Source organism: Odontesthes bonariensis, chromosome 21 (assembly GCF_027942865.1).
Source record: "Odontesthes bonariensis isolate fOdoBon6 chromosome 21, fOdoBon6.hap1, whole genome shotgun sequence".
NCBI lineage: Eukaryota > Metazoa > Chordata > Actinopteri > Atheriniformes > Atherinopsidae > Odontesthes > Odontesthes bonariensis.
In genome coordinates this window covers 25,898,182-25,970,013 of record NC_134526.1, presented here as the reverse complement: position 1 = coordinate 25,970,013, position 71,832 = coordinate 25,898,182, and the positions used below count along the sequence as shown (strand labels likewise).

General features: G+C 41.4%; 3 protein-coding genes across 4 annotated transcripts; 1 reads left to right on the top strand and 2 right to left on the bottom strand.

Annotated features, from left to right (window-relative positions):
* Positions 1-47,706: 47,706 nt before the first annotated feature.
* tspan34b (tetraspanin 34b) lies at positions 47,707-56,032 on the bottom strand. Of its 2 annotated transcripts, XM_075454506.1 has the most exons (9): positions 55,825-56,032; positions 55,674-55,746; positions 53,716-53,793; positions 50,256-50,471; positions 48,972-49,046; positions 48,770-48,877; positions 48,553-48,684; positions 48,354-48,446; positions 47,707-48,248 (listed from the first exon to the last, which is right to left on the bottom strand). In XM_075454506.1, exons 3-9 carry the CDS (start codon positions 53,770-53,772, stop codon positions 48,189-48,191), a joined length of 741 nt encoding a protein of 246 aa, XP_075310621.1. In that variant the 5' UTR covers positions 53,773-53,793; positions 55,674-55,746; positions 55,825-56,032; the 3' UTR covers positions 47,707-48,188. The 2 variants fall into 2 exon arrangements, with proteins under 2 accessions (XP_075310621.1, XP_075310620.1); XM_075454505.1 differs by having other exon boundaries at positions 55,674-56,032.
* A 3,999-nt stretch (positions 56,033-60,031) lies between these two features.
* znf653 (zinc finger protein 653) lies at positions 60,032-67,688 on the bottom strand. Its single transcript, XM_075454345.1, has 10 exons — positions 67,187-67,688; positions 66,990-67,030; positions 65,610-65,927; positions 64,926-65,491; positions 64,666-64,843; positions 63,076-63,166; positions 62,806-62,923; positions 62,583-62,697; positions 62,223-62,322; positions 60,032-61,334 (listed from the first exon to the last, which is right to left on the bottom strand). The coding sequence occupies exons 1-10, from the start codon at positions 67,468-67,470 to the stop codon at positions 61,157-61,159; spliced, it is 1,989 nt and encodes a 662-aa protein (XP_075310460.1). The 5' UTR covers positions 67,471-67,688; the 3' UTR covers positions 60,032-61,156.
* Positions 67,260-69,540, top strand: swsap1 (SWIM-type zinc finger 7 associated protein 1). Its single transcript, XM_075454346.1, has 2 exons — positions 67,260-68,085; positions 68,670-69,540. The coding sequence occupies exons 1-2, from the start codon at positions 67,813-67,815 to the stop codon at positions 69,219-69,221; spliced, it is 825 nt and encodes a 274-aa protein (XP_075310461.1). The 5' UTR covers positions 67,260-67,812; the 3' UTR covers positions 69,222-69,540.
* The last annotated feature ends 2,292 nt before the right edge of the window (positions 69,541-71,832 follow it).

Below are 71,832 nucleotides of genomic sequence, written 5' to 3'. Positions count from 1 at the left end.
TTTGTTTCCATATCAAACAAGTATATACTTCTATCCATCCATCCATCTATCCATCCATCCATCCATCCATCCATCCATCCATCCATCCATCCATCCATCCATCCATCCATCCATCCATCCATCCATCCATCCATCATCTTCCACTTCTCCGGGGATCGGGTCGCGGGGGCAGCAACTTGAGCAGAGAAACCCAGACGTCCCTGTCCCTAGCCACTTCCTCCAGCTCTTCTGGGGGGACCATAGGTGAGGGTAGGAACATAGATTGACCGGTAAATCGAGAGCTTCGCCTTCTGGCTCAGCTCCTTCTTCACCACGACGGGCCGGTGCAGAGCCCGCATCACTGCAGACGCCCACATCACTGCAGACGCCTGCATCACTGCAGACGCCGCACCAAACCGCCTGTCAATCTCCTGCTCCCTTCGTCCCTCACTCATGAACAAGACCCTGAGATACTTGAACTCCTTCACTTGGGGAAGGATCTCATTCCCGACCCGGAGAGAGCATTCCACCCTTTTCCGGCCGAGGCCGAGATTTGTATGTGCTGATTCTCATCCCAGCCGCTTCACACTCGGCTGCAAACCGCTCCAGTGAGAGCTGAAGGTCACGGCCCGACGACACTAACAGAACCACATCATCCGCAAAAAGCAGGGATCCGATTCTGAGGTTGCCAAAACGGACCCCCTCAACGCCCTGGCTGCGCCTAGAAATTCTGTCCATAAAAATTATGAACAGAATCGGTGACAAAGGGCAGCCCTGAAGGAGTTCAACCCTCACAGGAAACATGTCCGACTTACTGCCGGCAATGCGGACCAAACTCTGACACCGGTCATACAGAGACCGAACAGCCCATATCAACAGTCGAACACCTTCTCCAAGTCCACAAAAGACTGGTTGGGCGAACTACCATGCACCCTCCAGGATCCTGCGGAGGGTATAGAGCTGGTCCACTGTTCCACGGCCGGGACGAAAACCACACTGCACCTCCTGAATCCGAGATCCAATTATCCGGCGGATCCTCCTCTCCAGTACCCCCGAATAGACCTTACCAGGGAGGCTGAGGAGTGTGATCCCCCTATAGTTGGAACACACCCTCCGGCCCCCTTTTTTAAAGAGGGTGACCACCAACCCGATCTGCCAGTCCAGAGGCACTGCCCCCAATGTCCAGGCGATGCTGCAGAGGCGTGTCAACCAAGACAGCCCTACAGCATCCAGAGCCTTGAGGAACTCAGGATGGACCTCATCCACCCCCGGGTCCTTGCCACGAGGAGCTTTTTGACCACCTCGGCAACCTCAGCCCGAGAAATGGGAGGCCCCACGTCCGAGCTCCCTGACTCCCTGTCTCATCGGAAGGCGTGTTAGTTGAGGTCAGCAGAGCCCCGCCCTCACCATACATGGTGTTGACGGTGCACCGCTTCCACCCCTGAGCCGCTGGATGGTAGACCAGAATCTCTTCGAGGCCGTCTGGAAGTCGTTCTCCATGGCCCCACCGAACTTCTCCCAAGCCCGAGTTTTTGCCTCAGCAACCGCAGAGGCTGCGTTCCGCTTGGCCTGTCGGTACCCATCAGCTGCTTCCAGAGTTCCACTGGCCAAAAGCACTCTGAGGTCATTAAATTGATGTAAAGTGCGTTATAAATAAAATATGTTATTATTATTATTATTATTACAGTTTTTCTCTATTGGTTTGGCTCATTTCTTGAAACAGAAATTACATTCTCAAAACTCTAAGATCATTTGGCATAACACTCTTATAGTTCAGCACAACACCATAGCTAACCTGCAAAAGCACATATCTCTCCCAAAACTGTTCACCCATGCTTCAGACCTGATTTCTTTCCCATGTAAAGAGTCAGTGCCACCCAAATTGCAAAGATCTTTCTCAATTGCCTAGGCTCATTTCTTGAAACAGACTGGACGTTTTCAACACTCTTTAGTACTTTTTGCTAAACTAAACTGAATGGTTCAGCAAAACACCATGGTTCACCAGCAAAAGCTCATATCTCCCCCTAAACAGTTCACCCATGTGTCAAAATTAAGTTTCTTTCTCATTCAAATAGTCAGTGCCCCCAAAATGCATTGTCCTTTTGGTATTGTGTGAGCACTACAAGTCAAAATGTTTAGATGTTTTGTCACTATGGCATAGGACTACCTAACAGAATACAATAGTGTATAAAACTGAAGGAAAAAAGTTTCACAGTAAGAGTGGCCTCATTCACACAAATACTGTGAAGTACGTAACTTCCATACAGTATAGTATTGTAGAAGGAAAAGAAAAATATACATAGCACACATATACTGTAATATAAACACAAACAAAAAAAAGCTAAATTATGTGGCCTACAGTGCTGTAAATAAATCTGCAGCTTACAGAAAACACTATAGCAACACTTTACTGGACCTTCCTGCTTCTGAAGAGTGCAGACGTGTCTCTGCTTCCTCCTGCTGCTTATTGCTTCATTTGCTTTTAAAGACATGGTTGGTAATCCTGTTCAGAAACACATTTTGTAATACTGGGTGAAATGGTCCATCTATCCTGAGAGAAATCTATACAAGATGTATTTAGAAAAAGGGACGAAAATAATCAGACCTCTGTGGCAGCTGCAGGACTGAGAAAAAGCTGACCGCTGATCTCGGATTGGTCGCCTACAAAAAACCAATCAGATGCCTCTGCTTTCTGCCTACGCCCCCCTCTGCCGGCTCCCTGCTCCATGTGCGCATGCGGTTCTACCGGCTTTGGATGAAGCACTGACGGAATGGGGAGGGGGGGGTGGAGCTTAGAGGAGGGGACACTTTCGAATCTTGCTAGCTCTCTTGCTAGCTCTCTAGGATTACCTACCATAGCTTTAAATCATTTTACTTCTTTCCACAAGTCTTGGATATGATTTTATTCTTTTTCTTTTAAGTGAACCAAGACTTTTTTTTAATCATTTTTATCAGAAAGTCATCTGGAAACTGTCGTGTGGAAATTCCGTTGCAGCTTCCTGCTTTTGGAGGAGCTCAGCTAACTGAAGCTAATTAGCAGCAAGATGCCTCCCTTTTCCACTGACGATTACCACAAGCTACTCCAGAAGATAGCAATACTGGAAACAAAAATTAATCGGCTTGAAGTGAACGTGGAGATAAATGGACAATATGGGAATGAAACTACTCTGCCAGTATCCCAAAACACTGAAAGGGAGCAGGCCAACAGGAAGCTAACTGGCACCACCAAGACACGGCAGGAGCCTGGCGTAAATGGAAAATATTTAACCAGTCCTCCCTGGAACTCCCTTGGTGCTAAGCCAAAACACTATAAATCGCCTCCCTCAGATGTGGGAAGACGGTTATCAGGCAGAACCCAACACCTGGAGACCCACAATGACTCCGAGTGGCCTGCACTATCACACAGGAATGTCTCTGCCCCGATACCAAAGCAAAAAGCAACGATGGACCGAGACCACCACCAAAACCAGGAGCAAATTGCCACAAGACACAGGAATTCTGCTAGAGAACAGATTTGCTCCACTTTCTCAAAATCCTGACTCTCCAAAAGAACGCTCATCTCCCAAGACCGGAGAAAGGTATGAGGCTAAATTATATGCTACAAGGCCACAGAAAGAGCTAACCACTGGGCCTCAAATTCTGATAGTGGGTGACGGAGCTGTGAATGAGATAAAACGTTTTTGCAGCAAGAAAAAGACCAAAATACTCTGTTTTAGTAACGACATGGTGTCTGATATCTCAAAGAAGATCCTGGACATTGTTGCTGAGCATCCGACACTGAAATCTCTCATCATACACACAGGAGCCCTTGATGTTGTGAAGCAACAATCGGAGGTATTAAAACAAGACTTTATGGACCTGGTAAACAAAGTTCGATGCACAAGTACAGAGGTGTTTTTCAGTGGACCTCTACCAACAGTTTGGAAAGGAGATGAGAGATTCAGCAGACTGATGATGCTAAACAGATGGCTCAAAGACTTTTGTGCTGCTCATTCAATGAACTTTATTGACAATTTCAACATCTTTTGGGGACGCAGGCACCTCTTTAAGGCAGATGGATTTCATCTTAACAAGTCAGGAGTTCAGTTGCTAAGCTCCAACATTTTTTACTCTCTGCGTCACACACCAGCAGCCCCTATCAAGGATGAGACAGGACAAAACGATCCAAAACGACAGATAGGACAATGCTCTGGTGAGGGCGCTGAGACAAGGACTGACCATGAAGGACAGCGGATCCAGAAAGAACCTGCAACGTCATCATCCTCACCCCAAGATAAGGAGTCTGCAACGTCATCATCCTCACCCCAAGATAAGGAGTCTTCACCAGCCCCAACAGCCCAACAAGTGGAGTCTTCACCAGCCCCGGCAGTCCAACAGGCGGAGTCTCCCCCAGCCCCAGTGGGAAACCCCCAGCCTTCGCCCCCCCGGACCCCACCCAGCCCCCAGCAGTCTCCACTCAGTCTGGACTCCTCACTTCTGGATTTCCCGGACAGGATGAAGAGCTTTCTCAATATTGGAATACAATTGACACCACGCCAAAATCCCATATTCTTCCCCCCTAACATCCCACCTCATCCAGCCCCTCCCATTCCACCACGTCCATCACGTTGGAAACAACCCTCAAACCAAAGTCACCAACCCCCCCCCCACCTCCTCTGAATCATAATATCTGTGAGTCTGACTGATATGTGCCGGGTCCAGGCTGTAATACTGATATCAAGAATGCTCTTCCCCAGATAAAGTCAGGGCCCTATGGAGTTCAGACAGCCTTTTCAATCCCTGTGATGACAGGTAACAGAAAAGTGGTCAAACTGGTGAGAAATAAAAAAGGTTCAGTTAGTAAGTAAGTAAGTAAGTAAATGTTTATTTTTATAGCACATTTACAAGTGGCAGAGCCGCACCAAAGTGCTTTACAGTCAAAAAAAGAGCTAAAAAATGCATGGAGGAAAAGAAAAAGAAACAAAAGAAAATATCAAATAATAGATAAAAAGAGCTAGAGAACAGTGACTGGTGGAGATTTAAAATATGAAAAAGTAAAAGAAAAAACATTTAATAAGGCAACCAGGGGACACTTTATACAAGTGTTTAAAAACAAGGGAGGACCCTAACTAAAGGCCAGTTTAAAAAGGTGGGTTTTTATCAGGGATTTAAAACTATCTACCGAATCGGCTGCGCGGATGTGGAGGGGGAGACGGTTCCAGAGAGTGGGGGCCACTATGGCAAAGGCTCTGTCTCCTTTTGATTTTAGCCTGGACCTAGGCACTTCCAGAAGCAGTTGGTCGGCTGAACGAAGTGCTCTAGTGGGGATGTGACGGTGGAGGAGGTCGGACAGATATGAGGGGGCCAAGCCATGGAGGGATTTGTGGACTATGAGTAGCAGTTTGAAATTGATACGGAAGTTAATAGGGAGCCAGTGGAGTGATGCAAGGACCGGGGTAATGTGTTCACGTTTTTTAGTGCGGGTGAGGAGACGGGCAGCAGAGTTTTGAACCAGCTGCAGACGGTGGATTTGGGATTTGTCGATGCCAGTGTAAAGGGCATTGCAGTAGTCCAGTTGGGAAGAGATGAAGGCATGGATAGTTCTCTCAAGAGCACTCTGGGGCAGGTATGCTTTGATCTTTGCTATGGTTCTTTGATGGAAAAAGCTTTTCCTAACCACTGCACTAACCTGTTTATTGAATTTGAAGGCACTGTCGAAAATAATGCCCAGATTTCTGACAGAAGGCCTGATGTTCGAGGCGAGAGGGCCCAGGGCATCGGTGGAGAAAGCCGGGGGAGGATTGCCAAAGACAATAATCTCAGTCTTCTGCTCGTTTAGGTTGAGGAAGTTGGCACTCATCCATGACTTAAAGGCGGGGTAGGGGATCTTTTTCTGGAACATTTTTTTACATATTGCTTGAAATACTCTTCACACCCCCATTGCAACCAATTAATTAAAAGTTTTGACACAAATATGAAAAGTTTTAGTGGCTTCTAGAACGTACAATCTAGGAAAAACAGTATCCAATCATTGTGAACGGACCGTTCACAATGATTGGATTCTGATGCCGTCTATCAAACTGCAATCTGCTCCTCCCTCCCCCTCCTCCCCCCCCTGTGCGCGTACCCTGCTCCATGAACGAATTACGCGTCCAGAAGCTTGGCAGGAAGCTAAACTAGAGCCAGCTTGGCTAGCACCTAGCATTATTAAACGTATAGTTAGCATAAACTAAATACTAAATACTAAATACGGCAACGATCGATGCTTGCTGTCAGAACAGCGCTCGTGCACCTTCGTGCTCGTGCGCGTTCATGTACTCTAGAGGCGTGCCTTCGGGGGGAAAGTGAAGAAAAGGGTTGGGACTTTTTACCGGTGTATTTTCAAAATGCAGCTTCGCTGGACTCAAAATCCAGGATCTCCTACCCTACCTCTAATGTCTGCCAGACAGTCAACTAAAGAATGGATCACGGCCTGCCCATCAGCCTTTAGGGGGAGATATAGCTGAACGTCATCAGCAAAGCAGTGGAAGGAGATGTTATGTCTGATCAGGATTTCCCCTAAGGGTAGGATGTATAGCAGAAACAGGATAGCAGTCTCTGTGCTGTGGGCTGTTCTGAAACCAGACTGGAATTTCTCGAAGATGGAGTTTGTGGTTAGGAAGGCTTGCAACTAGACATAAACTACACGCTCGAGGACTTTAGACAGGAAAGGCAGTTTTGAGATAGGCCTGAAATTTGGCAGAATAGAGGGGTCGAGATTTGGCTTCTTTAGTAATGGCTGCACCACGGCATGCTTGAAGGCAGCTGGGACGCAACCAGAGGACAGGATGACGTTGAGGAAGAGTAGAAGGAAGGGGGCAACTGTGACAAAAACGGAGGCATCCTTGAAAAGGCGGGGCGGTAGACAGATGTCTGACTTCAGCGGAGAGGGAGGACAGTGAAGAGGGCTCGAACTGCTCGAGGACGGCTGGCGGAGGGTGGGGTGGGGTGGGGGTTGATGGGGAGGTAGAGGTGTCAGAAGGCCTCAGTGCTGCAATCTTGTCAATGAAGAATTTTTGAAAGCTATCACAGAGGGCGGGTGAGGGCACAACAGGGGAAGCATTACGGGGATTAATGAGAGAATTTAAAGTATTGAAAAGAACCTGGGGTTTGTGACTGCTGTTGGAAACCAGGGTGGAGAAGTACTGGGATTTGGCGCCAAGCAGCTACGGAGGATTTGGAGGGACACGTGGAGGCGGTCCTTTTTCCATTTGCGCTCAGCCTGTCTACACGCGCGTCTAAGGTCACGTGTTTCATCGTTGAGCCAAGGTGTAGGCTGTGCTTTTGTGCGTTTGGGCTTGAGAGGGGCGATGGAATCCAGAATGCCAGTGCAGGCTGATGAGAACATGGAGAGGAGCTCATCAGCATCAGCATCGTCCGTAGTGCGGGGGGAATTGAAGAAGTTGCAGTCCGGTGGACAGAGTTCAGAGAACGGCAAGTTTTCGCCGGTAGAGACCCAGGTCTCACACAGAAACAGAAAGTCCAGTTCCCGAGAGATAAAAAAGTCGTTGAGCATGAAAGTTTTGTTCGCCAGGGACCGTACGTTTAACAGGGCCATCTGGAGGGTTAGCTCGCCGCTAGCCGACGGTCCAGTGCGCTTCAGCGGGCGAAGTTAAATCTACCAATCTATTGAATATAGTGTGTCAACCCCCGAAACACACCAGTATCACCTGTTGTCTCCACGAGATTAGCCCTACTCAATATCAGATCACTAGCCAACAAATCCCTCTTAGTAAATGACATGATCACGACCTATAATCTATACTTTTTATTTCTTAGTGAAACATGGCTGACTGAATGTAGCTGTGATACCATTCTCAATGAGGCAGCACCAACAAATTTCAGTTTTATCAATAAGTGTCGAAGTGGTAAGAAGGGCGGGGGAGTTACCGCCATTTTTAAATTAGTCTTTCAGTGCAAAGAAATTTTACTTGGTGATTTTAGCTCTTTTGAATATCTCTGTTTTTTAGTAAAGGGGGATCCAAAAGTTATCTTCCTAATCATTTATAGACCACCAAGATACCCAGGAACTTTCTTTGATGAGTTTGCTGAACTGCTGTCAGTTATCTGCACTGACTATAACTTTTTTATCATAACAGGGGATTTTAACATTCACATGGACAATAACATGGACACTAATGCCAAAGAACTCTGCTCTCTACTTGACACTTTTGGCCTCCTTCAACATGTGAATGGACCCACACATACTCGAGGCCACACACTGGATCTGGTTATCTCTAAAGGTGTTGACATTTCTTCTGTTGATATCAAGGACTTGGCGCTCTCTGATCATTTCTGTGTGTTCTCTGACTTACAGTTAACTCCAAACATTCAGTTAACCCGTGTGTCTGTTAGAAAAAGGTACATAAATGATAATACCAGTGCTAAGTTTATGGAAGTTATAGCTATGTCATCAACTGCGAGTGCAGAGACAGTTGATGAACTCTTAGATAACTTTAACTTGAAACTCTCAAATGTCATGGATACTGTTGCACCTGTTAAAAATAAGATGATCTTAAGCAGAAAGCGAACACCATGGAGGAACACTATTATGGTAAAGGCCTTGAAAACAGAATGCAGGAAAGAAGAAAAACTAAACTTCAAATTCACCATGACCTCTACAAACAAAGTCTTTGTAATTTTAACCACGGGTTGCTCCGGGCTAGACAGCAACACTTATCTGAAATGATTAATAAGAACATCAACAACACTCGTGCTCTGTTTGCTATGGTTAATAAGCTGACAACCCCCCCAAAACAGATAGTTTCAGAACTCTGTTCCACAGAAAAATGCAATGAATTTGCTTGTTTTTTCAATGAAAAAATCAAATCTATAAGGCTAAATATCAACATAAATGAGCAAAATAATAAAATGACGCAATCCTTAAAACCACCTAGGAATCAATCAACTATGATGTCAGAATTCAATACAGTTGACCAAAAAACCATAGAAGAAATTGTCCAGCATCTTAAACCATCAACATCCTGTCTTGACACAATGCCATCTGACTTCTTTAAAACTATTGTAAGCTCTGTCCAAACAGATTTGCAGCAAATAATAAACTGCTCACTTCAATCAGGCACGTTTCCTAAACCCTTAAAAGTAGCTGCCATCAAGCCACTCCTAAAAAAGAGAACATTGGATGCTTCCATTTTAACCAACTACATTTATTTAAAACTGCTGGCTAAGGATAAACGTAAATATGGTAAAATAGTTATTCACGTCGGCGTTAATGACACCCGGTTACGCCAATCGGAGGTCACTAAAATTAATGTTGCATCGGTGTGTAATTTTGCCAAAACAATGTCGGACTCCGTAGTTTTCTCTGGACCCCTGCCAAATCTGACCAGTAATGACATGTTTGGCCTCATGTCGTCCTACAATCGCCGGCTGTGTAGATGGTGTCCAGCAAACAACGTGGGCTACATAGATAATTGGCAATCTTTCTGGAGAAAACCTGGTCTGATGAGGAGAGACGGCATCCATCCCACTTTGGAAGGAGCAGCTCTCATTTCTAGAAATATGGATGAATTTATTTGCCACCCTAAAACATGACAACCCAGGGCTCAGACCAGGATGCAGAGTTGTAGTCTTACACACTTCTCTGCAGCTTCCCACCTGCTGCTACCCACCCAATCGATTAACACAAAAGGAGCAAATCCTCTTGTGCAAAAAGAAATTATTAAAACAAAAACTTTAACTGAACAAAAACATCAAACTATTAAATGTGGTTTGCTGAATATCAGATCTCTCCTTTCGAAGTCTCTGTTAGTGAATGAGTTGATTTGTGATCATCATATTGATATATTTTGTCTTACGGAAACCTGGCTGCAGCAGGAAGATCATGTTAGCATTAATGAAGCAACTCCCTGTGACTGTTTAAATGTTCACGTTCCTCGAACCACAGGCAGAGGAGGAGGAGTGGCAGCTATCTTCAGATCAGGGTTACTAATCAGTCCCAGACCCAAGATTAGCTTGAGCTCTTTTGAATCTCTGATTCTCAGTTTTTCCCACGCAAAGTGGAAATCACAGAAACCTCTTGTGTTTGTTGTTGTGTATCGTCCACCTGGCCCTTATTCTGAGTTTCTGTTTGAATTCTCAGTGTTTTTATCCCAGTTAGTGCTGAGTACAGATAAAGTCATTGTAGTGGGTGACTTTAATATTCATATAGATGTTGAAAATGACAGCCTGAATATGAACTTTAATTCTATATTGGACTCTATTGGATTTTCTCAGAGTGTTCACAGACCGACTCACTGCCTTAATCACACCCTTGATCTTGTGCTGATTTATGGCATTGAGAGTGAACAGTTAACAGTGTTCCCTCATAACCCTGTCTTATCTGACCATTTTCTGATAACCTTTGAGTTTACATTACTTGACTATACAGTTTCTGAGAAGAAATTTACATATAGAAGGTGTCTATCAGAGGATGCTGTAACCAGATTTAAAGAATTAATTCCATCATCCTTTTCTTCACTGCCATGTGCAGATATGACAGAGGACGACTACCTAAACTTTACTCCAGCAACACTTGACTCTCTTGTTGACAGCACTATAGTTTCAATGCATACAGCACTGGACAATGTTGCCCCTCTGAAAAGGAAGGTAATCAGTCAGAAGAGGTTGGCTCCTTGGTATAATTCACAGCTGCGTGCTTTAAAGCAGACTGCAAGAAAGCTGGAGAGACAGTGGCGTTCCTCTAATTTAGAAGAGTCTCAGTTAGTCTGGAAAGATAGTTTAACAATGTATAAGAAAGCCCTTCGTAAAGCTAGAACTGCTTATTATTCATCATTGATAGAAGAGAATAAGAATAATCCCAGGTTTCTTTTCAGCACTGTAGCCAGTCTGACTAAGAGTCCGAGCTCTGCTGAGCCAGTTATTCCTTTAACTCTCAGCAGTGATGATTTCATGAGCTTCTTTATTAATAAAATTGTTTCTATCAGAGAGAAGATTGATGGAGTCCTTCCCACTATTATCAGTGATGTATCATCAAGTACAGCAGCTTTAGAAGTATCTTTAGAACCTGATTTGTATTTAGACGGCTTCTGCCCAGTTGATCTCTCTGAACTAACAACAGCAATAGTCTCTTCTAAACCATCAACTTGTGTTTTAGACCCAATCCCAACCAGACTGTTTAAGGAGGTTTTCCCATTAATTGACACTTCCATATTGGATTTGATCAATCTGTCTTTGTTGACAGGATATGTACCTCAGACTTTTAAGGTTGCTGTAATTAAACCTTTACTTAAAAAACCTACTCTTGATTCAGAAGTGTTAGCTCATTATAGACCTATATCCAATCTCCCTTTTATGTCTAAAGTTCTTGAAAAAATAGTTGCAGCTCAGCTTTGTGATCACTTACACAGAAATAATCTGTTTGAAGAGTTTCAGTCAGGATTCAAAGTGCATCATAGCACAGAAACTGCACTGCTGAAAGTTACCAATGATCTCCTCTTAGCCTCTGATAGCGGACTTGTGTCTGTGCTTGTCCCGTTGGATCTCAGTGCTGCATTTGATACGGTTGATCACAGTATCTTATTACAGAGACTTGAACATGTTATTGGGATTAAAGGAACTGCATTAGGCTGGTTTAAGTCATATTTATCTGATAGATTTCAGTTTGTTCTTGTAAATGAAGAATCTTCCTCACACACCAGAGTAAGTCATGGAGTTCCTCAGGGATCTGTGCTTGGACCGATTCTTTTCACTTTATACATGCTTCCATTAGGTAACATTATTAGACAGCATGGCATCAATTTCCATTGCTATGCTGATGATACTCAGCTGTACTTATCTATAAAACCAGATGAACCCAATAGGTTGGTCAGACTACAAGCATGTCTTAAAGACATAAAGACCTGAATGACTCAGAACTGTCTGCTTCTAAATTCAGACAAAACTGAAGTCGTTATCTTTGGACCTGAGCGTTTCAGGGAGAAATTGTCTAGCTATATAGTTACTCTAGATGGTATTTCCTTGGCTTCTAGTTCTACAGTGAGGAACCTTGGAGTTATTTTTGACCAGAATTTATCATTTGACTCGCATATAAAACAGGTTTTATGGCTCCCTGTTAAATTCAGAGTAGAATTTAAGATTCTTCTCCTTACATATAAAGCTCTTAATGACCGAGCTCCATCATATCTTAAAGATCTCATTGTAAGATATTTTCCTAACAGAGCACTTCGTTCCCAAACTGCAGGTTTACTTGAGGTTCCCAGAGTTTCTAAAAGTAGAATGGGAGGCAGAGCCTTCAGTTATCAGGGCCCTCTCTTGTGGAATAAGCTGCCAGTAAATGTCCGGGAAGCAGACACCCTTTCCACTTTTAAGACCAGGCTTAAAACTTTCCTTTTTGATAAAGCTTATAGTTAGGGATGGCTCAGGTGATCCTGAAACATCCCATAGTTAAGCTGCTATAGGCCTAGACTGCTGGGGGGCCTCATCTGTCACACCTTTCCTCACTTTACTCTCTTTATGTATGTGTGATATTATTGTGGTCATTAACTCGTGTTTCCCTGTTCCAACAGATATCCTTTGAATGGTGTTACAGTGCCGCCCCTCGTTTCTCTCCACAGTCGCCTCAGGCACGCTCAGGACGGGAGATTGGACCGAAAAAGAAAAAGTTTTCAGTGCAATCTGTTGGTTTGCTTAGCTAGGAAATTGTTTTTGAATTGGCTCTATATGAACGAATTGGATTATTTTATGAATAATTATGATTACAATGAATTGAATTCCAATTGCCTTGAATTGGACTTTATTATCTAAGTGCCTTGAGATGACATTTGTTGTATTTGGTGCTATATAAATAAAAATGAATTGAATCTACTGGCGTTCATATGCGTCCAGTGCGTAAAGGTGATGCCCGTCAGGAAGGTGTCCGTAAAGCGGGGGTTACTCAGGAGCTTTTTGAGAAATCAAAGTTCATACAGTCTATCATACCAGCGGTGTTTAATAAGAGATTTTCAGTTTTGGGTTCATTCCCCCCAATTAGCCATGAATATCTCCGGATAAATGTAGACCACTTATACCCCCCAAAAACACATGCCAGTTCTGTGCTCTCTCAGCTGGAAGAGAAGCAGGTGGACTGACTGCGTTTGTTTTGTGAAAAACAGACAAAAATGACTTGTTCATTTAAAACCCTGAAAATATCAGAGAGGACGCACTGAGGTGAAAATGTAGTTTGTGAACTGTTAAATAATAGTCAGACCACCTCATTGATATGACACTTAAAAGTAGTTCAGATCAGTCCTGATTTATGTTGAAGAACTTTTACCTGTCTCTGTTTTCGTCCTATAGCAAGAACCATCAGCTGTAATGATGAGATGTCAACAATCTCTCCAAAACATTTACATCTTTAACAGTTTCACCCTGTGTTCACCAACATATGGCTGCCATGTGAACTATGTGCACAAACAAAGTTGAAGGACACGTGCAGCCTTGAGACAAACACTCAAGTCAATAAGCTACTGTACTAACATGGTGTTAGATGAGAAAGTGCGACAATGGGTCAAGCTCCAAAAATGACGGCTCCTTCAAGTTATCTTACATTGGATCTGCAATCGCTGCACATGTAAACCTGTGAATGTAAACCAGACTGAAGCTTGATTTGTGCTTCAAAAATCTTTATTGGTCAATATTCTTCTACCAAAGAGAATCGTGCTTTTCATAATCCACACTTTCACTCGTCAGCAGCACTACAGCAGAATGCTTCAGGTGATCATTCCTGTCGGCCTCCATCACTGTCCAGACATGTTCTTCAGTGTCAGGGAAAGCTCTTCCTCTTCCTCTAACACCATAGCTTTTCTGTGACACTACAGTATTCACAACATTGGTTATATACTGTAGATCATATTATTATTATGGCTTTTCACTATTTAGCTGTGCACCTAGGTCTGCAATAAGCTAATGTTCAAAGCCAGCAGCAGGATGCGGTATGCAAAGAAAACTCATAGCAACAACGACGGAAGTCAGATTAAAACCCTGAAAGTGACAATAAAACTATAAACCGCTGGAGTCATTTTTCATCTGCTTGGATATAATGATCACACAAATGTATCACAGCACAAGATTTATGAGAAACAGCCAGACTCTTTTGTGATTTCCGTGCTGAAAACCACACTGCAAGCACCTACACAGCCATGCTCAGAGCTCTCTGATGTGCACATTATTCTATTTGAAGTGTTTTCTTTTTTCTTTTATTCAAAACCTTTTTCTGGAACATGTTCTGTTAGAGTTTTCATTGGTATATAATTCAATAAAAGCAGGTACAGATCGTTCACAACTTTCTTTAGTGATCACACCATCTTACATGACAGAAAGCAGCATTTCTTTAAACGGCCTTCTGATGAGCATCTGAGCCTTTACAATCAGGATCCTCAGCTATAGAAGATGGAAGCGGGTGGTGGAAACTCATGAGGTCCACACAGAGTAGATCGCTGACTTATTTTTTGTTTGTTTGCAGTCCTTCATCTAATGGTTGAACTTTGTTTACTTTAAAGTGCTTCCTCCCATCCTTCAAAAGCACAAATGACCATAGGACCAAGTTTGAGCGTGCGTGGTTGTCTAGTTTGCCTCTTTGTGGCCCTGTGATGGACCGGTGACCCGTCCAGGGTGTACCCAGATGGGATTGGCTTCAGCCCCCCAGCAAAGCTAAACTGGGTTAAGTGGGTATAAAAAATGGATAGATGAAGTTATTCACATGTAACTCAACATTCCAAGTTTTTTCTTTTTCGAATTAGGATTGTAAATAGCACAAACATCTTTCGTGTTCCCTGTCAAAAAAACCCAATCTGATTAATTCAATGAATAGGTGACTCGAGCCCAAAATTTACACCCGAAAACCATTTTACAAAGTTTTTAACGTACCTTTCTTTTATAAGAAGCGAATCACAAATATGAAATGTTTGGAGTAACATTGTAGCAGAATTGCTCCCGGATATATGCACACCACACTACATCCCAGTCCGGTCCACCTCTCTCCAGACGTCTTTATAAACCCGTCTCATGACCAAGTTGGTCGTGTTCATCATAACTGTTTCGTTTGACTCTGTCAGGAACACTTGGAAGCGATAGGGGGCAACTTATAGACCCGTGTAGTCCCTGGGATCATCCTGATCAAATTTTGTGGCTGACAGTTGGCCGCTGCTCTCAAATGGGAATGAAGACCAGGACAAATTTCCATTCTGTGACAAAAATGTAGGCAAATTACAACCTTCTTCAGTTACAAATTGATTTACTCTTTGTCTGCATGGGTTTTGTTAATCTCACGTCCTTTCTAAAGCCTCTTCAGAGACGTTTGTTTTGCTTCTCGCCTATCAGTGTCATAAAGAGCCTCGATCACGTTCTGTACCCTATTTTGCAACTGAGCTCCAAAATGAACAGTGAGCAACATCTGAAAAGTATCCACATACCAGAGCCTCAGGAAGAAAGCCCAAATAAAAGACAAGTGTGACTGCACGAATGAACGACCTAAATGTTATACTGCCATGCATGGGCCTTTTTGTGCATGAAATGTACAGTGCAGTGAAGGCTTTCATGAGAACGTTGCAGCTTCTCTCAAGCCAAGTGGAGGAAAACATTCTCACCATCTTGTCAACACTAAAGGAAGACACAAGATCAGCTGATCACCTCCACAAGTACTCATCCATGTTAGAAGCTCTGCATGGAGAGTTTTCAAGGCGATTTCAAGATTTTAAAACAGTTGAGAGTGAAATGCACATGGTTTCTCCTCCCTTCAACTGCAGTGTGGATAATGCGCCCAATGATGTTCATTGACCTGCAGACTGACACACTTCTGGCAGAGCGCTTCATGTCAGTCTCACTGCTGGATTTTTACTCTTGCCTCAAAGAAGAGAACTCTATCGGATCCTCTATCACTGATGAGCACCTCTCAGCATAGCCACCTCAGACATTCAGCCAGATTTCAACGCCCTTGTTCAAGCCCAAGATAGACTGGATTATTCTCACTGAAGTGAATGAATAAAATGAAAAACATTAAAAGTTATTGTTTTTTGTATAAAGTTGTTATTAGGTTTTTCAGTGTTTGTGAAGATTACCAAGTTAAATATAAATTGCACTGATCTTTGTTTTATTTTTATTACATCTATAGTAGTATTTTCCTATTTGACCTATACACCACAATTTAACATAACCTATTTCTACTAATATTTACAGACTATTTTTATTCCTCTGAATACCAGTAGGGGCCTACCAGCTATTCAAAATATATATTTTGTGAATTTTACAGTGGGAGAAAGTTGATTAGAATCAAGTTCAAGTTATCGTTAGTGCGGCCCTCTGACACAATTCAGGTTTCTCATGTGGCCCCTTGTAAAAATTAATGGCCCACCCCTGGTCTACAGCAAACTGAAAGCAAGACTTGTCAAAGCACACGATCAATGAAATTCTTGCCAATAACCATTTTTCTTTTAGAAGTGTTCAGCATAGTTAGCTTTCAACAATTATAGTGCAAAGACTTGAGAGACTGCCTTAATAACTGAGGAATAAATTTCACTTGAGGCCAATCAGAAGCTTGACTATAGGTCTATCAACTCTACACAGTCATTCCATGAGTTGATCTTTGTTTTTTTTTTTGTTTTTTTCATAGAATGGGACATGGGACAGATGTTAGTACTCTAGTGAGAAATTTGGAAAGACCGTGCTGTGTGAGTGCTGTCTTTTGATCACATTTGGTAGATCTGATGTGGGAATAACACAGGATTTTGCAGATAAAGATGCACTGGCATGGTGACACTGATATGGTGCATTCACCTGCAACCAAATGGCAGATGTTTTCAGAAGGGGTGGCTAAAGGTAACGTGTTTCTACATCAAGGTCACTTGGAGGCACTGTTGTCATATTTATGCCAAACGTGTATTGGAGGAAGTGTTCGTGCTGCACATCCAGTCTTTTGTGTTTATCAATATTTTCTCTTTTTTTTTCTCTATAAAAACATTTGTTCATGTAACTTTGAACAGTACATAGTATAACTATAAATTATAGTTCAGGAAACAGACACCCTCTCTACCTTTAAGATAAGGATTAAACTCTTCCTTTTTGATAAAGCTTATAGTTAGTGATGGCTCAGGTGACCCTGAAACATCCCAATGTTAAGCTGCTATAGGCCTAAACTGCAGGATCTCCCATAATGCAGCTTTCTTCACTAATCTCTTTACTCTCCATTTCCACAAGTTATAATTGTCTCCAATTTGTGTTTATCTTATCCACGCCAGATATTGAGGTACTTATTGTCCCCTCTTTTGTGTTCTTTCCTGAGTTTTTTCTCATTGTATCGAAGACATGTTTCGATTAAATCTGTTGGCTTCCTTAGCTGGGCAACTATTTTTAACTGGCAGTGTATAAATTGCTCTAATCTGTGTACTAATGAATTTGATTCTATTTGAATATCATTCTATTACAGTGAACTGGATTAAAATAGGCTTGAATTGGACTATATTTTAGAGATAAAACGTGTTGAGATTAGGAGCTTGGTAAATAAAACTGAAAACTGACAGGACAAGCCTGCAGCTGCAGGTTCAGCAGATATCCAGTAGGTGCCAGTTAAGTACTGAAAAGTCATTGATTTGGTCATACTTTAACACGTTAAAGGGGCTTTTGAAACTTATTTCACACAAAGGATTTTTCTGATGTGAAAAGTTATAGTAGAAATACATCTGTTGAAAATAATTTGAGCTCATTCAAGGATGGTATGATGAGGGGCTGATATACAAACTTTTCCATTTAAAAAAAAAAAAAGTATATGTCATTGTTTCACTGATGTTAAGGGCTATCTGCTAAGTTGTAATTTTTAACATTGTATCGGCCCACAATTTCACAATCGGTGCCTCCCTTGTACATGAAATATGTGCTTTCCTATACACACGTAGAAAGTGCTGAGTATTCTTTGTAAACTCAGACGTCTGCAGAAGGGAATGCCTTGTGATACGTCTTCGTAACTGTCATAAAAGGAGCTCTGCAGTTTGTCTGTCGTCATGCTTTGAGTGAAAGATTCAGTCTGGGTCAAAACCACTGCACATTGGTCTATTTGCAGGATTGATTTTACCCTGTTTGTGCTGCGATGTGATCTGTTGATGTCATGATTTTTAACATGCATTACTTCAATTGAAAGAAAAAAGTAAATGACGACAAAAACTAGCTAGTCTTTTCTTTAAAAAGGGGAGCCTGGAGGGTGGAGGTTGGGGGCCGGGGAAGCCCACCGCGGGGCCAGGTAGGGCCACAGGCTGTTTAAGGGTGGCACACTGAAATTTCAATTTTCTTTAGCTATCCTGTGACACTTAGATCGTAATGAACAGTAGCCAACAGTATGAATAACAGAACAATTTATTTATACAAATACACATGGAATAGTGTAGTATGTAAGCACTGTATGGACACAATTGAGTGTTTCTCAATTCCGGTCCTCAGGACCCACTGCCCTGCATGTTTGGGATGTTTCCCTCCTCCAGCACACCTGATTCAAATGAATGGCTCCTGATCAGGACACTGGAGAGCTTGATGACGAGTTGATCATTTGAATCAGGTGTGCTGGAGGAGAGAAACATCGAAAACATGCAGGGCAGTGGGTTCTGAGGACCGGAATTGAGAAACACTAGAGCCTGCGCTCGCAACTGGCACTGCCCACCGGCAAGGCTATAGCCATCCTACACAAGTGAAAAAGCTAATGAAAAGCCTCTTTGTAGTATATACATGCAAAGCAATAAGCAGTCATTCAAGATTTTTAAATTGTCATTATGTTTCTGGAACATGACAATTTATGTCATTATGCAAAATTGCAGTGGTGCAATTGGAAAAAAAATTAAAAGGCATAAAAAAAAAAAAGATTAAAAATAAGTATAAGTATAAAAGATATATGCAGGTATAAATGCAAAAATATATGTACAGATTACAAAGATTGTTTATATTGCACTTGTAGTTATTGCACTGTTAAGAATGTGAGGATTATTGCACTGATGAAAGAGCAGCATCAACGTTTACAAACAATATAAAGTGCAGTTGGTCCGTTGTGCAAAGAGTTTTTAGCAGTCTTTGAGGTGCAGCAAGTGGATGCACCTCAAAGACATCCGGAGTCTGTGGGTGAGCCTGCTGGGGGGCAGGGGGGAGCAGAGGGGAGGGGGGTGGGCGGATGGCTTTCACAGCTCTTGGGAAGAAGCCGTCTCTCAGCCTTTTGGTTCTGGAGTTTATGAACCTGTACCGTTTCCTGAACGGCAGCGGTACAAACAGTTTGTATCCCAGGAAGATACGAACTGTGAGAATTCTAGCCTTGTGAAGTCCTTAAACCAGGAGCTGTTGAAGGCCCTCTTTCTATTGTAGAGGATTTTTACCGTGGAGGCTTTAACAAATTATTCTTAAGTCAAATAAATGAGTCTGTTATGTGCCCTGGTAGTTGATTTATTGATACGTGCTCATTCAGAACACGGAGAGATCTCTGAAGTTGCGTCGCGTCATACAAGCTTTTATACAGTGGTACAAACAGGTTACAAAGAGGGAGACATTTCCTGTCTTAACCACAAGGGTCTCCTTTAACATTAAGGCTTGCGCATCCTATACATGAAACTGACAACCGAGGATGCAGATGTTCGCAGCTTTTGCAAGCTTGCAGAGCAGATTGATACTTTTGATTCAATTCAATTCATTTTTATTTATATAGCGCCAAATACAACAAATGTCATCTCAAGGCACTTAGATAGTAAGTCCAATTCAAGCCAATTGGAATTCAATTAATTAATAATAATCATAATTCATAAAATAATCCAATTCGTTCATATAGAGCCAATTCAAAAACAATTTCCTAGCTAAGAAAACCAACAGATTGCACTGAAAACTTTTTGTTTTTCGGTCCAATCTCCCGGCCTGAGCGGCGTGCCTGAGGCGACTGTGGAGAGAAACGACTCCCTTTTAACAGGAAGAAACCTCTGGCAGAACCAGACTCAGGAAGGGTGGCCATCCGCCTCGACCAGCTGGGGTTTGAGAAGACAGAAAGGGGGGGGGGGGGGCCGCGGCGGCGGCGGCACTGTAACACCATTCAAAGGATATCTGTTGGAACAGGGAAACACGAGTTAATGACCACAATAATATCACATATACATAAAGAGAGTAAAGTGAGGAAAGGTGTGACAGATGAGGCCCCCCAGCAGTCTAGGCCTATAGCAGCTTAACTATGGGATGTTTCAGGATCACCTGAGCCATCCCTATTCAAGGTAAACACAAGAAACTTGTGCTAACGAAAATAAATAAATAAATAAAGGACCAGACTCAGTGAGTAATTCCCTATACTCCCTATATAGATCCATATATAGAACCATCTTTTACAGCCACAAGCTACCTCAGCCTCTCACCAACTGCACACCAGTCACAGCGGGGTGGGGATGCAAACCCTGGTTCGGGTAGGGGGAGAAATCAAAGAGGTAAGATAAGCGGGAATGGGATTCAAACCCTGGTTCGGGTAGGGGGTAATGAAAGTATAGTATATTGATGACATGTCTTGACAAGTTTTCTGCAGAGTATCGATAACATGTTGTTGCAAGGCAGGGACAAAGTGCATTAAAGGTTCAGTGTCCGGTAGTTTCCAAGGGTGTGGTTCCTGGCAGGGCAAAAGTTTAGTTTCTGCTAGTTCAAAGGTTCAGTGTGTGCTCAGACACAGAGCATGAATATAATTGTGTCTGCAGCATGGGTATATAACATTCTTTGCATTGGAGAGTATATAGGTACATATCATTACCTGTAATTATGAATATATAGAGTATACAAGATAAGTATATAAATTCTTTCACACTATCCCCCTGCACAGTCCGTGGATACACCTTCAGGACAGGCTGTGTTAGTCCATCTGCTGGACACCGAGATATGTCTTGGAATAAAGGGTAAAAAGAAATCCGTATTAAAATGATACATAATACATGGTTATTTATTTATAATACACATTTATACTGAATTCAATAACAATCTTGTGAACAAAAGCTGGGTCTCTTGTTGAATTAATGCACTAGACTTGATCATCATTGGTATTTATTTATACTCTCTGAAGCCTGAAAGGAAAAGAAGACAAATACCTAGTTGGTGGGGTGGTGTGGGCTGTGAAGTATGGGGGGGGGGGGGGGCTTCCGCGTCACTGCCACTGCAGCATCCACTGCTACAACTGTTGGTCCACATTCTCATGATCCAACTGATCAGGAGAGGAAGTGTCTGGTCACACAAAGAAATATTCAGTTATAGCATCAGAACGTTATTTAAACACAGTTATTCATCAAAACTTAAATATTGAACCTACCTGCTGAATTACAGATGATGGGCCTTCAACGTCATCGAGTTCACCATTCTGAAAGGTTTCTAGGAAAAGTTATACAAGTTACTGAAAATGTTAATACAAATATAAAATGAACTGAGCTTTTGATACTTATTCAAATGTGATCAATCTGAAAGAAATTCTGCTTCCTCTCTTGATGTTCCTCCCAGGCTCCAAGACATATTAGGAAGCTCAAATAAAATGCATTTATCTTACCATAAATGGTGTGACTGGTGCCTGTGGAAGTGTACCCAGGCTCCGCCCTCGCAGTGACGCAACACCTTCGGCTCTGCTACACTTAAGGCCCATTTATGCCCTACGTTAACTACGGAAACGGACGCTTTCACCCGGTTCCGGGGGGCGTTTCATCCGTCAGTTTGTCCGTAGGTCAAGAGCTTAGCAATCCGGTGAGCTCCGGGCGAAACGGAGCAATACCAGAGGAATTCGTGGGGGCAGTAGAGAGTCAGGAGCGTGTTGGCTCCGGAAGTTATGGAGGAAGAAGAAGAACGAAGAGTAGGAGATTAAAAAAATTTAAGATTTAAAAATGCCAGGTAATGGAGGAGAGGATTTGTGAGATGGTCAGGGGGTATATACATTTGTATGACTGCAACTTCCTTAATTGACGCCATGTTTCTCAAACCCGCGGCCGACAATGACTCAATATATATCGCCCTCTAGAGGATTTCTTACGGACGTGCGCAATACGGACGGAGGCATAAACAGAAGCTCCGGGAGCAACGTATGGACCGGACAGACGAATTTCGTCCGGTTCCGTAGGGCATAAATGGGCCTTTACTCAGGCAAACTGCTCATTCAGGTGGATTCGAGTTCCCGAAAAAATGGGAACTCCACCCACTTTGTCGGGAAGCAATCAACTTTGAGCAGCACCAACGGCTCAGGGTAGAGGCGTGTTCAAGGTAGTGACGTGGTTGAACTGCCACCACAGATTATAATGGCTGTGCTGCCACTCAACCCATGGATTGTACACGGAAGCGCTTCATTCAATATCAACATGGAGCAGCGTCAAGCTTTTGACACTGCTGTAGGTGCTGTAATGAAAGTGTTCGACGGGAGATTCAAGTTAAAAATCGAGCAAAGAACAACCCTTGAATCATTTCTTGACAGGAAAGACGTTTCGCCTTGATACTGGCTTTGGTAAGAGTTTAATCTACCAGTTAGCCCCGCTGGTAGCTAAATCATACGTCAGAGGAAAGAGTGGTGTGATTGGCTTAAGCTTAGGCACAGCCTTTTCTGGCCACAACCAGTAGCAACCCGAGGGAGGCGGGTTGACCAGGCCATTTCGAATCGTATTCGTTATGGTCTTGGTCAGACCAGAATCTCGAAGAGATTTGAAAGTCTATGTTAATCAGGCTAGTGGAAGTGCACTCTGAAGTGCAGCTCGCACACCTGCGCGTTCGAGCTCTGCTGCTGGGAGGGAAGCCATGTTTTACTTTAACCGGTTTCACCTCTCATCCACGGTTACCTGTTGTAGGCGGGGTTGTGTGTATTGGTCGAGGGTGCAACCTGACACGAAGAGCCAGGAGCAGAGTGGAACACTTTCAACCAGAAAGAAACTAAAAAGGAAACGGACTGACTAAACAAACGTAAATAAAGTAGAACGACTAAACAGCCAATTTTCTCAAATGGATTCCTTTCACCAAAGTCCCAGAGACTGAAAAGCTTCTCTCAGGAATAATTTGATCTTTTTTGTCTTTTTTTTTTTTTTTTTTAAAATCAGATCACTATCTTTATTTAGGTTCTTTATCGTCAGTTGCCCAAAAAGTAGTTTGAACCCTGAAATAAAGACATAACCAGTTTTATTCGTTCTTTTTTTATTTAAATATTTGATTATTAACTTTCATAATATCATACTCGGATTCATACGCCCAGGTGTTTCATCGGCCGCCGCATACACAGGCTCCTCGAGATTTTCCGAAGGGCTTGTAAACGTCTTCAGCCAAATTTAGTCGATCATCCGTGTGTTTCATACTTTCTTTCTTCTGAATCTTGATTTATTTTGCCAGGAACGGTAAACATTTCTTTAATCTGCAGCATCGGTAAATCCGTCCGTCGGGAGGCTCTCCAGCCGAGAACGTGAGAAACATCCACACACACGTCTCAAGGGCAATTTTAGAGACACTAATTAACCTAACCGGCATTTTTGTTTGAAGTTGAGCCTTGAACTCTCGCTGTGAGGCGACGGTGCTAACCACCACGCCATAGTAGCAGCCGAACGATGGGCCTTAGATAGACGTCGATGAGGTTCTGTTGATAGATGTGAACGCTGACAATCAGCCCGTGATTGAAATCGTAGTTAAAACTTACGCGTACAGCGCCGAAGTTGAAAATCAGCAATTGGTGTAATTGATCAACTCTTTCATTATTCCCATCCATGGTCAGTTGAAGTTTCCAATGCGAAAATGATACTATGTTGTGCATGTGATCGAATGAAAATTCCAGGCTTCAGGGCACTTATTTATTGGCAAAGCAGAGGGATGAGTTTAACTTTCCCGTTCATGTGCGCCCAGCTCCTATTGGTGGTGTCTGTCAGGAAGGTGTGTCACTCTAGTCTGGCGACGCCATCCTACGTACTTCCGCCCAAAGATTTTGGCTCCGCACATAGTCAGGCCCAGAGTGGTGTAAAAAGAGAGTGACGACACTCCCATAGACTCCCATAGAAAGAAAGGAATGCGGAAGTCACGTGGGTCACGGAGACGCCCACAGTTCCAAACTAGAGACGCTGCTCCGTTAACCTGAATTGCTCGTCAAGAACAATCACTGGTAAGTTAATAAAATAACAGCATTTCAAACGTTTTTTTTACATTTTTAAGCATTAGCTTATTATTCTATAGCTCTGGTCTGGCCCAACCCCCCTACCTCGGTTCGCTCTGGGTTCGCTCAGTGTTTTGCCAATCAGCAAACAGTTGAGAGTGGTGACGCAGAGGAGAGGCTGCAGTGGCAGAGTTTGGCAGAATTAATATACAGACGAGTCTTGTCAGGGGGGTGGATGATGAAACAATTAATCACGGTTTACAAAAACTTCTCAAGTCTTCCCAAATATTCTGTTTGAGTCTTTGTCTTCTTTTGTCTCGTCGGTTTTGTCTTGTGTTTTGTCTCTGTGTTGATGTGTTCTCTACATGGTTTGAAGTTTTTCCACCGCAAAATAAGTTGATATTACTGCATTTCTAATAATGCTTTACAGCAAGCTGGTGAGTATTTTGGTATTATCCTAAAACATTTATCTCAACTGACCAGTTGTTTTATATTTGCCTTGTTTTAGATGTGGCTTTCCCTGATTGGTCCTTGGTTCGATATCAGCCCATCTCTGCTGCATTCACATGTCTTCTGCCTGTGTGGGAAAACTTCTCCCCATCTCCCTGTGTCTGGTACTTTTCCTCTAAAGGCCTCATCGCACCTGTTTACCTCTCCCTGTAAGCATGTAGCAGTTCCTCTCAACACTCAACTCATTCTCTGTCCTGTTTTAACCCTTCACACCAACGCTTGTTCCCTTCAAAAAGGAGTGTATCAACTCTCTATAAGCACAATGCATAAATGTGTACAATAAAAGGTAATATTAAACCCTCAATAGTACATCAGAGATTAATCTGACTGCAGATACATCCAAGTAAGCTCAAATTTAGGATACATTTATTTTTCACCAGCGTACCCTCTATAATATCTCTAAAGGGGCATTATAAGCTATTATAGGATCTTTTAATCACCAAAGTGCAATTATGGTTCCCAGTTTGAGATTGAAAAAGTGTTTCTAAATCAAAAATCTTTGATTTCATTCAAAAACATTACCTTTCATTCAGTCCATTGCACTTATTGGAATACCTTTAGAATAGCAAAAACTCAGTTTTTTAACCTGCCATAAAGGGATTACTGCTCCCAGCTTTGGACAGAAAGAGTCTCTGTGTCTTTAAATGTCAAGATTTCATATATGAGGACTATATTTTAAAAATGAGTTTCCACTTTGTTCCTTGCACATTCAAACACTTTTTAATTTCCATGTGTATTTAAAATATTAACAGCAGATGTATTAGTCCAAGGTTAAGAGTTAATGTTGCTGAACCAACTTGAAAGCAGAGGTATTAATATCAGTGAGGTTCAGAACAGATCAGAAAAATGGGGAGGACATATGACAGAAGTTGTCATATTGTTCTAAAATAAATCATAATAATAACAACCTTCTGGCACCGTACACAGTGGGAAGATTCAACATAAGTGTGCTTTACTTTCAGGAGAGAAACAACTTCTCTACTCGATTCAGGAAGCGTTGTTATAGAACAAAAACGTCACCATTAAAATGTTGCCTTTGGTTGAGGAAAAAAAAGGAAAAACCACAAGATTCAGTGAGCAACACTGTTAAACAGATGAATATAGCTTGTTTCTCACAAAGAAAGCAGAAAGAGCATGAATATTTCACATGTGATCCTCTCAGAAATAAAGTTAACTTTGGCTCAACTACAACAGCTACAAAGATTATGTGCAGTATTGTTCAGATCAAAATGATAAAACACTCAATGACGTGCTTAGTCTGTGCACTTTTATTCTGGGAGCTCTGCAGCACCCTGAAGTCACACTTTTATTAAACAGTGATTAAAAACAAGGAGCAATTACATGGAAGTACACAAAGTCATCCCAGGTCACAAAGCCAGAGAGAGGGAGCAGTTTAACTTTCCTGCTCAATTACATCACATTTGTGGTTTGATAATCGGTTTGCTAGAATCATCGAGAAGCGTTCATGTGCGCCCAGCTCCTACAGGTGGTGTCTGTCAGGAAGGTGTGTCACTCTCGCGTAAAGCAGCCAATTTATGGAGAGAGATTAGTCTCAAAACTACTGACAAATGTGTAAATGACAATCCACCAGTTCCACATACATCACAAATACGTTTCATTATTTACAAATAAATATATTTCATTTTGTGTCTCACAGTCTGCGTTTTGTACAAATACTGTTAAATTCATTAATACTCATTTTGGTTTTTATATATACATCATGATTTGGATGTGAAAGTGAACGCATTTGTTTCAAATTTTGTTGCATATATTTGTAAAATCAAAGTTACAACATTAGAATGTATTTATAAATTGGTGCATCTGCATTTGTGGATTAAGTCACAAGCCTGTTTTCTGTGCCGTATTTTTGTTCATTTTCTCTCGTGTTTTTTTGGATTTTGAGACTTTCCTTTCGCCTTTCTGCACCTGATCCACACACAAATGCAGCAGCCCATTCACAAATGTGCCAAGCAAGCGAACGAGCTGCCGCTAGGGGCTGCTGTTGCTAAGTTTCACTGTGGTTGTGGATGGCGGTGCTCCTAGCTTCCAGATAACAGCCCTGCTACCAGCAACAACCAGGCATCGCTCCAGGAGAGCGGCATGGTGGGTCAACCGGCGTCATCTTCAAATGGAAATTCGTCTACAGTGAGTAAAAATATAAGGATCTGTGGTCATTAAAGTTGTGCAATAAACCACAGATTTTACCGTGAAAATTGTATAATATTTCAGTGAGCCTAATTGATATCTAACCCCATCGTTTAGCTAGCTAGTCATCACAGTGAAGGCTACGACGCTGAAGTTGGCATCCGATTCGCCAGCCTCCGATTCGCGGGGTGGGCATAAAGGGCCATTTCACTGCATTTTTTGCATTTTGATCGCCCAAAACAAGGTCTTGTATGGAAACTACAATAGTTACACTGCTCAAATCTGGATGGAATTATTCTAAAGAGGCTATAGATTCATTAAAACCTTGTTTGGGATTTGTGAAACCTTTTTCTGATTTGTGAAAATACAGAACAGGGCCATTTCACTGCATTTTTGGTATTCTGATCACCCTGAACTGGGTCCTGTATGGAAACTACATTACTTAGACTGCTCAAATCTGGATAGAATTATTCTAAAGAGGGTACAGAGTCTTTAAAACACATTTTATTATTTGTGATCACATGATATAAATGATATCAAACACACTTTAGAATTTGTGAAACCCTTCTTTGTACCAAAATTCACAGAAGTCCTCGCCTCTCCATGTAAATTATAATTTCCATGAGGATCTCCTGTCTTTCACTACATAGGAAAAAGAAAAAGTTCATGCATTTTACGTCACTAACTACTTACAAGAGTCTTCTTCACTTGTTGACTTTATTCTCATGTTCTTTTATCTAGAAACAATGACTTCTCTCACCTTTCTTCCATCTGCCCGTGGTCAACCTCTGCCACCGATTCAATCACTTCCAGAGCCTTTATTGTTGCCTGCATCAGACATCCCATAGTCCAACCATTAATATGCCCTATTCTGTATTGGATGCTTTGATGAAATCTGCATCACAAATTTATTGCTGTCATCTCATTAATCTTTTGACCTGGAGCGATGCCTGGTTGTTGCTGGCAGCAGGGCTGTTATCTGGAAGATAGGAGCACCGCCATCCACAACCACAGTGAAACTTAGCAATAGCGGCCCCTAGCGGCAGCTCGTTCGCTTGCTTGGCACATTTGTGAATGGGCTGCTGCATTTGTGTGTGGATCAGGTACAGAAAGGCGAAAGGAAAGTCTCAAAATCCAAAAAAACACGAGAGAAAATGAACAAAAATACGGCACAGAAAACAGGCTTGTGACTTAATCCACAAATGCAGATGCACCAATTTATAAATACATTCTAATGTTGTAACTTTGATTTTACAAATATATGCAACAAAATTTGAAACAAATGCGTTCACTTTCACATCCAAATCATGATGTATACATAAAAACCAAAATGAGTATTAATGAATTTAACAGTATTTGTATAAAACGCAGACTGTGAGACACAAAATGAAATATATTTATTTGTAAATAATGAAACGTATTTGTGATGTATGTGGAACTGGTGGATTGTCATTTACACATTTGTCAGTAGTTTTGAGACTAATCTCTCTCCATACCAATTGGGCCTCTGCTGAGCCAGTGAGCTCTGTGTGATTTTTAATGTTGGGTTTACTATCATATCCCTCATTTAACCAGGACTTTCTCTTACTAGTGAGTCTGACTCCTTTAAGGACTGAAACTTGGAGATCCTTACGTATTTCAGCTTTAGAGGCAAACATCTCTCCCGCTGCCTGCCCTTGATGTAGGCACAGCACCGGGTAAAAGCAGAGACCCAATTGGTCAGTAATTCCAGCGGTCAGGTAACTCAATACATTTTCTGCCACACCAGGGACTCTGGGCCTGTTTTTAGGTTCTTGGCAGCTGGGACGGGACCATTGCTTGCGCTGCTGCAGCTGTGATAGGAATGCTGCTGTTTTGCCCGACAGTATTCATTCATTCATTTCTGTTTTCATCCCTTTTGTAGACGTATATGCCTGCCGAGAAATGCATCCCCATTCGTGGGACCAGCAGGGGATGCACTTTTCGGCAGACCATAGATGAACTCCCCTGAAAGCCCCTGCTGGTCCCCTGCTTTAAAGAGAGTCTGGAATGGAATGATATAACTTCATCATAATTCGTTTACATGATTGAATTAACAGATGCGAATTTCAACAAGTCCAAAATTGTCTCTAAAATAAAAATAATCAAATTTCATAGTTTTAGGTTCATTTTTAGATTATTTCATACAGAGGTAAGCAGATGTTCATCGAGCATAAAGTTAAGGCATGACTGAGAGAATTAATGAAACCTGGAGAGCCAACATTGATATGATCTATGAACTGTTCCAGTTTCAGTTTTCAAAACCAACAACAACTAAAGATACTGATCCAGAATGAGTGTGAGGTGCAGAGTGTGGGAGGATGTGAATGGGATGAATGAAATGTTCTGTGAGAGGTTTTATTGATGTGTTATGGTTCATTAGAAAAGTTCCATAAGAAATTCCCTGAGTTGTTTAATCTGGTGCACTTAAGTAAAACAGAATATACTGAAGGCAGAGCTGCTCTAAGGAAGGTAAAGCACAGAGCTTTGAACTGCACGATTAAAGGCCTAATTTAGGTCAAAGGAAAACAAAAAGGATCCTGAACAATTTGGCTAACTCTCCAAAACTGCTCAGAACAAAGAAAATGATTTCAAACAATAATGAGAAGAAAAGTGAGAATATCAAAGCTGATCGGGCCCTGAGGTCAAAGCATGCATGCAAGGTAACAGTGATCGATAACCAACCAAAGATCTGACAACACAAACACCTCCCCTGCCGTCACCCCAACAGATGCTGACGCTGTGACGCTTTGTGGTAAGACGTGTTGCATCACTTCCTGTTACCTTGTTTGTGCACTGTGGAATTTCTTGCTCCGCTTGGAGTACTGATAATCACTTTATTTCGATCTATAACTTACACAATTTTGCATAGTTAAACTCTATAGCTTACCGTTCTGTTCTAACACACTCCTACAGATCTTTATTCTCACTTTTTAACGGTGTGTCTGGTTCTCTAGCGTAGCATGGCTACCGGTTCTCTTCCTCCTTCTCCTGATTTCACCTGCTCCGTGTGTCAGATGTTTAGTTACTCCTCTGCCTCCTTTAGCGATAATGGTACATGTAACAAATGTAGTCTTTTTGTAGTTTTGGAGGCGAGGTTATCTAAATTGGAAGCTCGGCTCTGCACTGTTGAAAATCAACCGATAGCGAGCCAGGTCCCTTTAGCCAGTGTGGAGCCACCTAGCGTAGCTAGCTTAATTAGCCTCCCCCTAGCAGAACCTGAGCAGCCAGGATTACAACGTGGCTGGGTGACTGTCAGGAAGAGGCATAGCTCTAAAGTCAAGCCCGTTGTTCACCATCGACCTGTCCACGCTTCAAACAGATTTTCCCCACTCAGCGACACACCCGCTGAGGACAAAACCCTGGTAATTGGCAGCTCTATAGTCAGAAACGTGGCATTAGAGACACCAGCGGCCATAGTCAAATGCATTCCAGGGGCCAGAGCGGGCAACATAGAATCCTATTTAAAACTGCTGGCTAAGGATAAACGTAAATATGGTAAAATAGTTATTCACGTCGGCGTTAATGACACCCGGTTACGCCAATCGGAGGTCACTAAAATTAATGTTGCATCGGTGTGTAATTTTGCCAAAACAATGTCGGACTCCGTAGTTTTCTCTGGACCCCTGCCAAATCTGACCAGTGATGACATGTTTAGCCGCATGTCGTCCTACAATCGCCGGCTGTGTAGATGGTGTCCAGCAAACAACGTGGGCTACATAGATAATTGGCAATCTTTCTGGAGAAAACCTGGTCTGATGAGGAGAGACGGCATCCATCCCACTTTGGAAGGAGCAGCTCTCATTTCTAGAAATATGGATGAATTTATTTGCCACCCTAAAACATGACAACCCAGGGCTCAGACCAGGATGCAGAGTTGTAGTCTTACACACTTCTCTGCAGCTTCCCACCTGCTGCTACCCACCCAATCGATTAACACAAAAGGAGCAAATCCTCTTGTGCAAAAAGAAATTATTAAAACAAAAACATCAAACTATTAAATGTGGTTTGCTGAATATCAGATCTCTCCTTTCGAAGTCTCTGTTAGTGAATGAGTTGATTTGTGATCATCATATTGATATAGTTTGTCTTACGGAAACCTGGCTGCAGCAGGAGGATCATGTTAGCATTAATGAAGCAACTCCCTGTGACTGTTTAAATGTTCACGTTCCTCGAACCACAGGCAGAGGAGGAGGAGTGGCAGCTATTTTCAGATCAGAGTTACTCATCAGTCCCAGACCCAAGATTAGTTTGAGCTCTTTTGAATCTCTGATTCTCAGTTTTTCCCACGCAAAGTGGAAATCCCAGAAACCTCTTGTGTTTGTTGTTGTGTATTGTCCACCTGGCCCTTATTCTGAGTTTCTGTCTGAATTCTCAGAGTTTTTATCCCAGTTAGTGCTGAGTACAGATAAAGTCATTGTAGTGGGTGACTTTAATATTCATGTAGATGTTGAAAATGACAGCCTGAATATGATCTTTAATTCTATATTGGACTCTATTGGATTTTCTCAGAGTGTTCACGGACCGACTCACTGCCTTAATCACACCCTTGATCTTGTTCTGACTTATGGCATTGAGAGTGAACAGTTAACAGTGTTCCCTCATAACCCTGTCTTATCTGACCATTTTCTGATAACCTTTGAGTTTACATTACTTGACTATACAGTTTCTGAGAAGAAATTTACATATAGAAGGTGTCTATCAGAGGATGCTGTAACCAGATTTAAAGAATTAATTCCATCATCCTTTTCTTCACTGCCATGTGCAGATATGACAGAGGACGACTACCTAAACTTTACTCCAGCAGCACTTGACTCTCTTGTTGACAGCACTATAGTTTCAATGCGTACAGCACTGGACAATGTTGCCCCTCTGAAAAGGAAGGTAATCAGTCAGAAGAGGTTGGCTCCTTGGTATAATTCACAGCTGCGTGCTTTAAAGCAGACTGCAAGAAAGCTGGAGAGACAGTGGCGTTCCTCTAATTTAGAAGAGTCTCAGTTAGTCTGGAAAGATAGTTTAACAATGTATAAGAAAGCCCTTCGTAAAGCTAGAACTGCTTATTATTCATCATTGATAGAAGAGAATAAGAATAATCCCAGGTTTCTTTTCAGCACTGTAGCCAGTCTGACTAAGAGTCCGAGCTCTGCTGAGCCAGTTATTCCTTTAACTCTCAGCAGTGATGATTTCATGAGCTTCTTTATTAATAAAATTGTTTCTATCAGAGAGAAGATTGATGGAGTCCTTCCCACTATTATCAGTGATGTATCATCAAGTACAGCAGCTTTAGAAGTATCTTTAGAACCTGATTTATATTTAGACGGCTTCTGCCCAGTTGATCTCTCTGAACTAACGACAGCAATAGTCTCTTCTAAACCATCAACTTGTGTTTTAGACCCAATCCCAACCAGACTGTTCAAGGAGGTTTTCCCATTAATTGACACTTCCATATTGGATTTGATCAATCTGTCTTTGTTGACAGGATATGTACCTCAGACTTTTAAGGTTGCTGTAATTAAACCTTTACTTAAAAAACCTACTCTTGATTCAGAAGTGTTGGCTCATTATAGACCTATATCCAATCTCCCTTTTATGTCTAAAGTTCTTGAAAAAATAGTTGCAGCTCAGCTTTGTGATCACTTACACAGAAATAATCTGTTTGAAGAGTTTCAGTCAGGATTCAGAGTGCATCATAGCACAGAAACTGCACTGCTGAAAGTTACCAATGATCTCCTCTTAGCCTCTGATAGCGGACTTGTGTCTGTGCTTGTCCTGTTGGATCTCAGTGCTGCATTTGATACGGTCGATCACAGTATCTTATTACACAGACTTGAACATGTTATTGGGATTAAAGGAACTGCATTAGGCTGGTTTAAGTCATATTTATCTGATAGATTTCAGTTTGTTCTTGTAAATGAAGAATCTTCCTCACACATCAGAGTAAGTCATGGAGTTCCTCAGGGTTCTGTGCTTGGACCGATTCTTTTCACTTTATACATGCTTCCATGAGGTAACATTATTAGACAGCATGGCATAAATTTCCATTGCTATGCTGATGATACTCAGCTGTACTTATCTATAAAACCAGATGAACCCAATAGGTTGGTCAGACTACAAGCATGTCTTAAAGACATAAAGACCTGGATGACTCAGAACTGTCTGCTTCTAAATTCAGACAAAACTGAAGTCGTTATCTTTGGACCTGAGTGTTTCAGGGAGAAATTGTCTAGCTATATAGTTACTCTAGATGGTATTTCCTTGGCTTCTAGTTCTACAGTGAGGAACCTTGGAGTTATTTTTGACCAGAACTTATCATTTGACTCGCATATAAAACAGGTTTCTAGGACTGCCTTCTTTCATCTTCGTAATATTGTTAAAATCAGGAACATCTTGTCTCAGAGTGATGCAGAAAAACTAGTCCATGCATTTGTTACTTCAAGATTGGACTACTGTAATTCTTTATTATTGGGCTGTCCCACATCTTCTCTGAAAAGCCTTCAGTTGATCCAAAATGCTGCAGCCAGAGTTTTGATGAGAACTAACAGGAGAGATCATATTTCTCCAGTTTTAGCTTCTCTTCATTGGCTCCCTGTTAAATTCAGAATAGAATTTAAGATTCTTCTCCTTACATATAAAGCTCTTAATGACCGAGCTCCATCATATCTTAAAGATCTCATTGTAAGATATTTTCCTAACAGATCACTTCGTTCCCAAACTGCAGGTTTACTTGAGGTTCCCAGAGTTTCTAAAAGTAGAATGGGAGGCAGAGCCTTCAGTTATCAGGCCCCTCTATTGTGGAATAAGCTGCCAGTAAATGTCCGGGAAGCAGACACCCTTTCCACTTTTAAGACCAGGCTTAAAACTTTCCTTTTTTATAAAGCTTATAGTTAGGTCTGTTGAATCTGATAGTGTATCTGCTAGTGTGTCTTGTTCTGCCTCCACCTCTGGCACCCTCTATACTTTCATTACCCCCTACCCGAACCAGGGTTTGAATCCCATTCCCGCTTATCTTACCTCTTTTATTTCTCCCCCTACCCGAACCAGGGTTTGCATCCCCACCCCGCTGTGACTGGTGTGCAGTTGGTGAGAGGCTGAGGTAGCTTGTGGCTGTAAAAAGATGGTTGTTGTGGTGTGAGGAGCAGATCTATATAGGGAGTATAGGGAATTACTCACTGAGTCTGGTCCTTTATTTTATTATTTATTTTTTCGTTAGCACAAGTTTCTTGTGTTTACCTTGAATAGGGATGGCTCAGGTAATCCTGAAACATCCCATAGTTAAGCTGCTATAGGCCTAGACTGCTGGGGGGCCTCATCTGTCACACCTTTCCTCACTTTACTCTCTTTATGTATATGTGACATTATTGTGGTCATTAACTCGTGTTTCCCTGTTCCAACAGATATCCTTTGAATGGTGTTACAGTGCCGCCGCCGCTGCGGCCCTCCCCCCCCCCTCCCCCCCTTTCTGTCTTCTCAAACCCCAGCTGGTCGAGGCGGATGGCCACCCTTCCTGAGTCTGGTTCTGCCAGAGGTTTCTTCCTGTTCAAAGGGAGTCGTTTCTCTCCACAGTCGCCTCAGGCACGCTCAGGCCGGGAGATTGGACCGAAAAACAAAAAGTTTTCAGTGCAATCTGTTGGTTTTCTTAGCTAGGAAATTGTTTTTGAATTGGCTCTCTATGAACGAATTGGATTATTTTATGAATTATGATTATTATTAATTAATTGAATTCCAATTGGCTTGAATTGGACTTACTATCTAAGTGCCTTGAGATGACATTTGTTGTATTTGGCGCTATATAAATAAAAATGAATTGAATTGAATTGAGAGGCTGCAGTGGCAGAGTTTGGCACAATTAATATACAGACGAGTCTTGTCAGGGGGGTGGATGATGAAACAATTAATCACGGTTTACAAAAACTTCTCAAGTCTTCCCAAATATTCTGTTTGAGTCTTTGTCTTCTTTTGTCTCGTCGGTTTTGTCTTGTGTTTTGTCTCTGTGTTGATGTGTTCTCTACATGGTTTGAAGTTTTTCCACCACAAAATAAGTTGATATTACTGCATTTCTAATAATGCTTTACAGCAAGCTGGTGATTATTTTGGTATTATCCTAAAACATTTATCTCAACTGACCAGTTGTTTTATATTTGCCTTGTTTTAGACGTGGCTTTCTCTGATTGGTCCTTGGTCCGATATCAGCTCTGCAGCACCCTGAAGTCACACTTTTTCTAAACAGTGATTAATAACAAGGAGCGATTACATGGAAGTACACAAAGTCATCCCAGGTCACAAAACCAGAGAGCAGGCAGAAACATGATCTGTGTCAAGGTTGTTTCCTCACTGGAACAATCTGTTCCCCTTATGTCATACTTCAACATTAAGAGTAAAACTAATTATAATTGATGAAATATATTCATAATGGTTTTCTACAACAAATGTAAAAGGATCCAAGTCAAAACCTTTTTCTGGGTCACTTCAGGCAGCTTCTGTTGTATTAAAGAGCACACTCTGTCTGTATGAGTCATACAATGAAGGTTGAATTGATTTAAGGCAGAGTCAACATTTCTTTGACAAGTTGAGACCTGTAATCCCTTTTCGACTTCTGTAAAACTACTTCTGATATTCCTTTAAGTGTATTGCAGAAGGTGGAAACAACCCGTTGTTGTTCGTGAATTAAATCAAACCATTTTTAAGGCAGAAACGATTGTACAGTCACAAGGAAGGAGCAGGAATCACCTTTTGATAAGTGAGAAAACCTTATTTACATGGATTGTGCTGCCACTCGGACAATATCACAACATTAAAAATGGCATTAGTCCTAACAATCGAGACATGGAACAGTTAAATGATGTTCGTCCCCGAGTCATGAATAGTGAGTTTCGTAACAACATTTAATAAAAAGAAAAGTGCTTAAGTGTGGGTGCTTGTGCTGGGCAAGGGAGTCGAGGTCGGGGGAGGGAGGCGCACGACAGTGCGAGGAACTTTGGTGCCTGGTTCTTTTTTTTAAGTTAGATAGATTGTTAGATAGTTAGACAGTCTTAAGATGTTAATATTTTATATATGAGGACTATATTTTAGAACTGATATGTTTTTAGAATCTCAGCAGTGTCAGCATCATGTAAACTGTGATACTCTACAACTTCATAACATCTGCCTTTAACCTTTACAGCATGTTTTATATATACATACACACACACAACTTCAGATTCCATTTATCCACATTATTGTGATTGTTTTAGACAGAACAAAAGGAAAGAGCAGCTTCCCAACTGTGGCTACCACTGTCCCTTCGAATGTGTTGTTTTATCACACAGCGCCCTCTGCTGGATGACCAGTATGACCCTGAGATAATGTTTGTTATCGTTTTCATCATTTTCTTTGTATTCATCTTCTTACTGCTCATAGAGGAAGCCCCAGCCTTAAAGTCAGCCTGTAAATATACACTGCAGGTACTTTCATGAAGCCCCCAAAGCGAACCATACTGACTTTTGTCCAAGAAATCAACACCAGTTGATAAGCTTGATAAAGGATTTATCCCTTACAAACAACAGGGCACAGTTAAAAAATAATAATTTCACAGTCATTTTATGATCCCGGAAGACACTAAACGTGTTTTGAAATAACAAAAGTAACAAAAATGATCCAAAATCCATGATGAAAATCAAAGTTTTGATGCTTTAATTTTTTTTAAAAGGACAGAAGAGAGGAGGGTGGTCCAGAGAGAGACCTTGCGAACACATTTTGAAGTGAAAGAGTGAATCTTTGGCTTCAGAAGGAAAAAGAAACAGGTCATTTTTCCAGTGTTAACAGGGAGGTTTCAGTCAGAAAAGCCTTGCTCCCAACACTGCACTTCTCTTCCTCATTTCCCTCAGTTAGTTTGTGGGATCAAAGATGAGCAAAAAACCTAAAAATATTGCAGCTCCGTGGGTGAGATAACATCTTACACTTTCATCAAACATGTCAACCTGCAGTTTTTCTCCCTTTTTTTCTTTTCTTTTTTATTGGGAACAGGTGGATAACTGGATGATGTTAAGAAGTTTTCAGGTTCTGAGATCCACTGAGCAGAAGCTGAGATGTTGAAGCTCCAAGCTTTGTTTCCATATCAAACAAGTATATATTTCTGTTTTCCATAATACATATTCATCCTTAAACGTGATGACCTAAAACATTTGAACCAATACTATGACTGACCTGTGGGCTGAGCCTATGCAGGCAGGTCCCTGGTTAATCTCTTTTTGGGGTTATGGCTCGAGTTGCTGTGGTCCCCAGCTTCTGTCATGTCCGAGGATCTAATGACATGACAGAAAGGGACATCAGCAAACTAAAATATCTCACTGCCAGAAGAGGGAGGTTGCAGGATTAATTAAAAAATATAAGATTGTGAAACTACTTCGTCAAAAACAACAAAAAGAAGTTGCAAAACCGCTTAAAAATCAGTGAAAGATTTAAAAAAAAAAACTGAAACAATAAAGAGACTAAGTCCTTCAGGAGAAATGATGGGGATATAAAAGTATATATAACAGTTGGCTGCAAGCAGTTTTATGGATGATACGCAGCATGAACATTACAGAATGCAATGATGCATTCACACGCACGAGCTGCTGTCAGAACAACAAACTACGTTTAACTCCTCAGTGGTACGAATGCGTAAACCTGAACTGGTCTGATAATAGCATGCTGTGGTGATGTAGGGACGTGTACTAATATCTGTACCATACATGCTGTTTTTGGTCCGTGTAACGCTTTGGAGTGCTTTGATCCATTTTTAGAATTCACATGAAAAAGATGAAAATTGGGTTCAAAACTTCAATTTTCAATTTTCCAGACAACTCAGAAAACAGATAATTGATGTTGTTTGTTCATTTCATTGTAATTTGTCGGTGGAAAGTAAAATGAGTTAATATTCCAATTTTCAATTTCTGCGTCGTGGTTGGACTGAACCATGCACGCGGGGGCCGGGGGATGTCTTGGCTCGAGTAGCGCCAGATGTGTTTTGTAGAGATAGAGGCCTACAAATGAAATGGATGGCAAGTCAGCTTGAGACGTACAGATCTGACAGAACGACTGGCTCAGCTGTAGGCCAACCTGCAAACTTTCCAATAGGCTACAGTACCCTATTAAGTTGCGGCATGATTTAATATTGTCATATGTTTTACGCCCTTCGCACTAATACTGTACTATCAGTAAAGAAACGGTGATGCTAAGTGTTGCCTATGCCACTTAGGCTATATTTGGGCACGAATAGCCTACATTTTGTTAAACGGTCAGTATGAGTAGCCTATTTAATTAGGTTAATACTAAGTGTGTAAACCCCGCCCTCTGCGTAAACACACTGGCCTAGGACAATATCCTAAGTTTTATTTTAGTACATTCATTGTACGAAGATGATTGCCTACAAAGACGCAGATGTAGGCTACATTAAGAATTTGACAGGAATAAGTTTGTGAATGACCTCTGCAAAGCAGACATCAGCTGAACCGAAACGTTGCATGGGTTACAGCGCAACTGCCCCCGGGGGTCCGTGTTTTGCAGTGATTTGCTCCATTTTTAGAATTCACCTGAAGTCAGGCTCCCGTTCCCGCAACGTTATCATAACGTGCCATTTTCTGAGAAAACAATAAATAATAAACACGTAATGTGCATTGAGCAGGAATCAAACCCCGGCCACCCGAGCCGCACGCAGATGCGCTACCACTAGCGCCAACACATGCGTCTTACATGTTTAAAAAAAAAAACAACAAACAAACAAACAAAAAAAACATAGCCCTATCTCTGATACATGAGTAATTGTGTTTCAGTTGATATTTTGTTTTGTTTTTTCATCGTGTTTGATCACCGACTGAATAAAAATAACGCTATTTATCTATTAACGGACTAGTTTCAAAATTGAAAATTGAAGTTTTGAACCCAATTTTCATCTTTTTCATGTGAATTCTAAAAATGGATCAAAGCACTGCAAAGCGTTACACGGACCGTTTTTTATGTATCCAATTGATTGATAAATTAGCTAGAAAAATGATACATGAATAGCCTAAGTTTTAAAAAAGACAGAAAAACAGAAACTTGCTCGTCATTTTTCAGACTCACGTTGTGCAGTTCGTCGCGTTTTGACAGACTTGAGCACCAAACTCCATTTGATCTTTGTGACTGTGGTAGTCTTTCTTACTCAAACGGTGAAGATGAAACAATCCTGTATGTGTCACAGAACACAGCGAGCAGAGCGAAATCGCAAAGAATACATCGCCCGACATAAAGAAATGTCAACAAAACAAAAAACTGTCTACTAACACAGACTGAGGCACTTCCCTTTCTCTGACTCTTCAGTATTTTCATTCTTTGTTCTTTAACGCTTTTAATCTGATCTGGTTGCTTAAAACCAGTTTTACGCACAGGTCAATATGTGCGTAAACTTGTAAAAGTTTAAGAGTTTTGTCTCCAATACAATCAACTTTAGTGAAATATTTGAAATAGTAGAAATTTGAAAACTAAGTGCGGTAGAAAAGTCCCTTGTTGTTATTTGGTCATTTATTCATTATTTTGAATCTGTTTGAAACTAAACTGTTCTGGTGTCCATCATCAGAGTAATTTGTGATGAGTGTCGCTGTTCCGTTAAATGCAAAATAACCAACGAGTTGCAGGTCCTGTATTTTAACCCTTTGATGCGCAACATGGGTCAAAAGTGACCCGGCTGAGTTTAAATTTTCCATATCTTTGCAATAAATTAGCTTTATCATTCAATATTTAAGGTATTCCTCAATTAACTTGTTTTTAATCATCATGCATCCTTATTTTATTTTTTCCTTTCTTACTTTTTGAATAAAAACCCTTTTTGTATCACTACCCCTCTAATGCCCAACATGGGTCAAAAATGACCCGCATTCATTTTCTATGTTACTTCATGTATGGCTGAGGGTTTCTATGATATATCTCTGAAATAAATTAATCATTAATCATTTTCTATTCCAAGTATGCAGTAAATATCTTGTTTTTGTTTAGCACAAATCTTTATTTTTATTTTCCTCTCTTACTTTATGAAGAAGCACAGCTTTGGTATTTCTACATCTAGTTTACACACATGGGTCAGACAGGACTCACATGCATTTACCATTTCACAGCTCAGCACAGCTCCCATCAGACATCTAAGTACACTAAGTTTTGTTTTTCAATTATACTAATATTACTTTAGAGATTTCTTGATGACAGTATTGAAAGATAATATTACATTACATTATATGATGATTAGGTTTAGGTTAGAGTACATTGTCAGAAAGTTACAAATAATTATTATTAGCTAGCTGTTGACATATTCTATTTTAGTTAGGGTTAGGGTAGGGTTATGTGTTATCTGTAATCATGTGTTATTTCCTGTCTTGGTTCTGTTATTTAGTTCCTGTTTTATTTTTGTAGTGGTTGTCCTCTTGTGTTCTGTTCCAAATTCACTTACTGTCTTTGTCTTTTTCCTGCTCGTTTTTGATTGCTCACACCTCTGTCTTGTTGTATTGTTTGTTCATCCCTGCCTGCTAGTGTTTTCCCCACCAATCCATGTTCTGCTCACTCCCCTCACCTGAGCTTCTCCTTCCTCTCTTCACCTGTTCTTCTTCTCCTTTGTATTTAAGTTATTTATTTTGTTGTTGCATCATTAGTCTTATAAAGTAAGTCTTGCCGTTCTGGTCTTTGTCTGGTAGTTGTATTTGTAATGTAGTCGTCATAGTCAAAGTCATAGTCATGTTTTCCCTATTTGCCTTGTTCTTCCATTTTCTGTTTTTGGATCTTGCCTATAACCCTTTTTGTTTATATTAAAGATGCTTTGTTCAAAGTCCCTCAGCCTGCAATGTCTGCATTAGGGTCCACCTGCTTTGCCACCCCAAAAATCTGACAGTATGTACGTGTGAAAAAATGACAAACATGTTGCAAATACTAATAATTGTTTGGCCCCACTCACTACTAAAGTAACTACTTGAAAAGAGTTAAATAGTATTAAGTTACTTTATTTTATGTCACACTTGGATGAATGGGTCATTTTTGACCCATGTGTGTAAATTCGATGTAATAATATAAAAACTACTTTTGCTTATAAAGTATGAAAGTAAAAATGAAAATAATGATCAGTGGTGATCAAAAACAAGATATTTAAAGAATACTTGGAATATTCAATCATAAATTAAATTGATTTCTAAAGATAGAACAAAGACAAACTCAGCCAGCATGAAATTACCTTGGAAATGAATGCGGGTCATTTTTGACCCATGTTGTGCATTAGAGGGGGTGTGCATATGTTGCGTATCAAAGGGTTAAAAACATTTCATAGAAGTTGTTTTCCACCAGCAGCATATAACGTATGGCAACCCTTAAATAAAGACAAGAATAGCTATATTTCTTCATTTTCTTCATTTATTCTTTCCACACATATACAGAATAATAAAGCACAAACAAAGAATATTTTTGTTTGGATAAATTTCCCAGTTTGTCCTTCGCAGTCAGCATCTTCATCTTCAGTCACCTGTGCAGATTATTCTTGATGAACCTCCGTGGTCATTGAAGTGTGAATTTCACTCTGGTCATCTCTCCTTCGTTGGAATGGGTACCTATGATCCCGTTCATTAATGAACGGGATTAATTCTGAAACAATTCCCAAATAAGGACTGGCAGAATGAGCGGGCATTGTGGATCGGACCATATTTGCGCGCAATCAACCGGTTGCGCGCAAATGTGCAAATATTTGCATATTTGCAAATATTCGCAAATATTTCCCACCCGAACGACCGTGCGTCCCCGCGCCAACGACGTCATCCCTGAGTGCGCTGTGCCCGTCCAGCTCTGGATGCCCGCGGCGAGCCTTCGGATACCCAGCTCACCCCTCTACGTGGAAATTGTGCCTATGGGTATCATTCCCCTAATGTTTAACATGATTCTACTCAAATGGTAAGGAGAGCTTTACAAACTTGTTTCACGCTTCAGATCTCAATCGAGGCTGAAGGCGCTCTTCACCCTTTGCTACTCAGAGCCATTCGTGATGAATGGCAGCCTCAGCACCCTGAAGAGGAAGATATCAGCGAGCCTCTGTTCAAAGAAGTAAAGGTTAACAACCAGCCCGTAAGTCTCCTCGTAGTTCAAATCTACGCGAAGCCAAGAGCCGAAACGGAATACACACAGAGGCGGAGAAGCGGGTAGTCTCCGAATGTCTCCATCCATAGTTTGGACAGGTTTCACCTTCCTTGCGATTGAGTGAAAAATGTGTATCAGTTGCAGCAAATCTGTGGTCAGTCTTCGGTGGTATCTATTAAAAGGATATACGTATATAGCTCAGAAGCTGCTTTTATATGTTTGACGGTGGGAGGAGTTCTACTTTGTCTGTAGAGTTCTTACACAAAGATTGCACAGAATCACCAGAGTAAGAGAAGGAAATAACTCTCGGTTTCATTTCTGCATAAATAAAAGCTTTGCCTCCTCAAATGGCAGTGAACGCTCCTTTAAGATCACGTAAGATTTCAACAAAATTACCAGAGGAGAAAGGAGATATTTCAGTCTGAGATCATCTACTGGCGTTCATATGCGTCCAGTGCGTAAAGGTGATGCCCGTCAGGAAGGTGTCCGTAAAGCGGGGGTTACTCAGGAGCTTTTTGAGAAATCAAAGTTCATACAGTCTATCATACCAGCGGTGATTAATAAGAGATTTTCAGTTTTGGGTTCATTCCCCCCAATTAGCCATGAATATCTCCGGATAAATGTAGACCACTTATACCCCCCAAAAACACATGCCAGTTCTGTGCTCTCTCAGCTGGAAGAGAAGCAGGTGGACTGACTGCGTTTGTTTTGTGAAAAACAGACAAAAATGACATGTTCATTTAAAACCCTGAAAATATCAGAGAGGACGCACTGAGGTGAAAATGTGGTTTGTAAACTGTTAAATAATAGTCAGACCACCTCATTGATATGACACTTAAAAGTAGTTCAGATCAGTCCTGATTTATGTTGAAGATCTTTTACCTGTCTCTGTTTTCGTCCTATAGCAAGAACCATCAGCTGCAATGATGAGATGTCAACAATCTCTCCAAAACATTTACATCTTTAACAGTTTCACCCTGTGTGCACCAACATATGGCTGCCATGTGAACTATGTGCACAAACAAAGTTGAAGGACACGTGCAGCCTTGAGACAAACACTCAAGTCAATAAGCTACTGTACTAACATGGTGTTAGATGAGAAAGTGCGACAATGGGTCAAGCTCCAAAAATGACGGCTCCTTCAAGTTATCTTACATTGGATCTGCAATCGCTGCACATGTAAACCTGTGAATGTAAACCAGACTGAAGCTTGATTTGTGCTTCAAAAATCTTTATTGGTCAATATTCTTCTACCAAAGAGCATCGTGCTTTTCATAATCCACACTTTCACTCGTCAGCAGCACTACAGCAGAATGCTTCAGGTGATCATTCCTGTCGGCCTCCATCACTGTCCAGACATGTTCTTCAGTGTCAGGGAAAGCTCTTCCTCTTCCTCTAACACCATAGCTTTTCTGTGACACTACAGTATTCACAACATTGGTTATATACTGTAGATCATATTATTATTATGGCTTTTCACTATTTATCTGTGCACCTAGGTCTGCAATAAGCTAATGTTCAAAGCCAGCAGCAGGATGTGGTATGTAAAGAAAACTCATAGCAACAACGACGGAAGTCAGATAAGAAGATGTTCTCTGAACATCAGAGAGCTCTGAGCATGGCTGTGTCGGTGCTTGCAGTGTGGTTTTCAGCACGGAAATCACAAAAGAGTCTGGCTGTTTCTCATAAATCTTGTGCCGTGATACATTTGTGTGATCATTATATCCAAGCAGATGAAAAATTACTCCAGCAGTTTATAGTTTTATTGTCACTTTCAGGGTTTTAAACGCTGCGCATTATTCTATTTGAAGTGTTTTCTTTTTTCTTTTATTCAAAACCTTTTTCTGCAACATGTTCTGTTAGAGTTTTCATTGGTATATAATTCAATAAAAGCAGGTACAGATCGTTCACAACTTTCTTTAGTGATCCCACCATCTTACATGACAGAAAGCAGCATTTCTTTAAACGGCCTTCTGATGAGCATCTGAGCCTTTACAATCAGGATCCTCAGCTATAGAAGATGGAAGCGGGTGGTGGAAACTCATGAGGTCCACACAGAGTAGATCGCTGACTTTTTTGTTTGTTTGTTTGCAGTCCTTCATCTAATGGTTGAACTTTGTTTACTTTAAAGTGCTTCCTCCCATCCTTCAAAAGCACGAATGACCATAGGACCAAGTTTGAGCGTGCGTGGTTGTCTAGTTTGCCTCTTTGTGGCCCTGTGATGGACCGGTGACCCGTCCAGGGTGTACCCAGATGGGATTGGCTTCAGCCCCCCAGCAAAGCTAAACTGGGTTAAGTGGGTATAAAAAATGGATAGATGAAGTTATTCACATGTAACTCAACATTCCAAGTTTTGTTTTTTTTGGAATTAGGGTTGTAAATAGCACAAATATATTTAGTGTTCCCTGTCAAAAAAAATGATCTGATTAATTTAATGAATAGGGGACTCAAGCCCAAAATTGTCGGCAGGCGGCAGCGCGCAGTGATACGAAGGGAGAGAAAATAGCGCCAATCGATTGTGAGGTCTGACGTTTTCCGGTTTTGTGATTACTCTTTTGAATGCATATTGTTTTGAGAAGCAAAACGCTTTATATTTTTTTTTGTAAAAAGCACCACAAAACTTGTTCAAATAAATTTAATGTTTTTCAACTAAACATGGCCTCTTTATTTTTGCATTTTTTTTACTATTTTCTTAGTGATTTGTAGAAATTGTACAAACTGAACAAGAGTTACCATACCATCTCATATAGACACTTCAAAAGTGTTGAAATCAACTCTGACGGACTCGATATGGCAGTGCTGATTTTGCTGTGTGCAACTCTATTTAGATAACGATGGTGTAAACTTTTAACTCTTCAACATTGACCAGCGTGGATAAGTGTTAGATTATAACTACTGATAGATTAAAAAGCAACTCCATCTCAGTGTTAAATGTTCAACACTTTCGAAAGTGTTTTTTTGGACTCATATAGACTCTTCTTAAGTATTGAATTTGACTCCCATGGAGTTAAATCGACACTGTTGAATTGCTGTGGTGATTCCAACAAAGGAGAGATCGTACAAGAGGGAAATTCTCTGGAAATTCACATTTCCATCTCCACGGAGGTTCATCAAGAAGAATCCGCTCAGGCCAAGCGGCAGGTGACATCTGAAGATGCTGACTGCGATGGACACATTGAGCAATTTATTATCCAGACAAAAATATTCTTTGTTTGTGCTTTATTGATCTTTATTGGCAACACTGATAGTGATGGGATCCACACTACCATAGATTACTGTTACAAAGCAGTATCTGGTGTCCCACACACATCTAAAGAGGCTGTGGAGTCAGTTAATTCAAAACCATGGATTAAAGCCACGAATGAAGAAATTAGACAACACTTTTACCCTCACTACTCTGCCAAAGGGTAAGATAACAGTGGCGGTTAAGTGGGTTTATTCTGTTGTGATGACAAGTAATGACAAGTAAAAAGCAAGATCCGTAGCTAAGGGATACAGCCAGACTGAAGGGACTGATTACGGTGAAATCTTCTCCCCAACAGCCAACTTAACAAGCGTGAGAGTTCTGCTACCAAAAGCAGCACAGTAGAATTTGTTACTCCATCAAATGGATGTGAAAACAGCTTACCTACATACTCCCATCGATTATGAAATCTACACCGATCAACCAGAAGGTTTTGAAAAAGGGAAAGATTTGGTGTGTAAGCTAGAAAAATCTCTGTATGGGCTAAAATAATGTGGCGAAACTGGAATAGGGTTTTACACGATTATCTAACTGAAAATGATTTCGCACAAAACACAACAGACCACTGCGTTTGTACCAAGGAGACAGAACGTGAGAAAACTATCGTGACCATCTGGGCTGATTACTTTATAATTGCAGCAAGCAATGAAAAAGTTGTGAAGGAGGTGAAGAGGATGCTGTCAGCCAGATTTAAGGTGGAGGACTTGGGCAGACTTAAGCACTTTCTTGGTGTCGATTTCATTCAGTCTGATGGATGTGTAAAGATGTCACAAGAAACATATGTCAACAAGAGGTTCAATATGCAGGACTGTAAACCCAGAGAAACTCCCTGTGATCAGAAATTGTGCTACACAGACGATGCTATTAAGATGACGGATGTAAAGATGTATAGAGAGGCTGTAGGCAGCCTTATATATCTTATAGCGTGTACACGTCCGGACTTATGTTTTGTGGGAAGCAAGTTATCACAATATTTGTATTAGCCAACAGAGGAACAATGAGTTACAATGAAGCATGTCTTAAGGTACCTCAGAGGAACTACAAGCAGGGAACTGTGTTTCAGGGGAAACAACAGTGAGAGGTCAGGTCTTGTAGCCTATAGTGATGCTGACTGGGCAGCACAACGGGTTACTGTGTAAGTCTAAGTAAGAAGAGTTCTTTAGTTTCATGGAAAACTAAGAAACAACCTACAGTCGCGCTGTCTACCTGTGAGGCAGAATACATGGCTCTAGCCTCTTCGATGTAATAGTGTAGATATTTAGAACAGTTATTGGAAAGTATTGATGGTTACAAATACACACAGACAGTCGTGTACGACGACAGCCAGGGAACAATCGCTTTAGCTAAAACCCCTGTGAGTCGACAGAAGTGCAAACACGTGGATATCAAATATCATTTTGTAAGATCAATTGTAAATGAAGGGAAGGTGTGTCTGCTGTATTGCACTGCTGAAGAGATGGTTGCTGATATTACGACCAAAGTTGTTTCCAAGTGAAAACTGAGGAAGTTTACAGACATTATGTTTGGTGTTTAAAAGAGTGGAAGAGTTCCAAACCTCTTTTGTTTACAGTGTAATTTGTGTTCGGATTTATGCAACCTGAGTACAGGTGGGGTTGTTAAGGGATTTTGATTTATGCACTCAAGTTATAAATGTTATAAATGTATTTTGTGTGTCATTGCTTACTTATTCGCAGTATTTGATTTTCACCACTATGAGGCGCAAATTCGCAGGTCAGGGACGCATGATGCGTCACCACGTTAACGTTCAGTGAGCGCGCCCAAGTCACATGAGAGAAGATGTTCAGTCCCATGTGTAGGATGTCCTATCCATGTGAGTTTCAGTTTGCACTGTAAAAGCTTTAATTTATTGGCCTAGAGAACAAAGGGACAGTGGCTCTCTAAACCTTTTTTTTCCATGTATCTATTACAATTCCGCTGATAATATTTTTGACCCACAATCCTGAATTGGATTAATTGGATATAGGATGGATGTTTTAGCCTCGTGTTTTGCCACCGCATTAGGATACATTTCAAGCTGAATTAAACTAACATTAATCTAACAAGCCTGAAGAGGATACATGGCAACATTTCCTTGGCGGAATACTCATATCATTTCCTTTAAGCAGGCATATCAACCCGCTGAACTTTAAGCTGCACATTCCAAAGATCAAGTGTTAAACTAGTAGGAGGAAGTTTCTTTCCAGACAATGAGCACAAGATGAAACCAGAGTCCAAACTGATGCACCATTAACACAAGCTGAGAAACTACAGCTTCCTTAATAGAAACTCTTAGTTTTTGGTGTTGCCTGACGCAGAAGCAAAAGCCCTCTCATCTAAAAAGAAGATATTATTTGCCTCAACTCTTATACCGATGCAGTTTGATTTTAAACTGGAGCTCATTCATTTCAACTCGATGACGTTCATCTTGTAGGCTTGACCTACCTTTAAACTGTAGCAAAAGATGCTCCTTTAAACTTTTATGCTTGTGCAAGTGTGACAAATGTGAAAGGTTAGAGGTTGCAGATCTTTTGTTTGATTCTTTCTTCCCCTTGAAGACTATTCTAAATTCCACAAACACAAGAAAACAGTGCAACAGCCTCACCAGGGTTCACAAACACAGGCCTTTTACATGGAAACGTGTACTTTATTCCAAAATCAATCACTTCTCCGGAAAAAAAACAAATAGAACAAATGATGCATTTCTCACAAACAACATCATGGGAAAAAAAATAAAATAAAAATAACTTTCACAGTAATGCTTTCTGTCTCCAGCACTAGCGCCAGCTGTGGTTTCATTCCTACAGTAACTGAAACATGGAACTCCTCATTAGCCGGCCATGTGATGAAGGCGGTAGCTCTCCTTGACATTTACAATAACTGTTTAGTGAAGTGCTCTTCAGAAAAAGATTATTCATATTTATAAAGTGATTCTATTAGATCGATTTAAATGTACAAAAAATATATGTTATTGCATTCAGTAGTTCTTGATTGCACAAGACCTGACATTCACCGTCATTGAGTGACGAGGCACCGCAGGAGGCCATATCAGAAGCATAAAGACTCCGGTGATTAAAACGATTCTTCCGAGGCCTTCACTGTGGGTAGCTAGGCCATTGTGGATTTTATTTTGCAGTATAGGATCATTGAGACAGCCATGGCACATATCTGAGAGGGAAATACATATTAGTAAAGAAGCAAATGTGTATCAGAAAACATCATTTTCATCCCCCATATAATTCTTTGTAGCGTGCTGTGAAGTAAGTGTCATACCTCCAGGGCTGCGATCCCAAGGGCCACTGCCACAATAACCACTGTGTTTTCATCAATAAGTTGCTTGATCTTTGGAAAGCAACCAGGGATCGTCTAATTAAAAAAAAAAAAAAAAAAAAGTCAAGAGAATGTTAACATTCAGTATTTGAAAATGAATTATTTTTTTTTTTGCATAATCTATATGGAAGGATGTGCTTACCGTGCTTTCTGCCACAGTTTGATTACATGGGTTGGAAGTCAGACAGCACTGCGGGGGATATTTCATGTTGTGGCCTGTATAATACGGAGAATCCTGAAAGTCTGAGGAGTTGTAGAATCCACAACATTTTAACTGCAAAGAGAGTCCGTGTTACTCAAAGCTTTGGAGTTGTCGGGGTTAGAGAGAATTCGTCATTAGTTCAGAAGAGTTTGTGTACCGTGCTCATTGTCGTATTCCACAGTCCTGTGATGTCGGGATTTTCCCCGTAGTCCCTTTTGATGTTTTTAACAGCTGCCCTCCCAGCCTTCGTAAACAAGTCGTCTGCCTAACATAGAAGCATATAAACGTTTTTTCATTTATTATCTGGGTTGATCATCTGCTAATGATTACGTGCTTGACCGAGTTCCTAAATGACTTACTAGAGGTCTGAATACCAAAATCACAATTGCTCCCGCAACCTCTGCGATGAAGACCAGCAAGACTATGATGAAAAACTGAGGAAAAGATCACAATCGTGCATGTTACTGAAGGGTTGTCAAACAGTGAATATGATCTGAACTTATTTCACGGACTCATTTTTCATCATTCTGTAGAACTTTTCCAAGCTGTGCATCTGTTAAATGTTTTAGAGGAATAGCCCAAGTCAGAATAATGTGTTTTTGCTAGATGAAAAATGTAAATTGTAGTCAACAGTCATTTTTGATGACCATGGTGCTTGTATATTAGAGACATGTAAGAAAGAAAAGAAGAAAAAAAACAGAGAAGCAGCTCTTCTTTGGGTAGCTATATGAGGAGATCATGTTGTTCAAGTTTCTTTCCACATTCCAATGACTCGCATGTCAGGTTAATTGGGGATTCTAAATTAGCTGTGCTGTCGGTGTGAATTTGAGCGTGCGTGGACGGGATAAAGTGGACACAGAGAATAGATGGATGGTCCTTTGATGAAATCAATTATCTAAATTTGATCTGAGAGATCGCCTTTATCCTGCGATGACGCATCCTGATGGGAGTAGTCCCACCCAGGATGACTTTGGCTTTGGGTGTGGACTTTCCTCTTTGGGTACATTTTCTGTCCAGCAGAGGACGCTGCTGTCCTTCCTCCATCCCCAGCTGCTCTCTGCTCAACCTGCACACCTGCATCTACTGACTCAGTCACCCTCAGCTGTATTTGCATCTCCAGTCTTCGCCAGATTCTTTGCTCAAGCCTCTGCGTCTCCAGAGATGTTGCCTTCGAGTTCTTGTTACCTGTTCACATGTCTTTTCTTCGTTGTATTTTCTTCATTGACTTTGCCGGAGTGGCCGTATTGAACTGCCTGGTTGTTTTTGTGTTTTATAAACACGATAAGTGACGGCTGTAGATTACATACTCAAAACTCTGGCGTGTGCTTTATAGTTCAGAAGATTTAAGGAACTAAAATATCACAACTTGAAAATAGGCTGAAAATACTTCAAAAATATTGTGCAGTTTTTTTTATTTCTCCCTTTTGTGCTCCGATTTGATTGATGGAGATTTTAGAGATTTACTGCAAAGTGAGATGGCCAACATGCCTTAGGAAAAGATGGACTCTCCAAATCTCCCCTAGTATTTAGCATGTACACATGAAACTTGTTTAAATCCTCTTTTCTATCTCTCAGCAAGGAAGTAAATGATGAGTAGGTAGGTATAAAAATGGCAGACTATTTTAACCCTTACAACAACTTACCAGCACCAGCATACACTTGCTCTCTTTGACGGCTCCACAACAGCCAAGAAACCCGATGACAACCAGCAGAGCACCAACTGCAATCAACAGGAAGCCCACATTGAGCACCTGACTGAGCTCTGCTGGTGCATCCTTGATTTTCCCGAGGAAGTTGAGAATGGAGCCAGTGTCCACCTTCACCCAGATCCCAACACCCAGGATGGCAATCCCTGCCAACTGAGAGGGGAGAAATGAGGAGAAAATGATCAATTCCTCAGGATTAAAGGAGCACTCCACAGATTTAACGACTTGTCATAGGGAATGCTGTTAAGCTTGATTTGTGTTTCCACATTAGATCAATGCAAAGCCTACAGTGTAACCTATAATAATGTGTCTGCAATTATCTGCTGTAACAGCAAAATGCTTTTTGAGCTTTTATTGGTGTGCTTCAAACGTGGCAACCAAAATCAGACATAAAAGGATGTAACTTCCAATTCTGCGAGTACATGGGGAGCTAATAAATGTGAATCAACAGTCAGTTTCACTGAAATTCAACACAAGAAAAGAGTGATGATGGATGACCGTTGAAAAAGTCTAAATGTAGCAGTTACATTAGCATTGTGAGCTAGCCTGGTAAAATTACAGCCATTTACACTCGGATTTCCCAGAAGAATTGTGTAATTTAAACAAGCATACCAGCCACACCTCTGGTGCTCAATTCACTCGCAAAAAGAATTTGAATTGAAAATTTGAAGAGCTGCAAAAGAGAAATGTAAATTAGACACTTCTCCGTTGATCGATTTAAAGTGAATGAACAAGGCCGCATATGTTGCCTGCCAGTAGGAGTTTAAGCTACGTTGCCAGTGATTGCAAAGCAGTAGAGGACTGCCATGACTGCTCTTCTTCACAAATGCCTTTATTCCGAAATAAATGGGATATTATAAATCTGGGAGGTGTCTGATCAGACTTAATTCTCAAAGTTTTTCCAGGGCTGAAGAGATTAATGAACATTCAACCCTCACTGAAAAAAAACACTTCACGTGAAGGTATAAATATTTTCTACATTCTTGGAAGTTTTTCTTGTTTTTTGACGTTTCTAGTCACCTTTTCGTATTCACGTCTTTTAAATGCAAATCAGGAACAGCGATGCTAAATCCAGTTGTAGTTGTTCTGGTAAAATCATTTTAAGGGCGTATTCAGACCAGGAAAGTCCGATAGTTCACTTGCTTTGGTCCGAACCTTCTTTTTTCATTTTGGTGCGGTTCGCTTTCAGACTGTACATTTCAGTAAACGGACAACAAAGCCACGCGCCCTGAAGTCGTTCGCCTATTGGTCAGAATCGACACGCGCAACACAAAGTGCTAAGTTCAAAAGTGAATGTAGTCATGGACGCTTTTTAATGTAAGTCTGGCGGAATTTTTTCAGTTTTAGCCTGCATTGCTCTGGTAAGTGAACGAATCATTTTTCTTTCAACTTATCTGTGAATAAGGCAAAGACGTCAGCGTTTTTATGAGTGCCTCCAACATATGATATGTGGGCATCTGCCCAAACGTCCACAAGAGCACGGGTCTCCTCTTCGGCCCACGTTTGTCCCCTACTCATTTTCGGTCTAGAAATATTATTTTCAGTCTTTCGTTAACTTTACCACAGCCGGTCTAGTAATTAGAAGAACGACGTTCTGTTCTGTTACCTAGCAGCAGACAAACGACGGATGCTCCCGAGGTACAAAAAAGCAAAAAGTCTGGGATTAGGTCCGGTCTGCTTTCACACCTCCAAAAGATCCGCACCAGGGTTCGTTTGATCCGGACCGAGTCCGACCTTTCAGCTCGGTCTCGGTCCGCTTGTTTGGTCCGGACCAGAGTTCGGTGGTTTGTATTCAGACCATCCCAAAAGGTCCGAACCAACGAAAATCTGGTCCGTTTGGTCGTTTGGTCCGGACCAAACGAGGTAGATGTGAGTTCGCCCTAAGCCTCGTCATGCCGAATGTGATTTGCAAAAGTTGCCTCCATTCCCCAATCAAGTCACCTGAGAACACATTGCGGTAGCATTTTCTCTATTCTGACAGTTTTCTTTCTTTTTTTTAAATTTACATCTTCTAAATGTGAAACAAAAACTGCAATAAAAACCCAGCGACAGTAGTGGCTGACATGTTGCATTTCAGGGAAGGTGCACAGTAGGCCACACTAGCCTGGTCTCCTGATAGACTGAGTGCACATTAGAGGTTAAAAATTAAAATGACTTTACTCCCCAGTTGCCTCTGGTCTGAGCCAGCAAGCAAGAAAGCCATGCACCCGACAAGCGTCTTCCCAAGAATAATTTAAAGTCCCGGATATTCTAAGAGATTAAAGAAATTCCTAAAAATGTTTCTCTTGTGGATGTCACCACAGCTGTTGTTTCTCCTCCTGGAGGTTTGTTTCCAGTTAGGACAACTACCCAGGCAGCACAGCCTATACCTCTCCTTTGTGGCATTACGCAGCCTAGTTTATTTTCTTCTTCCCAGTTAATGAAAGTGTCTTTTTTCACATTTTAGTTTTTGAAAAGATCCCTTTAGATTTCTTTTGCCAATCAATGGAAACCCGACTATTGTAGCTTCCGTGTCTAATTTATACGGAAGCATAAACCAAGCTTTAGTCTGTGACAATACAGGGGGACATTCATCACACAGTCTAATGAAAGGTGACAACATGCAGGGTAACTGTAGGATCTAGCATTTTATCAAGTTATTCATTTTTTAAATCAGAATATTAGGCTCGCTCAGATTCTGCCTCTTCAATTTTCTCTCTCTCTCTTTTTTGTAAGATTTAAGTTTTTTATAAAATGGCACTTTACTAGTTTAACTACATTGAAGTCCAAGTCTGCTGTAGTGGGCATTTAAATGGTAATCACAATCATTTCCAATGCAAATTCTTCATGCTTGGGTTTTGAACAGGGCCATTCATTTATGTCTGTGTCTCTGGGTTAAACACGTTCTTTCACTTTATTTGCATGTTTGTGTACATCATTCATACTTCAACTTTTTTTTCCTTGTTTTAAATTTAAGCCCTTTCTTTGGGGTCTCATTCTCAAACGAGGCCTGTTTTGAACAGAAATTCAATTGAACAAAATAGTCAGACAGCTATAATTATACGTACTGTGCATTCACAATCTTTAATTAAATTGCAACTTAAAAAAAACTGAAAATATGGAGAAGTTTCTATATATATATATATATATATATATATATATATATATATATATATATTTTTTTTTTTTTCCCCCATTGTCCTTAAAATTAGTTTGAAATCCCTGAGTGGGATCAAGCCGGAAAGCTTCTGATTCTCTTGTGTCGTGTCCCAAGTCAAAGCGGCAGAGCAGGAAAATGCCTTTTCGTCAAACTCTGTACATACACACAGGAATAAACTGTAAAGATGTCTTCGTTTACCCTGGAAAATGAAGTCTGAGCTAAATCAGTGCTAATTAAGCAGGGAATTGTGTTACTTACGAAGATGATGCCATTGAAAGCAAACATCATGACTTTGAGGAATGCAAAGCATCCCATTTTTGCAGCTGATAGTTCTTCCTGTAGTAGGGAGGGAAAAAGAGATGGATTAAAGATGTTCTACATTAGTCACCATAGATTTCACATACTTTCAAGTGTTAATGAGTTAGAACGAGGGACTAGCTCAGAGCATCCTCTTTGACACATTCAGCTAGTTTATTTTTGGCTGTTTTTTTTTTGTTTTTGTTTTTTTAAATCACACAAGCAATGCTTAGACAACATCATATCTGTGCATGAAAGAGTCATTTGTGTGCACGGTAACAGCCACCCACTGGGATGTCCTTTGTTTCACTTTGCCAATTATGTGATGCAAAATAGGTGATACATTTGCAGTGCCGTTTACTTGATGAGGTGGGTGGAGAAAACAACTGAGGCTTTCTCGGTTTCTCTTTTTTCCCTTCATGAGCTTAATAACTCATCAAACCTTTGGAGGACATGAAGCCATCAGGAAGTTTGCGGTACAGGTCAATCGTCAAGGGTCACAGGTGAGCCGATTTAAGCAAGGTGAACGATTGAGGAAGTATTCTTCTCGATATTTTCGGAAAAAGTTTTGGGGGTTTTTTCCCCTCGCAAATCAACAAGCCGTCAGTATACAAATAATGAAGCCAAACCCGGGAGTAACAGATGAAAAACAATGACATTGAAATGTTTGCTTTGCCTGCAATTTTTCAGCTCCAAAACAAACACTTTGTAATATTTAAAATCTTAAGACTTGAAAATGGTGCAGAGCCAATATGGGTCTAAATACTTTAAATTAGAGGGATCTAATTACATAAAAAAAAAAAAGAAAACACAATTGTGCTGATTTGCATAAAAAAATATGGTCAGCCTGCCCATCCAGTTATGACTCAGAGGCTACACGCTTGTTATGCGAATGGTGCACTACAACAACACAGCCCACTAACTACCTGTGAATATATGGACTGGTGCACATACACTTCATTGTTTTTGGAGAGTTCTACAAGACTGAACTCATATGAACACATTTTAGACCATCCGTTTTCAGAGTCACTTCAAGATTGGCACTTTCAAATGTGTGTGTAAACCTCCAGGAAGAGGCACATTGCCTTTACCGTGTGACATAACAGAGTGATTGTGCTCTGAATGACGGTGACTTAGCACATATCTATCCATCTGTGCATAGCAACATGCTTTCTAAGAGCCGCTTGTGGCCTCACTGCAGCCGCTGTGTTTTTTTTATTTTTAAATTCATCAACATCCTACACAAAAACACCAAAATATCCGAAAAAAGGAAGTTGTCGGTCAGTTCATTTCACCCACTCGCTCCTACAGCCAAGCTGCTGCTGCTGCTGCTCATCAAGTTAATCATACATTTGGGGCCAGGATGTGAAGTATAATGAGCTGTTGCCTTGACTCCCCAAAACTCCCACTACCATTTCACTACCCGGAGCTTTTACAGCTTCCTTCTGGTCAGCAATTGCACTCTGACACAAAGGAGTTAGCTTGGTAATGTATTAACAAGCTACGGTCACAAGCAAATCTCACAGAAAAATGACCCATCAGACAGGTTTCTCTGTCACAGCGTCCAATATAAAAAATAATTTAACACTTAATAGTATGTTTTAGTAGACAAAGTTGTTTATATTTTATTGTCTTAATTCTATTAAACCAAACTGTGTTTAACAAAGAAACCTCCTCCAAAAAAAAAAAAAGAATAGGGAAAAAAGAACATTGACAGACAAATCTCAAAGGACTCCATTCAGGGGAATAATTGCGGGCAGGTCTCACGAGACAAAGAATCATTGTTGGATGGATCCCTCTCTATGTTGGTACGGCACAAGTAAAATAACAAGACCCAAAAAAAAAATAAACTAACACTGTAAGTCCTGTGTATAAGTTTAAATCACAATCAGCCAAAGTTAAGTCATTCTTCTTCTTACCTGTCACAGGAGAAGCCCGGGGAAGTGCTCTGAGGCTGGTTTAAAGTCTCGACCTTCACTACTCTGACGGAGGCTGTTGTTGTGAGAGAACAGTATGAGGTCACAGTAACAAAGGGGTGTATTATTCTTCTGTCTCCAGCAAATTACTCACAATAAAAGCAGTCTTTTACTTCCAATGGCTGCTGTCACTCTTAAACATGCTAAACCCTCAGAGGGACTTTTTCATCAGTGTGTTCTTATTTTAAGGCTCCCCGTTTGTTATAAGCAGTGGGAAGGGAGGAGGAGTGTGTGGGTGTGACCAAAGCAACTGAGTAATAACATATCACCATGGAGCCTGGCTTCTAGTTCCCGACAGAGGGAGGGAAAGAAAGAGAGAGATCACCTGAATGTAGGAGCACCAGCACACTTACAGTACAACAAACCAATCCCAAGACTTTTAAGCTTCAGCAATTAAGTGCTAAAACTGTACATGAACAATAGGACAGCGCTTCCTCCAATTGCAGAAGATGCTTTGTGTTCCAGTGTGATTTCAGATGTAGCTGTAGCCACTGAAATAGCTCAATGAGACATACAAATGGTCAAAACAAGTGGAAAAGAAGGACATTTCTCCACCAGTTTGCGAGAGGAGAGAGAAGGCCAAGTGATGCTGCACTTTAAGAAAATTCAACTAAATTACACGACAAGCTACAAACACAGGAAACAAAAGCAAACACCAACCCAAATGTTCACAAGGGAACGGAAAAGTTACGAACAAGAGTGAGACATGCTTGTTGTGCCTCAGTTATGAAGTTAGTGAAACCACTTATTCATCGTGGCCTTTCTATTTGGCAAGAGATCCTTAAATTCTTTAGTTGTATTCGGGAATCTTGGTGCCAATGGAGCTAAGATAGAGACGTACGTTTTGTTTACTTGTATCGGCTTATTCAAAAAAAGTGAAAACAAGTCAAATCAATATGTCAACAAGAACAAATCAGATCTACAAGACTCGATCAGTTCTAGAAAAAAGCTTTTATCCTGCCTTTTACAAGCCTGACTGAACAGTGGATATTATCAGTTTTATGCAGCAATCAGATTTTTCTAATAGCTAACCAACTGCGGCTGACCCATAGCTGTGCTTCCCAAAAAGGGTAAAGTTTAGTTGGACCTCACCCACCCCCCTAATTCCAGATTGGTTGGTGATTAACTTCCTACAACCTGGCGTCCAAATATGTGGACATCACATTTCTGGTTATCAGTCCCCATATATGGACAAAAAATATATTTTTTTTCATAAAGAGCTTCATGTTTACAGATAATATTTGGATGTTACATTTATTGGTTGCTCCTAACTTAAAAAAAGAGCTAGAAGACATCAAAATCTAAGGCCAAGGCAAAGGTCTTAGGTCTTTTAGGTCTCTTACAAATGTGCTTCGTAAGGCAAGTGCTTTTCCATTGGAATTTACTTTTATTTTCAGAACTGATCTGATCTTGAACGTTTGATTTATACTTGTTCTGGTTTTCACACTACATACAAGGTGTGACAAGTCACGGAAAATATATTCCAAAAACCTATATCACTACCTTGGCTCCACCGTATGGCTGATATACCCGACCTTAACTGTATTGTCCAACCACGTATTGTACATGAAGCCACCAGGAAGTTTAAATACTTTAAATTAGAGGGATCTAATTACATTAAAAAAAACAAAAAAAAAAAAAACGACAATTGTGCTGATTTGCATAGAAAATATGGTCAGCCTGCCCATCCAGTTATGACTCAGAGGCTACACGCTTGTTATGCGAATGGTGCACTACAACAACACAGCCCACTAACTACCTGTGAATATATGGACTGGTGCACATACACTTCATTGTTTTTGGAGAGTTCTACAAGACTGAACTCATATGAACACATTTTAGACCATCCGTTTTCAGAGTCACTTCAAGATTGGCACTTTCAAATGTGTGTGTAAACCTCCAGGAAGAGGCACATTGCCTTTACCGTGTGACAAAACAGAGTGATTGTGCTCTGAATGACGGTGACTGAGCATATATCTATCCATCTGTGCATAGCAACATGCTTTCTAAGAGCCACTTGTGGCCTCACTGCAGGCGCTGTGTTTTGATATACCCGACCTTAACTGTATTGTCCAACCATTGTCCAACAGCGGTGGATACACCCGGCTTTAACTGAAGTATCCAACCATGGCTGCACCATGGCTGATATACCCGGCCTTAACTGTATTATCCAACCATGACTGCACCATGGCTAATATACCCGGCCTTAACTGTATTGTCCAACCATGGCTGCACCACGGCTGATATACCCGGCCTTAACTGTATTATCAAACCGTGTATTGTCCAACCGTGGCTGATATACCCGACCTTAACTGTATTATCAAACCGTGTATTGTCCAACCGTGGCTGATATACCCGACCTTAACTGTATTATCAAACCGTGTATTGTCCAACCGTGGCTGATATACCCGACCTTAACTGTATTATCAAACCGTGTTTTGTCCAACCGTGGCTGATATACCCGACCTTAACTGTATTATCTAACCGTGTATTGTCCAACCGTGGCTGATATACCCGACCTTAACTGTATTATCAAACCGTGTATTGTTCAACCATGGCTGATATACCCGACCTTAACTGTATTATCTAACCATGACTGTGTCGTGGCTCACATACCCAACCTGCCGTTGTAAACATTAAAAATAATTTTCTTTGTAACTCTGATGAGTAACTCTAGAATTTAACACACTTGGCTTGATTTGGTCAACAGTTGATCAGATAACTATGGTAATTATTCGAACTTTTAGGGAGAATGTCAATATCGCTCTGGATAGTTTGAGCCATAAATCATCAAGACAAGTTATTTTGGGCTTTGATGTAAAACTTAAATTTCATGTTCGTAAAGTAACTGAGGCAAGCTTTAGTAGTCACTTCAAAACCAAAATGAAAACAAAAGGGGAAACAAAAATTCTATCGTTGTCTGAACTGGACAAAGTGGTTCATTCATTCATCTCGCACGGAACAGGTCAGATTACCACTAGCGTAACACACAGGCAGGGGTACTCTTGCATGTTTTTTCCATGGCATGCCACTATAAGATAAAAGAATTTATTTACCTTGTTGACGTGCTGGAGGTTTGCAGGTTTGCACAAAGCCTCAGCACAGAAAAGGCTCCTTTTGATGTAGAATCCAGACAAAAGGAAGGCTCCTGCTCAGTCCAAACACAGCTTTGTGTGCATGCAAATAGTCCAACGCATTTGCTCCATTAGTCAACTCATTTTACTGCAGTATTTTGTTGGCGTTTGTTCAAAGAAGTCAGCGACATGTTGGGAGTGTAAATGTTTCTATAGAGCACAGTGCGTTGACTTGTGATGAAATGTCCGTGTAAATGGGCCTCAACGTACAACGTGAGGAGATCGAACTCAAACTAATAAGAAACCCGGTTGCAGTTAAGTCTTTGGCCTCATATCACTCACTTTGTGATGAAATATTTAAATTAAGTGAACGTCACATCTTTTACTACACTTAAGTACTTTTGGGGAATGGGCCAGGCTCAACAACTGTATTTTGAAAGAATCCTAAAATTTCTAACTGATGACTTTTGAACGTCTCATTTTTATCTCAGTACTTTAATGTGACCTATAAAAGTCAAACATCCCATGAGGTAAACTCCTTTTTTTTTTGCAGTCAGCAACACTTTGTCACACATTCCCCTCAGTGCATGATGTCAGAGGAAGAATACTTACACCATCGTCAATGAGGAAAAAAGCTGATTTAAAAAAAAAAAAAAAAAAACCCCACATTTTTTAATGATTCACTACTCAACAACTGTGACTTTTTTTTTTTTTTTAAAGAGGAAAAAGTGCATTTGCTCAGAAACAGAATAACAGAGGAAACAAAAAAGGACTTGAGGTGAGTTTTCCTGAGAAGTGTCAACTAAATTCAACTCGTATGCCTCTGTAACTCAGCCTGTGAGCCAGAGCGCTGGGCTTGTAAAAACAGTCAGTAGGAATAAACATGGAAATTGTTCTCCTGGCCAAAACAACACATGTTCACTGTAAATGTGAAGAAATCTTACAACCTAAAGCAGCATAATGTCAAATCTTAGTCAGTTTCAAAGCCCTAATTTTGCATTAACAGACACTGGTCATGTAGTCTTAATACTTTCCCATCACAATGGTTTGTAATCACTAATCTTTCCTGGTTGTGTATTAAAAGGACTGAACAGCCGCCTTCAAATCATGCCTAATTCTTAAAAAGAACCCCACCAAATGTTGCTGCAGAAGCCAAGAGAGGCCATCCCTTAAAAACGACATCATCATTGCCTCGAGTTATAGACGCTTTTTTAAAAAAGAAAAAAGAAAAAAAAAAAAAAGAAGAAAATGGGTTAAAATGCCACCATCTTGAGATAACAATGGCCGTTTTGTTCTGATAATGGACACGTTTAAGTTGTCATCTTGAGATAAGGCGGCTTCTTTTCTTCAAGGTTATTACACTTCATTAATGTCACCGCAAACAGCTGCTGGCTGAAGTGTCGCAGGGTTGGTTAAACTCTTATTCATGCCCGTTTGCGCCACCGTCTGTGCTCAAGAACAGACATTTACCCAGTGCAGCAAACAGACTGACACATTTATGCCTTTGGCGTTGACACAGGAACCAGGTAGTTTTTAAACCTCGCCATCGTAACCTTGTGATCTCGAGAAACACAAGCTAATTTTCTCATGATAACGGGTTACTACGCGCTGTTACCTTGAGAAAGCAAAAAGGCCAATTCGTCAAGAAAACAAGATAAAATTAATTTGTGACCACGTGAAAACTATCTCAAGATAATAGAATGATCACCACGTGGAATGGAGATAAAAAGACGCTGCTCTCAGTTTCCGTACCAACAGAGAGGTTTGGAGGAAATCATTTTCTATGAATATCGCTGCTAAAAGTAGGCTGATACTCTCATCTGGCTCCCACACAGGAGAAATGCTAAAATACTACAATGGCGTGAAATGCCACCAGGCTCGAGAGTAAAAATCACTCCTGCGTGTAATAATGTAGTTGGCCCTCAATGCAGAGATCTGCAGCTTACTTCAGAACTGACGCTGTTGGTTTTATAGTTTTGGTGCAACAAAAAACCAAACAAACAAACAAAAAAAAAAAAAAACAGAAATCCACAAAAGGTAAGTTTGCTAATGTTGCAAAAGAGTTGCATAAAAATCACTCAGGAGGAGTAGTAGTTTAGTAAAAGGTCCAAAATGATCAAGCCACAATCAACCTCCAGTCTGCCACAGTCTGCGTCCTGCACAGCTGTTAGCTCCTCCCACCTCTGCCTCGTCTGAACACAGACGGCGCTCACGTCACCGTGGACATGAGCGGTGTGACACACACACACACACGCGCGCGCATCAAAGGAAGGTCGCTCTCTTCACTCGTAGTCTTCCTTCGGTCTCCGGCGACCAACCTGCGCTCGCTCAGCTGCCCGTCTCCGAGGCACTTCAGGTCGTCTGCTTTTCTGGGTGGCTCTTCAGCTTGTGGAACTTGACACTGTCCAGCTTCTCGAACCTCTTGTCGCAGAAATCGCAGGTGAAGTTGTAGTGGGCCTCTGGGGTGTGTTTCCTCATGTGCCAGTTGAGTGACGCGCGCTGCCGACACTGATAGCCGCAGATTTCACATCTGCCAGATGACGATGTTGATGCAAGGAAAACAGAATCAAATGAAATCTTAATATTAAATTGCTGCGGCGTAAACAAAAAGGTGTATTATTTACCAGAAGTGAAAAGTTGGAAAAAAAATGTATGTCAGATAAAGAGCAAATAAGAGCAGAGTGACAATCATGTAAAGATTGTTGGCCCTGTCCTATATACAGGTAGCTCCCAGAAACAAATATCTACACAGCTTCTAATTTCTAACACTAGATTAAAATCATAGACCTGAATTCTAAAGATGTGAAAACTGCTGCCCCTATTATTTTCTCTTACAAATCCTCTGCTGCACTTTAGCACTCTCCTATTTTCAGCATTATTTAATGCTACATGCTGCCTGTTTGCCCCCGTACAATCCCGTCTTACAAAGACAACAGTAAGATAGATATTTCCCTGCGATTTCTTTGCTCAAGATTTGTTTATCAGGTGAGTCAAATAAGTGGTGGGTGCCTACAAACCACTTGAAACTAATAAACCAAACATTTGTAGAAGTTTGTTCGTATAACACAAAGTTTCATTGCGGTAAAAGTTATTAGGAGTATTTATAGTTTAAGTTTATGTTGGAATCCCTCTGTGTGGTACAACTCCACCACCTACTGGTGAAAAGTGGTAACTGCACATTTGCTAATAATGAACAATCATTACAAATAGTTCAGGCTTCATCCAATCAGAAAACACTTGTGACACACCAACTACAGAAGTTGTTCTGCCACTTTCAAAGTCACCAATAAAACGTAAATTTCTCAAGTTTTCATAAAAAGAAAAAAAAACAACAAACAACAGAAACAGGGAATTTGTGTCTGAACTTTTTCAGGCCCTGAATCTGTGAAGCCAAGCTCCAAAAACACCGGTAACTTACTGGAGGGGCGTTTCTCCTGTGTGGGTCCGCCTGTGAACCTCCAGATGATTCTTGCGCTTAAATGATTTTCCGCACGTCTCACAGATGAAGTCTCTGACCCCTGTGGATATATTCGGCGTTTCTTTCAAATTATACGACGCATTTTTTCATTCACATGTTATAATGTGCAATCACGTGTAATAACCTGCTTCATAAATGAAGATCTTTTGCGTCTATACATTTTTTTTTTTTTACTTTTTTACTTCTGTGCGGTTTTTTTTCAATTAAATTTTTTTTTTAACATGCTGCTGTCTGACCAGTGAAAAAAACCCAATTAAAGGTGCCATTTTTGACAAGTCACGGCAGTCTTTGGGAGCTCACCTGAGTGGATGATCATGTGGCGGTGCAGATGGTTAGACAGGTAAAATTTCTTCCCACAGCCAGGGTGAGGGCAGACCTTGGTCCTGCCTTTCCTGTGAACTAGATTCACGTGATTCTGCAGACAACAAATGGTTATTTTAATCTTCTGCAAAGGAACAGAAGTTTGTTAAGTAAGGAATTAAAAAAATACAGTATATCTTATATGTGTGTGTGTATGATTTACCTGAAAACTGCTTATTGCTACATAGACCTGACTGCAGCCTTCGTATGGACAGTGGAACATCTTGAGCATCCCGTCAGCCTCTATCACTGGGCCTCGTCTGCTTCTCTTTGACTTGACACTAGAAAACACACACACTGTGGACTTATTGCTGGATGACAAGAGGAGAGCGGTTAAAAAGCTGGATCGCGACAGCTGCCGATCTCACGGATCTTTGGTATTTCTCAGTTTTAGCAGGAGAATTCCATCATGTGGATTATGGGAACCACAAACCTGCTCAGACACCTCTGCACCTCTCTGTCGCCACCGCCACCCAGCTCTAAAGTATCAACAGTGGGCTGCAGCAGCTGTTTGTCACTCAAACCTGCAGAAAAACAGGAGAAAGTTCCACACAGAAAATGTCAAAAATGGACTTTTATCACATTAGCCAAGTCTGCCAGTGCTGAGAGGAGCTCTGCATCATTTAGAGATTTTCTCCTGAGCTTCTTTTCTGTAAAAACACACATTCTTGAAAACAGTTTGGCTGTTGTGCTTTTTTTTTTTTTTTTAAAGCAGGCACCAAATCCAGGTTAGTTAAAGAGGAGATGTCTAGGACACCGAGCAGGAACAAAACAGAGAAAAGGGAGGAGGAAGCTTAAACCAGTTCTTCCCTTGACCATCATGGGCAATGTGAGGTCACTGGCAAATAAAATGGACAAACACAGCGGGAATTATCAGGAAGCCGACATCCTTTTTCACAAAAAAAAAATGGCTGTAGAAACAACTCCTGCTATTTAGCTTTAAGACTATGAAATGCAACAGTGAATGAGGAGGAATTCCAGTGCTTGTTAACAGCAAACACTGTAATCCTGGACATGTCACGCTGTGTCTGCACTTATCAGCCAAGTTGTTGCCAAGCCACAAAAACAACACCCCCGTCCATTCATGGCGATCTCTGAAGATTTCTACCACACCTCACTTTGCGTCACCACAGCTTTCTAAATGTTTTCAGCTCATTTTCATTTTCTAGTCATCTTGTTATCCATCCATCTATAACAATCACATTTCTTTTTATTTTATAATAATTGATACTGAAGCAATATCATTTCCTTTCCTAATTTCTGTTCCAGAGTGATTCCAGAGTTCCAGAGCAGGCGCATTAATGAAAGAAAAAAGGTGGACAAAGTGTTGCACGCATCATACCAAGAGCCTCCTGTAAAAGCCATCTTTGGGTTGCTTCACTTGGTGAGGTTTAGAACCCCCCCCGATGATACTGACACATTCGAAGACGACAATGTCAGGATACGTCAGGCTGAAATTGTGACAGTTGTTTAAGAAGTACGAGACGTCATTTAAAAAAAAAAAAATTCACAGTAGTGTTGGCCACCACAGAGTCCAGACCTTCTCCGCTATGAGAATCTTTAGCGAGAATTGTATGCAGCTCTGGGTAGAAATGAATTTTATGACATTCCACAAACTTACCAAAACCACACCAGGACTGCGTCCCATAAACAACATCAAAAGTTATTCACTTTTTCAAGGTTTGGTAAGGGAATGTATAAAACTTAGGGTAAACCTGGGCATAGAAATATGAAATGATCCTGGCTGTGTGTCATGTACAGGAACAGATAAAATGTTTGTATGAAATCTACATTTTCATCTGATTTTTCCAAGTACATGTGAATAAAATATTGTGGAGTAGTACGTTATAAAGCCCCCCTTGACAACAAAGCAAGTGGTCACAGTGGAGTAAAAAAACTTGGCCACAGTACTAATAAAAATTAGCTGAGTGCTCGAGTTTACATCCGACAGTAGATTTGTTGTCTGGAAATAATTCAAAGAGGGAACAGAGTCCAGAAAGTTTGAACTCAAAGTGCAGCACACCTGTCATGGTGTCTTCATCCTCTTCTGCTCCGATTTCTGAGTCGGGGGTGCACGCCTGGTTGTAATCGGCACCTCCGATGACAGAGCAGGTGACTTCCTCCACATTTCCGTTGCCCATGTTGAGCTGGATTCCCTCTGATGCCAAAGCCTCATAGCTGGGACCGGTGATGATAATCAACTGGGAAAAACAATGGCAACAATTAGGGGGGGACAAAAGCAATGGCAAAGCCCTTAATGTCTACGGCCCCTCTTTCACCTACCTGTGAGCCATCCACAGCCGCCCTCTGGTGAGGCATCTCACAGCCACTCACCACTGTCTGCAGAGCCTCAGGGTCAAACAGTTCAGGCTGCTGGTGTACCTGCATGGGAGTCGGGACTGACAGCTCCAGCTGAGCATCCAGCGGCACTGAACCATTTAAGCTCTCCGACAGCACCGAGTCCTCATCCCCCTTCTCTAGATCAGCCAAAGAAGCCGTAATGCATTGGTAATCATGTCCGACAGACCGGATTTCTTCTTCTTCTCTGAGTTTCTCCCCCTGTCTTTCCCTTCCTTGCTTGATTTGCCTCAGATCCTCGGCCTCGGCCTCCTCCTCCTCCTCTTCCTCCTCCTCCACGTCGTTGTCCTCTTCCTCCTCCACAGGCATGGAGTCCAACTCTGCCGTGAGGGAGCCCTGCTGTTGCACCAGCTCCATCTCCCAGTCAGGCCGCCCTGTCAGAGGAGCATCCCTGGAAGAAGCCTCTGGAACCGGCTGGTGGTTTAGAGCTACAGTTTCTTCAGTCTGGCTCATGGTTGTACGCCGTTCCTCAGAAACATTTTCTCCGACATCTACAAGTTAAAGGGAACATAATAATGAAAGAATTTAGGATTCAGCAGCTAGTGATAAAACGATGAACTATTTATGATATCAACAACGGTATAAAGCGACTCAGAAGTCATGCTGCACCTGTGAATTTTTTGTGAGCCTCCTTTCTTCTCTGTCTGCTTGCGGTGCCTTTGGACAGCGGCATGTCTGTTTTGTCCGCAAACTCTCCATCACTGTCCACGATTTCTGTCTCCTCGTGCTCAGAGTCACTCGTCTCCCTCAGTGGTGAGTAAAGGTATTGCACAAAGGAATGATCAGAGTCACACTGCCAGATAGCAGCAGTGGAGAAGTTGGCCTGGGGCTCCAGGGCTCTGAGCTGGGGTTCGTGGGGGCAGGAGCGCGTGTGCTCCTGGTACCAACACACAAGGCTCTGGAGGCTAGATACACACTGCTTCCTACCTGCGGGACAGCAAAGTTATTAGTGATGAAGTTGAGCTGGACTTCATAAAAGTAAGGACATTTTATGAAAACTTAAAACCTGTTATTTGTTAATGGGTCTGTACTTTTATTCCAAGGAAGTCCTTCACCCTTCCCATTCGTTACACTTTTTAATCATTTTGGGAACAGAGGACTCTAGTTGTCACAGTTTTCAGGAGAATCTGTGTCCATTCTTGATGAAATGCAAGTTTTCAGCTGCTCAACAGTCGTTGTAGTCCGATTCCCTTCTTCATCGTGCTTTATACGTATTTGGCATGGGACACTTCCGGTCTGCAGGCAGGCCAGTCAAACGCACATACCCACACTCTGTGTCTATGAAGCCACACTGTTAGAAGCCGTGCTGAATTAAACCTGGTATTGTCCTGCTGAAATAACCACAGAGCTCCTTATGAAAGACGTCATCTTGATGGCAGCATACGTCTCCGAAATTCCAATATACACCACTTTATCAGGGCCACTTTCACACATGTGCAAGTCATCCACAACGCAAAGTCTGGTGCACCTCCATGCCATCACAGATGTAAGCTTTTGCGCCTGGATGGTTAAGTATGGTGGTGTTAGCATTAAGCTCTGGGGCTGTTCTGCTGCTGGTGCTAAAAGAGAGGCATTATATGGCCAAAAGGGGGTGTTTCAATGATGAGAGACTGACTTTAACTGCTATGAAATGTCAGAACATGGTGGAAAATACTAACTGCTGCTACTAATTTCTTTTGTCGGAAAGTCTGGGAGATTCATTTGAATTAAATGTAAACCAAAAACGAAAGCAACCATAAAAACGTCAGATTTCATGTCGGAAATGTTTGCCTGTTCTATGAAATGAACTGAAGCAGGATGAGCTGTTCTTCTTCACTGATTAAACATCAGCAAACATCAACCTCAGGGTGACAGCTTTATTCTGCAGAGAAATAAATGAACCTGCTGCTTGCATCCACTTTGCTCTCCGGTCATGTAAGAAAACAGGTAACATAGTTTGAACACAACCAGATATCCCCGTTCTTAATTAATCCTAAAGGCAACACGCACCTCTTTTTTGTTGTCCCGAGACCTCTGGCACCGTCTTCTTCCTGTAAAGCATTAAAAAAACAAAACTATTTACAATAAAACCATGTGTTTACATCTGCAGGGTGTATATGGCTAGTCAATATTACAGTGGCTTCTGTCAAAGCTAAACACTCACTTTTTAGATGCTATCTCAAAGAAACAAGAGTATCCTTTCCTACCCGCAGTATTCTTGCTGGTATTTTTCTCCGAACGTGGAGTTGAGCAGGATGAGATACTCTGCCAGCCCGGCATCACTCAGACTGGTCCGTCTGCGGAGCTCACTCCACAGCTTGTGGGACTCTCCGAGGTACACCCTCCTGACGTCGTACTTCTTTCGGGATTCAAGACGCCTCTGTGCCCGGTCGGAGTCCGTGAGTCTGGGCCGTCCCCTACAACGCCTCAAAACACCTAGGTCCCCGGCTTGGTGATCGTCCAGGGGACCGTCTGCCGGGCGATGCGCCATCTTGGCATTAACAGCTGATGTTGTAGTAGCCAATATTCCGGAAGTTCTGTCAATCCTCACAGGAAGCGCTAAAAGAATGGATTTTTCTGCTTGTGGCCACCAGCTAACGAGCTTGTCAACCGAACTTCAGTGGTCTCTAAATTATAGTTATACCAAATGCTAACGTCTAGTCCAAAATACCACGACAGGGTAGACCGAGGCGGAACATTGCATTGAAAAAAACATCTTCCACCCGGACCACGGCAGCACGAACACCGATGTGCAACACGTACACAGACGCGGGAATCTTGAGCTTGAAACTCATTTTCAGACGTTGAAAAGGGTATTGTCGCAGTGTCGGCAATGACAGATATTTTAACACTCGTGTTTAGGACATTTATGTCACAACAATGTCTGAAGAAGGTCCTCACAGTCAGCCCTCCGCCACCAGCAGCCCCCTGCAGCGCCCTGATGGTGGGAGACCGCCGCGTCAGCCGCTCCGTGCTGCTGCTGGCGGCCGTGACCGCCGCCTCAGAGATGGGGGTGAAAGTGGTATTTTTCGCCCAAACACAAATCCAGAGCCTTCCAGTGTCACTGCAGAGATGCGTCCCTAGTCTGAGCCCAGAAAGTTTAAAGGTAGAGTTCACTTTACGCTCAAATGATACACATTAGTTCCTGTTTCTAAAAGTTGTAAGTAGTTTTAGCCAATGACGGTTGTGCTAATTGTGCAGAAAATTACACGGATTCTTTTCCAGAACAGCTGACGCTTTATTGAGGACATGTTTCGAGGTAACCTGGTCATACAAAATAAATATTCAATATATTCTCTTCCTGCAGAACACTGGCTTGGTCTTTTTTTAGATGGACTACCATCCATTTATTAACTTTTGAAAGACATTTACAGCAGCAAACTTGCACTGTTTTAAACAATTGTATCCATGACTTAGGATAAAGGTAAAGTACACACTTAGAAGCTCAGCCCTGGATACGCTCAGTCAAATCCATTCTCATAGTTGATACATGTTCATGTATCCATCAGTAATGAATTATAATATGTGATCTGGGCACAAAAATGAGATCTTTGCAGTGTTGCAGAAATGCACTCCTTAATGAGTTCATTCAAACAGAAATGCAGAACTTGTCGTTTATTATCACAATTATTATCATTTGTAACGTTAGTCTCAACTGTAATCTGATTTCTGTCTGTATTTACTTTTAAGAAAATCACATTTTGCTATCCTCGGACACTGGATGAGCTGCTCCAGCAGGTTGCCAGCCTGCACGAGTCCCCCACACCTCCCTCAGTCATCATCATCGACAGACTGGAGGACTTCCTTCGCAGCCGTGCAGGCGGCAGCCATAGTGGATTTCAGTCCGGGGAGCAGTCCTGTGCTGCACACTTGTCTGCGCTGTTGTGCGACACCGCAGCTTTTCTCACGCAAGTCCTGGATCAGCGGGGACCGAGCTCAGCCCCCTGCCGCGTCATCGCCTCCTTCCTGTCAGAAGTCGACACCGGGCAAGACGGCAGGGATGCCTCCGCCACAGACCCCACTCTTGATGTCCTTGACCGCTATTTCCAGGTCCGTTGCACTCTGGATCAGGACAGAAGCTATGAAGCTGCAGCGGCCGCAGCAGAGGAAGTCTGGAACATTTACCTTTCTGAGAGAGGAATCACAGAGCTTTCTTTTGGAAAAGACGACACGCCACGTTTAACTCAAGAGTGGCAGCTCTTCGTTTTTCCGGACGGTTTAATGGAGTTCAAGTTAGTTTGAAAAGACTTTAGCATATGCGGATTATTAAAAATATCCATAACTCATCTATTACAGTGCCGCATGAAAAAACCTTTTTAGTTGTTATTTAAGCTTATCTCATCAGTTCTGGCTGTACATTCAATTAGGTTGATTTCTGTGTTAGATACTGTAAAAATGTGTTCACCAGATTAATAAAATCTTGAAAGTATTTACATTGATTGAAAATGAAAATAATAATCAAAGTGTTTTTATTGATTTTTCCATTCAAACAACAAAACAACAGGACCCAAGATACACGCACAAAAATCTCAACTACAGACAGACAACAACCAGACAAATCACCCCATACAAAACATCAAACATACCACCCACCCATGTGGCCCAGACACTCTAAAATAAATAAACAAATAGAAAATAACAACAATAATAATAAAAATAAATACGTGGATTTTAAAACAAATTAAAGATTTAAAAAAGGGGGGGGCTATGTTGGAGCAGAGGAGAGCTCCTGTTCAAAGTGAGAAATAAAAGGCTGCCAAATCTTAGTGAATCTGTTTGTATTGTCCTGCAGCGTATATCTAGGGTGTTCTAATTCAAGGTGTGCCATCACCTCCTCCATCCAGCGTTTGTGGGATGGTGGTGTTGCCTTTATTCAATTCAATTCATTTTTATTTATATAGCGCCAAATACAACAAATGTCATCTCAAGGCACTTAGATAGTAAGTCCAATTCAAGCCAATTGGAATTCAATTAATTATTAATAATCATAATTCATAAAGTAATCCAATTCGTTCATATAGAGCCAATTCAAAAACAATTTCCTAGCTAAGAAAACCAACAGATTGCGCTGAAAACTTTTTGTTTTTCGGTCCAATCTCCCGGCCTGAGCGTGCCTGAGGCGACTGTGGAGAGAAACGACTCCCTTTTAACAGGAAGAAACCTCTGGCAGAACCAGACTCAGGAAGGGTGGCCATCCGCCTCCACCAGCTGGGGTTTGAGAAGACAGAAAGGGGGGAGGGGGGGAGGGCCGCGGCGGCGGCGGCACTGTAACACCATTCAAAGGATATCTGTTGGAACAGGGAAACACGAGTTAATGACCACAATAATATCACATATACATAAAGAGAGTAAAGTGAGGAAAGGTGTGACAGATGAGGCCCCCCAGCAGTCTGGGCCTATAGCAGCTTAACTATGGGATGTTTCAGGATCACCTGAGCCATCCCTATTCAAGGTAAACACAAGAAACTTGTGCTAACGAAAAAATAAATAATAAAATAAAGGACCAGACTCAGTGAGTAATTCCCTATACTCCCTATATAGATCTGCTCCTCACACCACAACAACCATCTTTTTACAGCCACAAGCTACGTCAGCCTCACACTAACTGCACACCAGTCACAGCGGGGTGGGGATGCAAACCCTGGTTCGGGTAGGGGGAGAAATAAAAGAGGTAAGATAAGCGGGAATGGGATTCAAACCCTGGTTCGGGTAGGGGGTAATGAAAATATAGAGGGTGCCAGAGGTGGAGGCAGAACAAGACACACTAGTAGATTCAGCAGACAAACTCACCTAAACAGTCCTATAATCACTAAAAATACCAGCAAAAACAAAGCCATACCACTCACTCTCACCAACTGCACACCAGTCACAGTGGGGTGGGGATGCAAACCCTGGTTCGGGTAGGGGGTAATGAAAGTATAGAGGGTGCCAGAGGTGGAGGCAGAACAAGACACACTAGCAGACACACTATCAGATTCAACAGACCTAACTATAAGCTTTATAAAAAAGGAAAGTTTTAAGCCTGGTCTTAAAAGTGGAAAGGGTGTCTGCTTCCCGGACATTTACTGGCAGCTTATTCCACAATAGAGCGGCCTGATAACTGTAGGCTCTGCCTCCCATTCTACTTTTAGAAACTCTGGGAACCTCAAGTACACCTGCAGTTTGGGAACGAAGTGCTCTGTTAGGAAGATATCTTACAATGAGATCTTTAAGATATGATGGAGCTCGGTCATTAAGAGCTTTATATGTAAGGAGAAGAATCTTAAATTCTATTCTGAATTTAACAGGGAGCCAATGAAGAGAAGCTAAAACTGGAGAAATATGATCTCTCCTGTTAGTTCTCATCAAAACTCTGGCTGCAGCATTTTGGATCAACTGAAGGCTTTTCAGAGAATATGTGGGACAGCCCAATAATAAAGAATTACAGCAGTCCAATCTTGAAGTAACAAATGCATGGACTAGTTTTTCTGCATCACTCTGAGACAAGATGTTCCTGATTTTAACAATATTACGAAGATGAAAGAAGGCAGTCCTAGAAACCTGTTTTATATGTGAGTCAAATGATAAGTTCTGGTCAAAAATAACTCCAAGGTTCCTCACTGTAGAACTAGAAGCCAAGGAAATACCATCTAGAGTAACTATATAGCTAGACAATTTCTCCCTGAAACGCTCAGGTCCAAAGATAACGACTTCAGTTTTGTCTGAATTTAGAAGCAGACAGTTCTGAGTCATCCAGGTCTTTATGTCTTTAAGACATGCTTGTAGTCTGACCAACCTATTGGGTTCATCTGGTTTTATAGATAAGTACAGACACAGACACAAGTCCGCTATCAGAGGCTAAGAGGAGATCATT

Bases quoted from the DNA above. Each gene is read 5' to 3' on its own strand.
- tspan34b (XM_075454505.1), bottom strand. From the start codon at position 53,772: ATGGGATGCTTTGCATTCCTCAAAGTCATGATGTTTGCTTTCAATGGC. The intron at 48,878-48,971 runs GTAAGTCATTTA...CTTCTATGTTAG, and splicing joins TTTTGGTATTCAGACCTCTA to GCAGACGACTTGTTTACGAA. The intron at 48,249-48,353 runs GTATGACACTTA...TTTCCCTCTCAG, and splicing joins TTGGGATCGCAGCCCTGGAG to ATATGTGCCATGGCTGTCTC.
- znf653 (XM_075454345.1), bottom strand. From the start codon at position 67,470: ATGGCGCATCGCCCGGCAGACGGTCCCCTGGACGATCACCAAGCCGGG. The intron at 65,492-65,609 runs GTGCAGCATGAC...TTTAACTTGTAG, and splicing joins GGCTCACAAAAAATTCACAG to ATGTCGGAGAAAATGTTTCT. The intron at 62,924-63,075 runs GTTTGTGGTTCC...TGTGTTTTCTAG, and splicing joins GTGCAGAGGTGTCTGAGCAG to TGTCAAGTCAAAGAGAAGCA.
- swsap1 (XM_075454346.1), top strand. From the start codon at position 67,813: ATGACAGATATTTTAACACTCGTGTTTAGGACATTTATGTCACAACAA. The intron at 68,086-68,669 runs GTAGAGTTCACT...TTTACTTTTAAG, and splicing joins TGAGCCCAGAAAGTTTAAAG to AAAATCACATTTTGCTATCC.